Source organism: Zychaea mexicana (assembly GCF_025766255.1).
Source record: "Zychaea mexicana strain RSA 1403 chromosome Unknown BDB00scaffold_77, whole genome shotgun sequence".
Taxonomy (NCBI): domain Eukaryota; kingdom Fungi; phylum Mucoromycota; class Mucoromycetes; order Mucorales; family Lichtheimiaceae; genus Zychaea; species Zychaea mexicana.
Genome location: NW_026516740.1, coordinates 153,793 through 218,268, shown reverse-complemented (window position 1 = coordinate 218,268; position 64,476 = coordinate 153,793). Strand labels below are relative to the sequence as shown.

Genomic DNA, 64,476 nt, shown 5'->3' with positions numbered 1-64,476 from the left:
TCTGGTTGGTCTTCCGTTCGACTGCCTTTGATCGTGGTCCTTTTGTTGTTGTGGACGTCCGTTGTTATGGCTTTGTGGCTGTTGATATTGTCGCTGGTTGTTGTTGTAGTAAGGTCGGCGGTCTTGATATGGGCGTTGTCTTTCATTCCCATTTTGCTGGTCATTGTAGTTTTGTCGTCGACCTGGTTGGTAAGAGTATCGTCTTTCTTGACTTCGAGGTGGATAGCTTGGTCTTCGTACATTGTAGTTGGCATTGTTTTGCTGAACCACGTTGCTTCTTTGTTGTGATCTGAAGGCAATTCGCGCTGCTGTTGCAGGGGAGTATCCTGCCTCAACCAGTTGTTCGATCTTTTCATCCAAGATTTGATCTTCTTCCGTGTCTAGTTGGTTGTGGGGTTCACCCATTACGGCGAGCGTCTGGCCGTCTCTTCGTCTTTGGTTTACTCTGCGAATGCTTCCGTTGTCTCTTTCAGCATTCCAGTATCCTTCAGCGTATTGAAGTACCAATTCGTGCGTCAATGCGCGGCTTCTAATGCAATGTTTTCTGATTTCAGGTAGTAATCCAGCTTTGAATCGAGATTGTACTTGGCTTGCTTCCGTGATGCCTGCTTCATGAGCTGCTTCACGTAGTCTTCCGAGGAAAGATCTGGGGCTTTCATCGATCTTCTGCATTATGGTGTAGAAGTGTTCACGGAATCGTTGGATGTCATATTCAGTTACGTAGTTGTCTTCGAGCAAATCTAATGCTGCTGTAACTGTGACGGGGGAGTTGTTCTCATCTCTTTCTTCCTGTAATTCAGGCAAGACTTGAGTTTGATAATAGGTTAAAGCCGGTCCCTGCAATACTCCTTGCAAAATTTCTAGTCGTCTTGTCTCCGATTGAGCGCCTGTGACGAGTATGTAAGAAGTAAACGCACGACGAAATGTGCGGAAACTCTCATGCTCGAATCCACTGTAAGTCAGCTAATGAGGGGGCATGGAAGAGCGTGTGCTGTCGTCCAACAGAGTAAGTTCGTCTCGCACGTTGTTTGTTTGGAAAGCTCCTGGCATGTATTTTTGCATCTTGACTTGTCTTCTTGTCCTTGATAGATATCCGATCGGGCAGGTAGTTCTTGTCCTTGTGATTGTTTCGCGGGAATGCCTTGAAGTAGGATGTTCTTGAGATCGTTATCCTTGGTAATTGTATTGTTTTGTGCTTGTTATCCCTCTAGTGAGCACCAGATGTGTTACGGTGAATTTGGGGTATTCCAGGTAGTTGCGTAACGGTTTATGTGTATGTTTTGTAGTGAGCACCAGTAATAATATCGTTTATTACAGACGGGTTGTGAAGTGATATGAGTATAAAGTAAGGTAAAAATGTGTATGGGTTATGTTCAAGGTTGTAAATAGTAGTGAGCTGATGTCTTGATTAAGCTCAGTGAGTAGAAATAAGGATCAGGAATGTTACGTCTGTCCTAAATGAATGAGAGATAAGGATCAGGAATGCTACGTCTGTCCAAGTAAGTGAGAAATAAGAGCAGGAATGTTACGTCTGGTCTTAATAGAAGAGTTTATTTAGCTTCAGTTATGAGCAATAAACAATATGTAAGATAAAACAAGCCGTGTTTAGGTCTTGAGTGATTGAAAACAACACTTGAAAAGTTAAGTCAAAAGTGGGAGGTAGAAATTCAATGTCTTTATTTAAATAAAATGAGGGGGTATTTATATCTTTCAAAATAATTCAATACATCTATAATAATTAAACATCAAAGATGATGCTCGAAGGTTGTGGAAAGTACTCGCATCCAATGGTTATGGATGTGGAATCAATTGGAAAGTCTAGGAATAATGCTATTATTAGCTATTGCTTGGCAATTTGGAAGGTGCCAGAAGTTTGTAGAGTTGTTGCTGCGTAGTTATTGGATCGCTGTGTCCTTGGCTTTATGGAAAGTGCCAGAATGCTGTAGTAATTGCGAGGCTGCTGTAGTAGAGCTCTTGTTGTTGTGTGATGTGATGTGCTTGATGTTTGTTATGCAGCTCTTTCTTGTATTCAGATTTTATTGGAGGGATAGTTCTTGGGGTATCACCAGTACTGATAAATATATGGGAGTGAAGAAAGACTACGCAGTAACGCTGTATAAGAAAGCTGCGAAATCTGCTTGGAAGTTTCAACACTGTTACAATGAGCTTCATGAGCAACCAAAGTTCAGTAACAAGTATGTCAATGTGACAAATCAAAGCGCACCTGAGTATGTGAAGCGCCCAATCGGTCGCAAGAAAGCCAAGGAGCAAGAGAAGGAGGATGGAACGCGCAAGCGTAAATTGGACGATGATCGCGCTCGATTGGCGAAGGCTGAAGAGGAGCATGTCCAGAACAGCCGCAGGCGCATCGAGCTCCAGGAGAAAATGAACGACGATGAAGTGATGCGAGAACAGCTCGACAGATACTCAGGAGCTGAACTCGAGTATTGGACGCTGAGAAAAGGCGAGGCTTTGGCCAATGCAAAGGCCAGAATCGCAAAAGCCATTGTCCAGGACGTAGAAGTTCAACAGACTACCGACGACGAAGTTGACGAGTAATAAAAAACAATAAATAAAAATATCTTTTGTGTTTTACTAGATCATATTGCCTTGGTGCTGCCACAAATGCTCAACGAGGTCGTTCTTCAGTTGATCGTGGACCGCAACATCCTTGATCTCATCATAGCGATTCAAGTATTCGCTCATGGTGTTTGGATCCCTGCGAACTGTCAAAATGGGCGCCGATCCAACACTTCGCAATACTTCGGCTTCGTTGTCATCAGCAACATCCTCTCCTGGATTGCAGCGCTGATCTTCAACAATCATGTTATGCAAGATTATACATGCGCGCATAACCATTGACAGATCGTCGGGTTGCCATAGTCTTGCTGGGTGTCGAATCACAGCAAATCTACTTTGCAAGATCCCAAAGGCACGCTCGACATCCTTACAGTACGCTTCTTGCATACAGGCAAACAACTATATAAGTAGTTAGAGTTGCTGCTCTCCATATGCATTGTTAAAATTTACCTTTTTTTTCTTCTCAATCGGATGCGTGATTGAATCCATAAACGTAGCCCACGGCGGGTAAATACCATCAACTAAATAATAGCCTTTGGTGTAGTTGTGGCCATTAACAGAAAAGTTGACGGGTGACGTAACATCAGACGCCAGATCATCGAAGATGGGGGAACGCTGCAAGACATTGATGTCATTTAGCATACCCGGGAGACCGAAGAACGCGTGCCAGATCCATGTTTCGAAGTCTGCTACAGCCTCAAGGATTACTGTAGCTTTCTTCTCTTTGCCTTGATATTGGCCTTTCCATCCGGTAGGACAGTTTTTCCATTCCCAATGCATGCAGTCTAAGGAACCGAGCATGCCAGGGAATCCGCGTTTTTCCGCTATATCAAGAAGCCGCTTAATATCATCCTCGTTTAGTGAGCGCAGGTATTCGTCACCAAAGATGCGGCTGATTGCCAAGCAGAAGCGCTAAGAGCAGTGCTTGCACCTAGGCGAACATATTCGTCGGTCGCATCGGCAGATACGCCATATGCCAGTTGGCGAATTGCTGCCGTCGCTTTCTGCAGCGGTGTCAATCCAGGCGTATGAGCCGCGTCGTACTTCTGCGGAAAGAAGGCATCTTTCTGCTCCAATTCGCTTACGATACGTTCGAAAAGCCGACGACTCATGCGAAAACGAGTACGGAACTTGTATTCTGGGTAAACAGGATTGTCGCCAAAATAGTCATTGTATAAATGCCAATGACCTCCAACGCGATCGCGGTTAATGACGAGATGACCAGGAACAGAGCCTTTTCTGGGTTTTCTCACTTGATCGTCGTCTTGGTCATCAGCTGCAAAGATTCTCTGAAGACGCTCAACTCTGCGCTGACGTTGGCGTTCTTCCTCAATGTCTTCATCAAACATTTGTTTTAGGTTGCGAATATTTTGGCTTGACATTGTGAAATGAGTGGTTGAAGTAGAAAGAGCAGAGCAGTAAATTCAATAGCCAGTTTTAGAATAGCGCGACCGTTGGAAAAACCATGCCAATTCTATGGTCCTGCTAGGATAGTGGCGTTCCATTTTAGAAAAATTTTAGAACGACCGTTGGAGATGCTCTAAGGCATTTGTAGGCAAATGTTTAGAATGATTACCATCGTTCTAGGGTTATGACTACCGTCATAATGACCAGCTAACCACGTCATCAAAAATCAAAGATTTTCTCTGACCACCCCTAATTATATTGATCATTATTTATCATTTAAAAATAAAACTTAACAACTAATTATATAAAATAAATCAAAAATAAAAAAATTAATAAAGTATTAAACAGCCTGCTAGCCTTGATCCTTACCATCCATATGAGTGAACCATAATAGTAGCACTCCATTTCATCACGTTAGGAAACATTAGCAAAGCATGAATAAGTTCGTAGTGTACATACAGCACGGTGAGAGGAATGGTACATTGTAGTTAGTCAGGGTTATGGATAAATGGTATATATAGTTATATTTAAAAAAAAGAGAAACTTACACTCTTCTAGCTAGTATATAGCATTTAGCAGCGACGGCAGTTTCAAAAGGCATAAAGTACGAACTTTGTTGTAGGAAATGGTATAGTGAAGGCGTGTACTAGTATTAGCAATATAGGTCGTAGGAAATGTAAGGAAAGGATAAGAGCCAAGAGGATCACCTTCCAATAGGACCGTAAATAAAAATTGAAGAAGGAGGAGGAAGAGAAAGGTATTTCAGTGAACCAAAGAAAAAAACTTTCAAAAAGTACTCATCACATGCATACTCACAAAATCTAATACAAACATTTGTAACAGATTATGCAAGTAGCACGTTAATTCTACCGACTGATACTTCATCCATCTTTCTGTACACCAACTTTACCTACCACCTTACACCTGAGGTTATGAAGGCATGACGAAGCTGTATCCACTTAGCGTTCCCTTAGTACAGAATATTAAAGCGTTGTAGAAAGTAGTGGCCTGTGCAAAAGCCATGACCATAGTGAAAAGTAACAGGCCATGCAGAAAAAAAGGAAGTATAAGAAATAATGCATGGAAGCAGTCTAAGTATATATGCAGAGAAGAGGATCAACTGAGACCGTTGATTACTCCCTCAACGCATTCTATATTGTGCAACTTTATTACCATACTTTTACTTTTATGAACCTCATCTTGATTGCAATCATCATTTACAACAGTATGAAAAATAAACACATTCAATCAGCATTGTAAAACATGTGCTGCCTTGTAATACGTGATGAGAATGTTTGTATATAAAAAATGCATCATAACATCCTTTTTTAGATCCAATTGGTTTCAGCATGATATCAATTATGTATACAAGAGCAGCATTTTTGGCTACTCTGTATATGTTTGTAAGACAGCACTATAGAAAGTACATAAGATCTTTTGATGCAAGGGTTTGTAGGGGGATTATGAAGATGATGCAGAACAGTGGTAGTGCGAGACCTGTCATTTTTTAGATACATTGAATGGTGCATACTGGTGTATGTGAAAGAAAACTCATAAAAGACTTCTCTTTGTAGCCAAAGCATACACTCGGAGTGCTTCATCTGATGTAGTAGTTGAGTAACTAACCCATCTGGATTCTCCTGTCTCCTCGCCAGTCGCATCTATGCCCAATTTATCAGACCCAAATTGGAATATGGGCTAGCAATCACATCACTTACACAGACACAGCTCAAGCAACTAGACCGCATCCAAAGCACCTGCATCCGAACGATCTACAGCGCACACATACACTCAGAAACAAAAGTCATGCGCCACCTTACAAAACTACCAAGCATGCAGGCATGCATGAGCATTTTACAGACAGAATTCCTACACCGAGCCCAGAATCTACTGGAAGACGCACTACTTACTCAACTACGCCCTACCATCGCCTCCCAGGCAGCCAGCCATTGGTCCAAACTCAGCACCACACCAATATGGTTGAATCTTCCTGCTCCTCACAAAGAAACCACCACCCACATACTCAAAGCCACAATCAGGCAATATCTGGCCGAGGAACTCGCCACCATATGCGCTGCACCAACAGGGGCTTGCAACCTGACCGCCTGCCTCCCAAAGCTTTGTATCGATCCCATCATGTAGCTGCCTATGACCAGAAGGGAACGAAGTTGATGCATTCGCTGGCGCCTAGGCTGGCTCCCGGGCGGCAAGCAGAAACCTTGCCACACCTGCTAAGCCCCAGATTTCAACAAAAACCACGCTATCCGCTGGCTTCGCATGCACCGCTGTTTATATATCACAGAGTCCCAAAGCCCGGACCCACTGTCATTTGTCTTGAATCAGTTACCCCACTCCCCGCCAAAGTCACCACACCGCATTAACCTACTTCGTTCACAATGGCTAGTTGTATGCAAAATCCTAGCCGAACTTGACGCTCACCAACACCCCGACTCCAAGCTACACCAGTACTACGACGAGCAGCCTGGCAGCACACTACTGAAATGGATTGCTCCTCCCTTGCCGCAGGAATCTGGCTAAGTGCCACTAACACCGTTCTCTTTACTTACTCTCCTTCTGCTTATTCTTCCACTCTATCTTCAGCAATCCATAGCATCATCTACTATCCCCACAACCTTTTTCCCTGTTTACGCACACAGGGTTTTTCATCATCCCCTTTCTCCCCTGATCTGACTCGAGCGAAATTGCCACACTAAGTACAGCGTTCAAAGAGTCGTTAAATAAAACAATCAAATTTTAAACGTTGAGTAAATAACATAAAGTTCTGTTCTTGCAGCTTTTGCATATACTGGGTACTTATTGTACCAATATAGTAAATTTACATACACAAACAGAATACTTCATGCATAACTACTGCATCCAATCTCTAAAAACCCCCAACTTCTGTGGAGGACTACCTTGCCTCTTTATATACAAATATCAAGGTCTTTCAAAATCCCTTGATATTGGACTTTTTGCGCGGTGTTGTAATAAGCAAAAAAGTAAAAACCACTGAAAAAAATGATGACTGCTCATATTCTTCTCGGCTAAATATATATCCGAGCTCTTGACTTGAATGTTACGTTTTTTACGTCGGATAAATATTTACCCGTTATTTGTCTGCATAAATTTTTGTAAGTGCCTTAGGCAGGTATAACATGTGGATATTCAGCTTTGAGTGGTTCAACAAGATCATCAAGAACCAGCACACCAACCAAAAAGACTATTTCGAGCTTACATACACGAAGAAGTTCTTGAGTGTCGTGTTCGCTGATGATATGGTCCGGTAAGTCGTGGCCGAGCGGTGCAGCAACAGCACAATCGCCAGATAGATTGCTGAGCTATTGGTGCCACTATCAGAAGCTATGTAAGGGCATTATGATTGTCAGCTGTTCTTGGATCAATCGGATTTTGACTATGCCACGGGAGTAAGCGTAGTTGGTTGGGAGCCGCTGCCACCATCATATCTTCCCCTCAAGATGGGCAAAAAGGTGTACATGATTACGCACCACTACCACTGTCTTGTCGAGTATTACCAATCGATGTTTCCAGATATGAATTTTGTGTCACTCGCCAGCACTAGTGGTAATCAGGTCAGCGATCACCTCTACAAATTTGCAACAGTCGATCTCCTGGGCCAAACATTCATTTCCAAAATGTCTCGCCACATCAACACCAGTACCTATGTCCGAGTTGTTAGCCCAAGTACTCAGTTTCATACTGAAGCGATCGTTCGTCCTGGGTGCATTCTATATTTCTTTGTCTACAACCTCTGCAATCCCACCAATGGTAATTTCTACCAGTTCGTTTTTGCTTTGTTGAGTACCTATGACCAATTACGCAAGTCTTTGAGTTGTTTACAATGCTAGGCATGGACGTCTACTATTTAGAAATCGAACCGTATATGTGGCAGTGTGTTGTTCCTTTAGGGAGGCTCCATTCTGGCGTAGTTGTTACCCCTATTCAAATAGACAATAGCTATGCTCTTACATATTTACCACATAAAATAAAAGTAATCTACTCTTAAAAGCAAAATACCTCAGGTCAGGTCTTTTTCTTTTTTGGCTTCATGCTGTTGTAGTTGTAATAAAGAATAAAATAAAAAACAAGTTTTGAATTATAGAAATCGCTTCAGATTTAAAAAGCATTTTGACTTGTAGATGGTCAAATAAATAAAAATGTTGAAGAATTTGATTTAGTAATTGGTAAAAAAAATAAAATAAAATAAAAAAGGAGAAAAAAGCAAAGTGGTGGAGACAAGCATAGTGGCGGCAAATGTCTCAGAGTAGGAAGAAGCATATTAGTCTAGGTAGTATAAAAAAGGGGTCATCCCAGATAGTTTTGGGGGAGAAGGATTTAAGTAGCAGAGCCAATTTTATCCATTTGCTGCATCATGGCTCTGAAAGCACACTAAAAGCACTCTGAAAGCACTCTGAAAGAACTCTGAAAGCACTTTGAAATCAGGTTTTAACTCCAGTGGCTTGTCGGAATCGCCGGCGGCTTTCACATTTACACACTTCGTGTCAAATTGACACGTGTGGTGTTTGGAAAAGGACAAAAGGTAGTATATTAAAAGGGGAAAAGGTAGAAAGGGTTCAGAAGAATAGGGTTGATATGCAGTAAAATACAAATAGACAGAATTCAGAAAATAAAAAGGAATTAAGGGTATGATGAACGCGAAATACAAATACACAGATACACGATTACAATAACGGCAAGTTCCACTTCCAGTGTCAATTGTCAATCCACGAATATATGTCTGAAAACGCTTAATCTTTATTTTATCATGGGGTTAATCCCCTTTTATACACCTTGTCAACTGGGCGTACTCGGCCGAGAACGATGCCAGGTACAGAGGACAACGATCTCTATCGGGTAGTTTGGACAGAGTAGAAGACAGAAAAATAGGGAAATGGATATAGCAATGTCTATACGACGGCTGGAAACATACGAGAGGGAGTACGACGGAAAATAAGAGGGGCCATGAAATTACAGGGTCATGGTAACAAGGTGAGGGTAACGAGGGAAAAAGACAATGGAGAATAATATAAACTACGCAGGGCAGGTAGCATGAGTACGTGAGAGAGTACAATACAGAAAATAAGGATGGATAGAAATATAAGGGACAGGTCCCATTAAAAGAAGCATAAAGAAGAAATAACATTCGGCGCCTATGGCTGGCACGATTTAGAGTTGAAGGAACGTAAAATGATGCGAGAGGAAATGACAGAATTATTTACAAAAAAAGAGCTAAGGGAAATAAGAAAAATAAAGGGAACTAACAGAAAGGGAAAAAGAAGTATGATAATCCCCAGATGGGGGGTGTGAGAAGAATTGTGGGGAGTTGGGGGGAGCCTGTGGATCGGATGACCATCGCCGGCAGAAAGATCTGCCACCAAAATCGCCCTTGATTGGCCGAAGCCAGAATTCGTTCCACTGGAGTTGGCAAGCGATTTCAGAGTGCTTTCATGATGGCTTTCAGAGTACTTTCAGAGTACACTGAATGACCGTTTTGTTTACGGGTGATACACGTCTCCTGCATGTCATTTGTAGCTTCTTACTGGCTGGGGAGATGTTTAAGCGGCACAGTGACATTGGCGAGCTCGTGGCTTCCTGTGCATTAAGGCTTGCTAATGATTCGTTGGGAGAAACAAACTTCCATTCCCTTTATCCAATTCCATTTGCTCAAATACCACTCATACACGCCTTTTCATTTGCTCAAAATTGCTCACACATGCATATAATATATTGCTCATACGTGTATATAGCCAATGATAGTGCTTTATTAGACGACACGGCACTGACGGTGACGCGTCAGCACAGGTAGTAAAAAGCAGGATGGAATAATAGTATACAAAAAATAGTAGGGGAAAAAAATACAAAAGAAGAGCCATTTAGAAACTATTCTATAAACTACACATGCTGATGGTATTCAAAAAGCAGCAGTACTAAGGGATTCTTGTTACAGCGATGTACATAGAGATTTCCTATATATAAAAAAGAGAAAAAGTATGATCATTTAGAATACGTCCTATACTATATTGCTCTATGCTATTATAGCCCCCATCCTTAAACTTACCTTATAGTACATCATCTTGTCGCGTTTTCATGGACCACTGTAGCCTAAGGAGGGATGAGATAGATGAGGTTATAGCGAGCTGGTTAGTAACATGAAAGAGGTTGAAGGAATAGCTGGTGAAGTGAACTCAATCTCATTGGCAGAAGTGAAAGAAAGTGAAGTTGCTCAAGTGACGGTGCTCAGGCGACGGTGTTAGTATGAAGGACTTCAAGGAAGACACATTCAGCACGAAGATGTGACAATCTGATGAGGCCGTTCAAGTAAAAAAGCTCAAAGTATAAGTTGGAGATGCACAGCAAACGTAAAAAAAAGTGTGTAGAAGAGAAAAAGGTGACGAAATTGAATTGAGCAGAGCGGAATACTAAATAATTAAAAGAGGGGCAAGAAGATACACCCAGAAGAGTCATAAAAAAAAATACACACAGAAGAAGCTTTCGAAGAAATACATCTTTCATATAAAAGAAACTGCTTTATTCAATTCTTATATGTCCAGAGCGCAAGGCCATGACGAACCTTTTCATCTAATGTTCGATCGTTAAGTTCTATTGTAGGTCGTTCACGGGAGGATGTGTGGCCGGGTTCGCGGATTCTGTCTATCTCATGTAGAAAGCGTGTTGCCTATAAAGCTGATGTTAGACTATGCTGCATATATCAAGATGAATAGAGTACAAGTGATCTCATGCTAGTCCTTACATTATCGGATCTCCAAGCTGGACAAGAGATCACTTCACTATCCTCAATATCGGACATGCATGCTGCAACAAAGATGTCTCCGAGATCTTGATACAAGGACAGTGCCGGATGGGTCTTGTTTGCGTTGTACGTTTTCTTACGCTTGTTCGCCAACTGTCAACCAAATATATATTGTATGTTATTGCGAATCCATGCTGTAAAGAGAAGTTGAAAATAAACTTACACTTGCACGCGCAGCTCGTTTCTTGCTTTTTTGTCGGCGAGCTTCTTTTATGTGGTCCGGCTGTGTTTCCCAATTTTTCTTATTGTAAAAAGAAACCCTAAGCGCCCTCTTCATAGCCTGGGTGCTCCAGTTAAAAATCTGGTAATCACGACTCTCCGTCACTGTCCTAAGAACTTGCTTTATGATGGTACAGTTTGGCTCATCATTTATGCGTAGGCTATAATCCCAGGCGAGACCTTGGTGCTTGGATACAGAGGAATAGGCTTCTTGCAGAAGACTCTATATATTATAATTGATGAGATGTTTGTAATAGCCCATGCAAAATAACTGTCGATTTGTAAAGCTTCTACAAATACATACCATCATACTACTACTGCTATTGCTCTTGGTATCACTTCTAGCACTGCTTGTATTGTGGCTCTGAATATATGCCGCAACTCTCTGTTCTAGCTGTCCTACTTGCTGGCGTAATGACTGGATTTCATTGTTATTGACTGGAGAAAAGCTTTGTTGGTGGAATTGACCTGCTGGGAACATGGTAGTAGAGAAAGTAGTGACGATATAGATTGCTATGATGCCTATCAATGCTAGAGAATGGCCCATCTATTTATACTTTAGTTAAAATGGATGATTCAGACACCAAGTTACCGAGCTCTCTACTAGATAAAAGTCTTGGCCAAATAAGTTGAGATGTCCGTTCTCTGAATGAGCTATTCGGTACAGGCCATCCGGAACACTTTTGCATGATATGCCTTGATGTGTAAAATCTGTAAACAAGTCTCAGGAAAAGTAGACATATATCATAGACAGGGATGCACCTAATCGCGCGAGGATGGTATTTGTTGTTTCTCTTTCTTAGCTATATGATGCAGATATAGTTTTGCTTTGAAGTAAGTGAGACAGCATTGTCAGATTTTGGGCATGTCTGTTGTATAACATCCATGAGTGCGTAGTACATGACAGAATACATAGATGCTTGGAGGAAAGAGAGAAAATTATATATACCAAAAAGAGATGCTGCCCGCTGTACGCTATCTATTACTAAAGCCAAAGTCATGCATAAGAAAGATGGGATATGTTAGTGTAGGGACAACGATAAAACAAGCAAAGAAACAATACCAAATCGAGATGCTGTCCGCTGTATATTACCCATCATTTATCATCCGTCGTATCGAAGGCAAAAGTATACATATCTCATTGCGCGGGAGAAAAAAAACATGCATAGACAAAGTTACCAAATCCAGATGCTGCCCGCTGTAATATATATCAACTAGGTCAAAGCCTTGTTCGTGCATGTGCATTTCCTAATCTTTTCGTTCGCTGCTGTAAGCGTCATGCAGCTACCATTACACAATGGGACGTGGAATATGCACATCCTGGTTTTTCTATCGATTCGCGCCATCACATTATGATAAAAAAACACTATCAATCTAGTTGTGAGCAGCTGTTTTTTATTTCATTCTTTCACGAAAAAAATGTTGTTACCCTCTGGTAGCTGTGTAAGATAATTGTACCTGCAAAAAATTCATCTGTAACTTACTGTTCTACATGAAGATGGCCGTGAAAAATTAAACGCACTTCAGGAACAGCGGTGTTTACTCTACCTGCATAGTAGCATTTACCAAAAACGACTACACATCCACACCGGCATTGCTGTGCATTTCCAACAATTAATATAGCATCCTCATCCGTCCAAAGTCCAAAGCAATAATAGCTTCCAAGTACTTTCTGCATAAGTTTTCTGCTTCGACTATATATAAGCTGGATAAAATAAATTCTTGAATCATATAACCATTTTTTTTCAAATACCTTCATTATGTCAACTTCCCCCACGCTTCCATCCCTTACACTGGATCCAAACAGAGCCGTACTGTGTCATTGCAACAGTTGCTTTGTATCAAACGATTCGCACTGTAAGCTTGTGTCAGCACGAACAGAACGTCGCCATCGTCATGAATACGGTATAGCCAAGTGTATGTTGTCGTATATATATTGCTGCATATGTTGTTGTGTACATATTGTTGTATGGTTCCTGATACATAAATGGCCATCCTTCTAGTTTCTGCATGGCGCGAAGGTCGTTCAAGCCTCCAGCTACTCTATTCGGATCAGCCAAGCACCGACGAAAGTTGTAAGTTGTCATTTGTCTTCAGAGTGGGAACGTCTTGAGTTGTTCGGTGCTAGTATCGACGATCAGACCATTAACGTTATTGCCATTTGACCCATTAGCCACACCAATGGAGCTCGATTCAAGCTTGAGTGAGACCAGCGGCCAAGCTACAAGCACGATTGACTTGCTGCAACCGCCACCATCAGTTTCGACATTCGACATTACTGCTGAGGGAGAAGAGGACGAAAACACCGATGGTAAATTTATGTTCTCGTATAAACTAAAGATAGTAGCACGAAATTCAAATTATTAGAGGTGCCATAGGGACCGCTGAAATTTCCCTGGCATCTGCCTCGGGTAAATATAGTGCCGGAGTAAATTCCCTGGCATCCTTCAGGAAAAATGATTACCCGGGGATACCTATACCACCATGCACCTTTTTTCGCGTTTTTTTTAAAAACAGGTATTTTATATAGGTGAGAAAAAGAGATGAATAAAGTTAAGAAAAGTTTGACAAGAAATTGAAAAAAGCAGAATATTCTTTAACAAAAGGTTTAAGAAAGAGATCATGGAAAGTGGGATTGTATACGGAAAAAAAGATGGAAACCATAGTTATGCATGTCGCGTGTTAGCATTTGTTTCGCGGTAAGTGGTGGGCAACGTGCGTCTGCGGCGTAATTGGGCTACATCACTGAGGTATTCGTCGATGTGGCCACCTGATAGTTGCTGATTGAACCGGTTGCGTTGCTGTTCGTTTATGCTAGCTCTGTATAAATCAGCAACTTCATCAAAACGCCTGTCTTCTTCTTCTAGTTGTAACACCAGTCGTCGTCGACGCTCCCGGCTCCGTTGCATCTCTATTTCAAAGTTGCGCGATTCTTGCTCCCTATCTGGAAGAACTGCAGTTTGAAGAGAAAGGAGGTCGCTTTCTGTTGTTGATTCATCATCACTGATAAAGATGATGCTTTGTCGGGAAGGAGGAGGAGTAACAGGAGCAATATTGCGATTAGCAGTAGCAGAGGTGCGGGTCGAGGTCGTGGTGATAGTAGTGATAGTAGCAGCAGCAGGAGTTGTAGTGTGGATGATGCTGGCATTTGTGGTATCGTTGTTGTCGTTGTCGTTAGCGAATCCCAAGTCTCTAAAAACGTTGTTGGTGTACTAAAAGCAGTAAAGAGTTATTTATCCTTCTACATAAAAAAATACAGCACACTACGATTTCTTAATATATATATATATATACCGGTCTAAACGAAATAAACGGAACACTGGTTTGTCGCAAGATGAAATATGTTCTAGCTGCAAGTCGTCGGTAATTAGAACGCTGGACTAGATGCTTGCAGATTAGATACCGGTTTTGTAGGTAAGCTGGGCAGCCACAGGTCCAATTTTCAATAGAAGGTAAGTACAGTCGATCTGCCTGTATGTTCTCTGGTGTACGATACGCCTTATTCCAGTGTTTAACAAAGTTGTACGCCCATTTGGTGGGCTCGTTACCAGCAACCGTCAAGCTATTGAATTTGTCTTTTACTTTTGGAAAGTACTTGTCGCAAATAACGTATACAAGCATATCCAAGCGAGCACGAGGATGTCTGTACAGGTAGTTACATTTAAGAACCTTCCAGTGTGCTTCGATAAAGTTGTTGGCTCTGCCATACGGAATCCGATTTGGAACAACGCTACGCGCCCACAAACGCCATTGGTTGTATGTATACCAATGCTTGTACATATATATCCAAGCGTCAATTAATCGCCTGGCGCGGCAGTATTCGTAAACCTCTCTGGCAGCACTCTGGTGGATTTCATTGGCAGTTTCGTATTGATTACCTACAACAAATGTAGAGCGATAACATTTAAGCAAGAGCGTGAACTTAAGCAGCGACAGGTTTAATCCGCTAGTAATATGTAAGTATAGGATACTACCATTAGGTATCAATGGGTGTCTGTTGTAGTGCTTTCTTACGAGATCGATGATAGCATCTCGATCTTCTTTTCTGCATATGACACCTCTACGACCGCCAATTGATGGGGTGAAGTCGTCACCAATAAAGCCAAACTCGGTTCTTGCTGCTAGGAGATTGTATGTTGGAATACTTGTGGATTTATTCTCGCCTAACTTTTGGCTTATGCTCTTGGCAATATGCCAGATGCAGAGTCGTAAATAACTCTCGCCAAAGACTTGCTGAACGGCATTGATCTGAGATCTGTCTTTGTCGGAAAACACGAAACCAGGATTTAGCCCGAAGTCTTTTAGTCTTCGTAAGAATGCTGCCAATGTGTTGGTTCTTGTGAGTTCTGGTGCTCCTTCGAACGAAGTATAGACCAGATACCCAATGGGATATCCAACGCCATTGGTCATTGCTACGATGCCAAACAACTCGCAGCCCGCACGATTGGTTTTGAACGTCGAATCGATGTAATACTCTTCAACGTATTGGCATGATGCCAACTTTTCAAAAAATGGAGTGATAAATCCAACAGCAACAGCATGATCATCTCGTCTCCAAAACATCTAATATTTATTTAAGTGTATAAGATTCTATATGCTACGTTTGATTCTATCTGTCTCTAGCTTTTAAAGCAAAGAGAAGGTTGATGGTTAGTAATTATCATATCACATACCTCCACAAAACCAATGTTGTTGTATCTTCGAAGAAGCAGGCGAGTTGATATCATTTGGTCGTCATGCAAGCGGTACATTGACTGGAATCCTACCGACCACCAGTAATATACCTGCATGGTCGTGAGGCTCCGCGTCATGTCAGGATACCTTGTTTTTACTGCCTCGTACAAAGTCGACGCATCGATACCCCGTTCTGTTGCTCGCTCGGTTATATATTGTCTTACAACCATAGGTACAGCATTTCGTCTTGTTTCTCGATCTGAATCCACTCGATCGTGAGTAATCGGATGTCGAATGTTAAGTTCGATATAGCCGAGCTCCTTTTTAATAGTGCCTTTTACGCGACCATAGCATTCAAAAGCTGGAAGCCTATGATTCATGCGTACAAGGAGATGTTCGGCTGTCTGTTGTTGTATCTCCTGGGATCTGTAACAATATGCTCCGAAGGAAATGTTTGTCGAGAGCTCTGGATCTCCAATATTTTTAATAAGATATATGTATTGGTCGCATCGGTGCACTTCCTCCAATATCCTTTCAACTAAATCAGCTGGATCCATCGCCTCCATATACGGTTCAATACAGATATAACCATGAAATGCATAAATCTGCAACAATATTGGTTACTTATCTAAAGAATACAATTGGTCTATTACAAAGCTACACATACCTCGCTTCCGTCAGTATCTGCATGAGCAGGGTAAACCTCATGCAACTCATCCAACTACAGCATATCGTCCAAAGCAACGATTTCTAGAGGCGTTCGCTCAAAGCGGCAAGGGGAGCAAGTCCTAAAAGGCTTTGTTGCGCCTCTGAACAGGCGTCCTGGTTTGGCCTGGTAACAATCAGTACACTCGTAAGTGCTTTCCTCGTCAAACGTGCCTTCCGCAATTGAACGAATCTGTGGATGACCAGTGTTGCCGCGATTACGAAGACGAAATGCATCACCGGTAATAGGGTTGATCGGTGCTCCACCAGGAAAAATATCAGTGGTAATGTCACTGTTCATTTCGTGTACGAGAAAGTAGTAATAGGAACAAGGATGAAAATAATTATAACAAACAAAAACAAAGGCAAAAAAAATTGGTGCATGGTGGTATAGGTATCCCCGGGTAATCATTTTTCCCGAAGGATGTCAGGGAATTTACTCCGGCACTATATTTACCCGAGGCAGATGCCAGGGAAATTTCAGCGGTCCCTATGAACCGCAATTATTAGTATCTCATACACTATGTTCTACACAGATATTACACGACCATCCGACTTCATTATCATGTTTTACCTTTTCCTGGCCTTGTTCCAAGATCGCTATTTGAGCAGGGCTGGTGGTGAGCTGCTCCTCCATTTTCTATCTGTCGTTTTTGCGGGTCTCTACATTCCAATCAGTATCCCACGGTCAATGGCTACTGTACGCCGCTTATCCGGTCTTAACGAGCTCTTGGATTGCGGTCAAGCGATCGTTGTATGTCCCAGCTGCCACTGCCTCTATCCCAATGAACATATACCTACCGGCTTGAAATGCTCGTTCCAGAAGTTTCCACACCATCCAATGACAGCACACCGAGCCTCATGCGGCATGAACTTGTTTCATTTGAGAAACAGAAACCTTGTACCTCCCAAAGTGTATGCGTATCATCCTGTGTCAGCAAGCCTTGCAATTATGATGCGTAGACCAGGATTCGGCGAAAAACTCGAGCACTGGAGGAAGCGAACCCCACGACCAAATTCTTTGGATGATGTATACGATGGTCGCAAATGGTGGTCAATAATGGCGCCAGAATCCACGGCAGAAAATCCTGTATCATTCGTTGGACGTGTCGGAAATCAGCACTTACTTATGTTGACGCTCAATGTCGATTGGTTCCAGTCATTCGATAAGCAGACTTCGTATTCTGTCGGTGCACTGTATATGACAATCAATAACCTGCCAAGATCTGAACGATTCAAGTCATCAAATGTCATATTGGTCGGTATAGCACCGGGACCCCATGAAAGTTCTAAAGGTACCAATTTGATTACACTGTTACTTATCTTTTTGCTCGTTGATTCTGGAGTCTCGCATGTGTGGTTCTGATTTCCTTTCTTTTTTTTGTATTGATAGAGCAAATCAATAATTTCTTGCGTCCAATAGTCGACGATCTGTTACAATTATATCACGGCAAAGATATGGTTATTGATGACGGCTCCTTGGTCAAAGTGCGAGCAGCTCTATTGTTCGTAGCATCGGACATACCGGCTTCAAGAAAGGTTTCTGGCTTTACAGGTCCAAACTCATTCTACGGATGTAACCATTGCGACATTTCCTGGCCATCGCAAGCAGAGAATCCAAGGCTGCGCGATTACTCCAACTTTGACTTTCCTTGGAGATTGCGGACAAAGGCAAAGAAGTTGGCAGACGCAAAAGCTTGGAAGGCAGCAAAAACGGCTACCGAAAGGACACAGTTGGAGAAGTCAAATGGAACACGCTGGTCCGAGTTGCATCGTCTTCCATACTTTGATCCTGTTTCGCAGACAATAGTCGACTGTATGCACAACATGTTCTGCGGGACAGCCGAGCGCATGGCCACCATATGGAAAGATGACGGAACCTTGACTAAGGAGCATTTGACCGATATGGAGAGTTGCCTTGAAAAGATGGTGGTGCCCCCATCATACAGCATCGCTCGCGGCTGTATTGCGACTAGATTTGCTGGAATGACGTCGGATGAATGGAGGTCGTGGACTGTTGCACTCTCGCCGTCGTTGTTGAAGGGAAGATTGCTAGGAGAAAAGATGACACACTGGTTGCTCTTTGTCGCGGCAGCACGTCTCCTCTGTAAGCCATCCATCACCATCGCCGAAAACGAGGAAGCCCACCAACTGCTGCTCAAATTTGGCCGCGACTTTTCAAGATTGTACTCTAGAGATCAAGTCACGCCAAATATGCACTTGCATGTTCACCTTCGCGACATGGTACTCAATTTTGGCAGCTGCTATAACATGTGGGTATTCAGCTTTGAGCGGTTCAACAAGATCATCAAGAACCAGCACACCAACTAAAAAGACCGTTTCGAGCTTACGTACATGAAGAAGTTCTTGAGTGTCGTGTTCGCTGATGATATGGTCCGACGAGTCGTGGTCGAGCGGTGCGGCAACAGCACGATTGCCAGACAGATTGCTGAGCTGTTGCTGCCACAATCAGAAGCCATGCAAGAGCATTACAATTGTCAGCCGTTCTTGGATCAATCAGATTTCGACTATGCCGCGGGAGTAAGCGTAGTTGGTTGGGAGCCGCTGCCACCATCATGTCTTCCTCTCAAGACTGGCAAAAAGGTGTACATGGATACGCGCCACTACCACTGTCTTGTCGAGTATTACCAATCGATGTTTCCAGATATGAATTTTGTGTCACTCACCAGCACTAGTAGTAATCAGGTCAGCGATCACCTCTACAAATTTGCAAAAGTCGATCTCCTGGGCCAAACATTCATTTCCGAAATGTCTCGTCACATCAACACCAGCACCTATGTCTGAGTCGTTTGCCCAAGTACTCAGTTTCATACTGAAGCGATCGTTCGTCCTGGGCGCATTTTATATTTCTTTGTCCACAACCTACGCAGTCCCACCGATGGTAATTTCTGCCAGTTCGTTTTTGCTTTTGTTGAGTACCTACAACCAAATACGCAAGCCTTTGAGTCGTTTAGGATGCTAGGCATGGACGTCTACCATTTAGAAATCGAACCGTATACGTGGCAGTGTGTCGTTCCTTTGGGGAGGCTCCATTCCGGCGTTGTTGTTACCCCTATTCAAATAGACAATAGCTGTGCTCTTACATATTTACCACGTAAAATAAAAGTAATCTACTCTTAAAAGCAAAATACCTCAGGTCAGGTCTTTTTCTTTTTTGGCTTCGCGCTGCTATAGTTGTAATGAAGAATAAAATAAAAAACAAGTTTTGAATTATAGAAATCGCTTCAGATTTAAAAAGCATTTTGAAGGAATCTAATGCGATGGCGAATCAAGAAACTTGTAGATGGTCAAATAAATAAAAATGTTGAAGAATTTGATTTAGTAATTGGCAAAAAAAAAAATAAAAAAGGAGAAGCAAAGTGGTGGAGACAAGCATAGTGGCGGTGAAAGTCTCAGAGTAGGAAGAAGCACAGCAGTCCAGGTGGTGTAAAAAAGGGGTCATCCCAGATGGTTTTGGGGGAGAAGGATTTTAGTGGGGGAGCCAATTTTTATCCATTTGCTGCATCACGGCTCTGAAAGCGCACTGAAAGCGCTCTGAAAGAAGATTCTCACTGAAAGCACACTGAAAGCACACTGAAAGAAAAATTTCAGAGTACACTGAAAGCACTCTGAAATCGGGTTTTAACTCCAGTGTTCGTCGAAAATGAATGAGGCCTTGAAGCACCACAGACTTTGAGTCAAAATAAATCGTCTCGGATAGTATAGTGGTCAGTATCCCCGCCTGTCACGCGGGAGACCCGGGTTCAATTCCCGGTCCGAGAGATTAGCTAAGCAGTTATAGCTGTATCCTCTTACTTTATACTATTGTCAAGTTGCTTTTTGGTAGGTGTGGTAGTGTGTCAAGTCCTTTTGGCAGATAAGTACCATAGCCAATAGAAAGCGAGATCACAAAAGAGTAAGAGTAGAATAAAAGATAATGTTTATTGCTTGATGATGAAGACGAATAATCTTTATTAATAATATAATATTTTATATAATAGTAGGCTGTTTAATAGTTTATTAATTTTTTAATTTTTAATTTATTTTATATATTTAGTTTTTAAGTTTTATTTTTAAATAATAAAGAATGATCAATATAATTAGGGGTAGTCAGAGAAAATCTTTGATTTTCGATGACGTGGTTAGCTGGTCATTGAGACGGTAGTCAAAACCCTAGAATAATAGTAGTTATTCTAAACACTTGTCTACAAGTGCCTCATGAACAGTGTTCATATATGATAGTTAAACTATCATCCTATTAAAAATCTGTCAAAACGAAAAATTGAAAATTTTTCTATGGAGATTTCTAACTAGTTACTTTTTCTTTAAAGTGACATCAAAAAGCACGTGCGTAATTTAAAACTATACACTCTGTTCTAATATGAAAATAATTTTTAAATTGTTTTCTATTAGTTTTATTATATAAAACAATTATATATAGGATTTTCATCTCCTAGCAGACGTTTGAACTTTTATTTAGGCAGAAGGGATTTAATTTTAGGCAGAGTGGACATGAATGTTAATCTGAGTAGACATGAATGAAAGCTGATCTGGACATGAATAATAATTGATCTAGACATGAATGAAAATCGAGCTGGACATGAATGAAAATTGAGCTGGACATGAATAAAGATCGATCTGGACATGAATATAAAACGATCTAGACATGAATATAAATCGATCTGGACATGAGTAAAATCAATCTAGACAAAATAAAAATCAATCTGTATATGAATGAAAATCATTCTGAAAAGAATAATAATCAATCTATACATGAATAATAGACAACCTGGACATAATAATAGTCAACCTAGACATAGTTTTAGTCAACTAAGACATAATAAAAGTTGAAGTAGATAATAGATTAAGTGTAGCAGAGTAGAATATTTGAGTACTTAAGATTTTCAATTCAAGTCAAGACATAATAGAAGTTAAGCAGTACAAAGCCAATGTCAAGATGTAGTAGTATGGCTGTTTCACTCATGACAAGAAGCTTGTAGGCTAATGTACAGGAAATGGCAAGGGTGTGTCAGAGACTCACTGTGTGCATAAGCCTATTTTGCTGCTGTGGGAACAGGGCCTGAGCGTTTCCCCTCATTTTATTTTACCCGGGTTGAGTTTGAAACAGATTGGAGGCTGGTGGCTGAGGTAGGTGGAAAGTGTGGGGTTTGTTAGCAGCAGCAGGGATCTTTTTTTTTTCTCATTACCATTCGCCATGGCAAATCAACAGCTGCGACGCATACTTGTAAATGGCTCCTACTCTCTTCACGATGAACAAAAAATAAGGAAAATAAAACGGCGCAATCCACGGATTTATTGAAAAACGAAATGAAGGTAACTGTTTTCTTAAAAAAAGCATGTGCTCAAAATTTATAAAGGAGTAGACCGCCATTACTGCTGCTTAAAAAAACGCTGGATAAGTGAACAAGGGAAGGAAAAGGTTATCGGTTGTGCTTGAGATATAGTTTTAGTGGAGATATGCCTATTCAGAATTACTGCTTCTTTTTCAGTTTCTCTGTATATACTTGATGCACCATCTTACACTAATCCAACGTCAAACTTACGTGCATAGTACATCGTCCTCTACCTGCGTACTCACAACAAGAATGACGCAACAATCTTCTTCTCCATTACTCATACACAGTTATATACAACATGATGCTGATCCGCCATTGACTTGCAAAATATACAGCCTGACGCATTTATTTTTCACTATCATATACGCCCATATTACACGATAACGACTATGACGCCGGTCTTTTTGTTTTAATACTTGTACACTCAAGCACATCATCATCGTAATGACGGTCATCTCTTTCTTTGCTGTATGTATTCACATCAATGCGATGATAATTATATTCCTATGATACATACACACCACTACAACTGTAATCCTCCTCTGCAATTCACTAAACTCGCACACACACGATGGCAATAACGATTACCTTTTCCTTTTTGCATATGCCAACACGAACATTGCCGGTCTTGATGGATAAGGTAGTTATATATACTGATGGGTGGTATGTAGGGTTTTATTATTGTTACTGTAGATGTTATGGTTAGGATGAAAAAAATAAAAGTAAAAGATCATACATTATGTAGTCATTATGTTTCAGTTGTCTGCATAAACGGGTGTGAGATGGGATTGCATGTTATTACTAGGGGTCGCAATTGGATGGGTCGGGTCGGGTCAAGGGTCTGACCCGTTGACCCGTGGGTCAAGAAAACACTGACCCGACCTGACCCGCTCAACCCGACGGGTCAAAACTCGGGTTGACGGGTTGGCAATGATTTCAACGATTTCTAACCAAAAGGAAACAAAATGACGAATTTAAGAAGAAAATATATACTAAAAGTAAAATAAATAAGCTCAATAGTTTTATTTATTGATTGGTTTTTTGATAAATCCTCTGTACTAGCATTGGCGTTAACTGGCCAAAACTCAGAAACTTAATGGGCAGATTGGGATGGAGACGGAGAGAATTTGAAGAATATAAAAAAAAAGGGCAGGCAAAAAAGTCAGCAGCAAAAAAATCAGCACTGTATTGCATAGTCAGCGAGACGGGCTAAATGGTGTGTTTTGCAATAAGTGGGGGATGGGCGATCATATTCCTGTGCATTTATAGCGGATGAAACAAAAGAAAAGTTGTCGTGTGTGAGATTGCGGTATTGACAACAAATGCCATGCTGAATAAAAGTAGTGGTACTGAGCAAGGACGGGGCAGTGACGAAAAAGGACAGGTGTAAAGAAAAGATAAGTGGTGCCGGAGCGGCGACAAAAAAGGACAGGTGTTAAGAAAAGAGAAGTGGTGCTGGAGCAGCGACAAAAAAGGATGCGGTAAAAAAAACAGTGACAAAAAGGCTGCAGATAAGAAAACAGTGGTGCTGTATTTGTACCAGGGATGAAGTATTGAACGCAATGACGAAAAGATTGAGCTATGATAATGATTGCTGCCTAACGGTAGTCAAACGTTGTGTTTAGTCACTGTAGATAAGTTGATTCGGACGATCGTAAAATTAAAGGGAAACGTACCTGTACCGTCCAGGAGTGTGGAGAAAATAACGTATTTGCTCCAAAAACATCTAGTTACACCAGCATTAAAACGTTTTTGGAAAAATTGTAAAAGAAGCTTTATTTATGCTACATAATAGATCAACTAAAGCTTCAAGTATATGCGTCCAAAGCATGGCCAAACTGGGCATGATGTCCGTATACCCAAAAGCAAAAGATGTACCGTTTTCTAAGTAGTAGTTATATGCTCTATTCTATGCAACGTAAACAGCGATAAAAAAAGATATAAATATATACGAGTTTTCCGTTTTCTTGCAAAGTAATCTTTATTTTCTCAGCTATCTTTTTTTAAAACCTAACAGCCTTCGTACCTAGCACTTACACCATCATGGAGTTCACCCGTTCTGACAGCAATTTGACCTCTATGTCCTTGGATCCCACTGAATCTGAAGCCAGCGACTTTCACGAAACAAACACAAGCGAGACAGAACACAGTGCAGCAATGGTTAGCCAAAGCAGTATGGCACGCGGTTCGGACGAGCCATGGATTTACAAATACAAGGTTGCGGATGCTACAAAAGACGAGAGGAATCGCATTATCAAGATTACTTGTTCAAGGTGCCAAAAGTCATATGTTGGTTCATCTACCGGTAACATTATCCGTCACCTGCAAAATAGACACAGCATTACGAAGGAGAAGTGCGAGCAAGGCAGCGTGGCAGTTGTTGGGCCAATGGACAGTTTCGCTCGTGGTGGTATGTCTATCCAAGCAACGACCATTACTCGAGAAGTATGGCGGGAGCAACAAGCACGTTCCATCATCAGCACAAAGTCTGGATACACGATGGTGGAAAATGAAGAATTTCGCAAGTTTATCCAGCTCACTCAGGCAGCACCATCGTTTGATGTTGTCGCGCCGATTACTGCCAATACCATCATGAGCGACATCACCTGGTTATATCGGGTCGAGAAGGCGCGCATCATGTCCTATTTGCAAGCGCAACAATGTCTCTCTTTTTCCGTGGACGCCTGGACCTCAGAGTGGGGGTATGATTTCCTTGGTATTACCGCTCATTTCATTGACGAGTACTGGGTGCAGCGGGAGGTTTTAGTCGGTCTCCAGCATCCAGATGAACGCCATTCCGGAGAAGCTCTTGCTGATCATTTCCTAAGAGTGCTCGACGATTTCGACATTACTCATCTCCTGTTTACCATTACCGCCGACAATGCTTCCAACAACCTGTCCATGGCTAAAGAGCTTGAAAGGCGTGCCGAGACAAGAGGGGAGAGTCGTCGCGCATTCCATTTCCAGGCAGCCAAACACCTTATCCCGTGTATCGGTCACGTCGTCAATTTGGTTGCGCAAGTACTGATCAAAGATGGGTTGCGTTCACAGCCGTTGCTCGACAATGTTGTTGAATCAGATATCGCGGCCGATCAAGATATTAGCAACGTGGTGTCCAAGTTACGAGTAGGAATAAAGAAAATCAGGTAGGGTATAAATCACTAGCATAAATGGTCAAGCCCGCTTACACAAATATTAACTTAAATTTACCATGTTATAAGGATGTCCACTACCAAGTACCGAAAACAATATCGTGAATATTGTTCTATGAAGTATGGCGAGCAGCTCGAGCTACAATTGGATGTGCGCACACGATGGAACTCCACTTATGATATGCTGGTACGGGCGTTGAGGGTGAAGGACGCGTATAATGCAACCTGCGACTTCTTTAGCGAGTTGTCGATATATCGGTTGGATCCCCAAGACGAGCCATACATGAAAAAGGTCATAGCATTGCTGGATAGTCTAAAAATTATGACGGAAGAGCTATCAACATCACAGTAAGTTATTACGGAAAATATAACACGCTGTAATAGCATCACATACAGCAATGTATTAAGCAACATGGTCCATCAATAGTTACCCGTCTATCAACAAAGTAATCTTCGCATACAACGTGCTCATTGACGATCTCGAAGACTTCCAAGACGACACGTCAAATCCGCAAATCCTGCGTGACGCAGCAAGACAGGCCCAAGCAAAGCTTGAAATGTATTATGTAAGAACTGATTCGTCCACCGTATATGCCGTCGCCACAGCAATGGACCCGTGCCTGAAGTATGCTTACTGGGATGAACGGGAATGGGAGCCAGAATTTAAAGAGACAGCTAGAATGAGTGTCGAAGCAGAATGGAGCACGTTCAAGACTGTGAGTTGCACCACTGACCGTGAGGCTGGAGCACTGTCACCTGAGGAGATACGTCGCAATCGCTACCGTCCCAAGAGGCAAAGAATCCAAGATGAGTTGACAGCATATGTAAGCGAGCCACAGACAGCACTTGCCGAAGGTGACGATAATAGACGACCGGTAAGCTACGAATTGGAGTACTGGCAACGCACAAGCACAACGTACGTGCAGTTAGCAAAAATGGCACGCAAGTTTCTCGCCATCCCTATAACATCAACATCTTGCGAGCGCTTGTTTTCGGATGTCAAAGGATTCGTGCCATCTGAATGAAACAGATTATTGCCGGAAGCATTACAAGAAAGCGTTTTGGTAAAGGCTTGGTCAAAAATAACAACCGACTAAAAAAATTTCTACTACCTTTATCCCTTTTTTTTTTCTCACTTTCCAATCTTTGTCGTTCCTATTTGATTTGTCTCTTTTTCACTCCTCTTTCCTTTCGTTCATTTTTTTTGCTCCTATTGCTAAACTGCTCACTTACTTTTTACACTTCTTCCTGTTTCCTTTTTTAACGGCCTTCCCTATTTTGTTCTTCCTTTTACTCTAAAGTCTAAGTTATCTAAGTCTTCAGGTATCCTTATTTATTAAATCCTATATACTTTGCACCGTTAGGCCTTAGCGCTTCCCCTTATCTTCATACTTTGCCCTTCATATAAAGTTATTATAAAATAAACAGTATTCGCATATGTCATCATAATATTCTTTTTTCCCTTTCGTATATCTTGCTATACACTTGAATAAAGAAACCGTTGGATAACTAGTACTGTCCCAAATCTAAACTATATACACTCGGGTCACAACGGGTCAACGGGTCGGGTCAAGGGTTGGACGGGTCGACCCGTGGGTCAGAAAAGCAGCAACCCGACCTATTGACCCGTCCTTGACCCGTGGGTCAGATTGCGACCCCTAGTTATTACAAGCGCTTCTATAAAAACTATAGATATAGCTCTGAGCGGTGATGATAATATGGCAGGGACAAAGAAGAAAAGGCGTTTGTTGTTATGAAGGAGGAAGTTTCTTTGCTAGTACAACAGCAACTTTATTTGTTGTTAATTACAACAACTATGAACAACTGATAAGTTACTACCCTTAACGACTTGCTATGCTCTCTCTCACTCGACTGTACGTGGAGTTCTTGTACTCATTCCTAATAAAATCGTGTGCGTTCCTGCTGCTCGATAGCAGATCTTCAAGGATCGCATCTTGGAATTGTGTGGCTATAAATGGGATCACAAACGCGACACTGTGTATGGCACCAGACGCTCTGCCACGCAGTATCAATAATTACAATAACCATCCTTCACCACGAAACAACATCCTTCGCACCTGTATAGCTCTTGTAGAGCCTTCTTCGTTGTCTTTCTTATATAATGGTCAACATACTTTATTTTCATCCAATCCACAGCAACACAAAAGGAAAGAAACCTGTCAGTTATCCTTCCTGATATCTATAGCTCATTTTCCATAAAGACCGGCGATGTTAACGTTGGTATATGCAAAAGGTAAAAAGTAATCGCGTCAGGCTGTATATTTTGCAAGTCAATGGCGGATCAGTATCATGTTGTATATAACTGTGTATGAGTAATGGAGAAGAAGATTGTTGCGTCATTCTTGTTGTAAGTACGAATGGTTTGTGCAGGTAGAGGACGATGTATTATGCATGTAAGTTTGACGTTGGATTGGTGTAAGATAGTGCATCAAGTATATATAGAAAAAATGAGAAAGAAGCAGTAATTCTGAATAGGCATATCTCCACTAAAGGTATACCTCAAGCACAACCGATAACCTTTTCCTTCCCTTGTTCACTTATCCAGCGTTTTTTTAAGCAGCAGTAATGGCGGTCTACTCCTTTATAAATTTTTTGCACATGCTTTTTTTAAGAAAACAGTTACCTTCATTTCGTTTTTCAATAAATCCGTGGGTTGTGCCGTTTTGTTTTCTTTGTTTTTTATTCATCGTGAAGAGAGTAGGAGCCATTTACAAGTGTGCGTCGAAGCTGTTGATTTACCATGGCAAATGGTAATGAGAAAAAAAAGGGATCTTTAGTTGTTGTTTTTTTCCTCCCTGCTGCTGCTAACAAACCCCACACTTTCCACCTACCTCAGCCACCAGCCTCCAATCTGTTTCAAACTCAACCCGGGTAAAATAAAATGAGGGGAAACGCTCAGGCCCTGTTCCCACAGCAGCAAAATAGGCTTATGCACACAGTGAGTCTCTGACACACCCTTGCCATTTCCTGTACATTTGCCTACAAGCTTCTTGTCACGAGTGAAACAGCCATACTACTATATCTTGATGTTGGCTTTGTACTGCTTAACTTCTATTATGTCTTGACTTGAATTGAAGATCTTTAAGTACTCATATATTCTGCTCTGCTACACTTAATATATTATCTACTTCAACTTTTATTATGTCTTAGTTGACTAAAACTATGTCCAGGTTGACTGTTATTATGTTCAAGTTGTCTATTATTCATGTTTAGATTGATTATTATTCTTGTCAGAATGATTTTTATTTTGTCTAGGTTGATTTTACTCATGTCCAGATCGATTTATATTCATGTCCAGATCGTTTTATATTCATGTCCAGATCGATCTTTATTCATGTCCAGCTCAATTTTCATTCATGTCCAGCTCGATTTTCATTCATGTCCAGATCAATTATTAATCATGTCCAGATTAACTTTCATTCATGTCCAATCTGCCTAAAATTAAATCCCTTCTGCCTAAATAAAAGTTCAAATGTCCGCTAGGAGATGAAAAAAATCCTGTATCTGCTAGTGGATTTTCAATCCACAAAATCATTTTTATTTATTTTTTATATATTAACCATTATAAAAATTTTAAATTTTTCACTTCTAGAAAACATAAAATCTAATTACATTGGTTTGATTAATTTTCGTTATATTTCTAACTTCTAGCAATATAAAAATAAATATTCCACTTTATTTTCCATATTTCATTATCTCTATTCTATATGATATAATAGGATAATTAGTAGCTATAGATTACTCTTCAAAGGAGATATTTATATGTTTTCTATTATTGCTACATATGCTATGATGGCTACATGTTGTGATGAGAGACTAATACATGTTCAAGTAATAGACAACTATGTGTCTTGACAATCATGTGTTAACGAGAAGCGACTACGTGTTCAAATAATGGATAGGTGTCATAAAAGGGAAAAGGAAAGACCAGCCAAATCTGGCTATGACAATATAGCATTTAAGAAGCCAAGGGCTGTCATGGGACTACATGCTTTTGAAAAATTCTGCCTAGGTATTACGAAGAGTTAGACGAAGCATACTGCAGCCAGAGGAGTTATTCCCTGTTGTACAAATTTTTTTTGCCGTATATGGTCCTTTTCAGTGGGCGCGAACTGGACGTGCCCTCTTTGATCAGGAAGCGTAGAAGCTATCAGAGCCATAGAAGTCTCTGATTAAACTGGTATTTCTTTATATTTTCTAATTGGTGTTGATCGTCACAACTTACCCATGTATCATTGTAGCTATGGAATGAACTCGCTAGAAGGCGGCATGCATCAGAATATAATTTGGAAGTTTGGTTCCTTTGGTGCAGGACTACAAATGACAGATTGCATAATGGCTGACTATAGATTGCGACACAACATTGATGTAAGTATGCAACACAGAGTAAAACTGTTTTTCTTCTTAGGTTGTAAGAAACTATATCTAATAACTTTGACATACAAGGTTGGGTCTAAGAACAGACACTGTATTACACATTTTTGGCATTACGATCCATGGTTGACTCAGACGATATGTGACAAGCTGCCATTGCTTAATATGAATGATAATGAGAGTCCTTCCAAGACACTCATTGTTAAAAACTCCTTATATCTTAAGATGACTCACGAATCCTTCAGTATCGTTTCCTTTCCTGCACTTTCAGCTGGTGATATTAATATCCAAAAAATTGATTACGACCTTGAAAGTTCCGCTCTGACCCATTTCTTGTGCAAAAACTAAGCATATATATTTCATTGCTCAAGGACAAATGTACATGTATATTACATTGAAGCTTAGAACGAAATACACTGGTACACTTATCCATATACCTAAGGAGTACATGTTGTTTGCGAGCTTGATATTGAGTAATCTGGGCAAGCAGAGCTCAATCTCCTAGAAACAAATTGCTCGAGAATAGAATGAACAGCATGCGAATGGGGTTGATATCTTCTACAAAACCATCGAGTGTTTAAAAACACATCATAGCACTTAGACAACTAACCAGTTTGCCATATGAATAATCTGAAACAATGACAACGTAACGTTGGTCATACAACTGCAGCTTCAAACACCTGGAAGGGATGACAATAATTTGATGCCACTACTACATGCACCTGCTGAAGCAGAAGTCGTACCTTCTGATGATAATTTGCTTTTATTTCCTGCATTACTACCTGAAAATAACCTGTCTACACACCAAGCAGCAACAGCGCACCCATTTGCAACAACTTTACCAAAAATGAATAACAACAGTATACAGACAAATCGTATCTATTATCAACTGATGCATGGTCCGTTTTATTATGCTCATCCTCCTGCTGCATCCCCATTGCCACATATGCCACACAATAATTGGCCGCATTACTACTCTCTTCTACTGCCACAATAGTACCAAGCAACAGCAGCATATCCACCACTACTACCATCTCTTCTAGACCTGCCTTCCCATTCAAGCTCAAGTTACTAGCAGCTGATACCTAAACCCTCTCAATCATCGACAGTAGTTCCTCAATCCACCTGGAAATGACTGAAGCACCGCACTCGTACTGACAAGCAAAAAAGAAATAATCTGTAGTTTTTATTCCACACATTATGTACCTGTACAAATTCTCCTACATCCTTCACCTGATCGTTTCCATTTGCTGTTTGCTATGCATTAGCTCATCTACCATAATATCAATCTACAAAATACAGAATCTATATATAATTTCATCATTAACTGATTTCTGGAGCTATATGTAGTAAGCATCAATTTGGATAGACACTTGCTAGCATACCCTTCTCTTTTTACTTGTTTTCTGTATACGTAGCATTTTATACATTTATCACTGACAACACTAATTCTTTTGAGCATGGACATGGTACTTGGACTAAAGTTCTAACTTTTTGTATAGAAATTAAAAATTAAGTAAGTATTTTAATTTTATAATGAGCAGATATGTTATATACTAATTATTAATTTATAATAATGATTGTAACTAAGCTCCTTTGTTTAAATTAAGCATCAACATCCATGGATTGGATATTTCCTGGGGGTTCCCCCCACACCCTTTTCTAAACCTGAAACTGCTCGCTTCGCGAGCTTATTTATTGCTATGACTACATATAACCCTAAACATTATCAATCTTGCTATGACACGAAACCCTACTACACATTAGTTTGTCAAATTTGAAAGGGACAACAGAGGAACTTTTGCCTAGTATTTTCACTATTAATGCGAGGAATACTTATTTGCTGCTATCGACAGCTCTTACATATTTTTGATTGTTCATCAATGTATCCGCTTTCATTTAAACATCATGGTAGATTATTGCAGCTTGTCGTAATTAGCTGGAAGGTGACGGCAGCTTCGCGTAGTTCAATATTTTATTGTTTCGCGTCAGATCTACTTACAAAAAATACTGTGAAGAGGTAAGAATATTCTATTATATGTTATATGATAATAAGTTAAAATAAGAGTTTAGAAGCAAAAAGAAAAAGAGCAGAAATGGGCTTAAGGTGATGGAGGTGGAGATGCGGTAATTATTGTTGAGGGAGAGGTTGGTAGTGAATTTTCAGCTTGTTCAGGAGCAGAGGTGGGCGGATGCAAGAGAACTTCTTGGTAGACAATGTTGGTGTTTTGTAGTGGTACAGATCCTGACAGATCGATGGCGACACGAATGTTATTAGGATTTGCTGCTCTTGAAAAATTAACATTAAGCTGGCCATGTGCAAAAACGTCTTCTTGAAGCCAGATGCCAACATGTGAAAGGGTTTGACCTTGAGCCCTATGTATGGTCATCACAGATGCAGGTTGGACAGGAAATTGGCAGCGACATAGGATGAATGGGTAATCACCTGCGGTTGTGCACATATCAATCTGTGGCAAATAATGCTCAGTACCTTCATATCCTTCATCAATTTTCTCAACACCAGTACTCCATTCAAGAAGTCTAGTGACAAACACTTTTGTACCACTGCATAAGCCAGTGTCAGGATCAAGGTTCTGAAGGATAGCTAATGGCATGCCAACTTTGAGCTATAGGAAATGTGCTGGAACACCACTTGCGCTAATGCTGTTCAAGAACTCAACTGGATAGTTGGCAGCAGCAGCTTCCAGGTCATCGTGATCAATGACGCGGTCGTTCGAATTATATATACGTGCTGTGCCAGGGAAAACAGAGAATGCTGTATTGTTGATAATGTCGACGTCGATATTTTTTGCTGCTAATCTAGCTTAGGTACTGAACTCATGTGGTTGAAGATTGGGATTGCAGATAGTAGGGTAGATAGCGTCAATCAATGACATTGGATCGCTTATGTTGATGTGCCATTCTGGTGGTATCTCGACGCTGGTTGTAAATGGTGGACGACCATCACTAATGGCGAGAAGGGTATCGACAAATGCTGCAGCATAAGGACTTGCATTGAGTACTCGCATGTTGACAGTCAAATGCAGTACTTGAACTGCCGACCAAAAAGAAGCAGAGCGAATGCATTCTCTAACAGCTTGGGACCATGTCCCTCTTTTGACAACAGGGAGTAGCTGGCAGAAATCACTACCGAAAACAACGACTTTTCCTTCAAACGAAACACATTCCAAGCAGGGATCTACAGCACCCATAATATTCCTCAAGGATCTGTCGACTGCTTCAAAATTGTGCTTACTACACATAACTGCTTCATCCCAAGTAATAAGCGATGCTCTCTGTATGAGATATGCATGCGTACCACCAAGACGCAAATTACAGCTCGTGCTTTCATCGGTATTTAAGGGAATTTTAAAGCGACTATGCGCAGTTCGCCCATAAGGTAGCAAAACAGCAGCAATACCTGAAGAAGCAATAGGCAAGACAATCTGATCGTGGGAGCGAGTGTGGCTCAAGAGTGCCTTGAAGAGCTGCGACTTGCCTGTACCACTAGAACCATTGACACAGAAAATACGCGAAGTATACTCAGTTGTAGAAGCATTGATGGCATTGGCAATGGTATCGAACGCATGATGTTGGCCTTCATTTAACATAGGAAGCAAAATTTGAATTAGCTAGTGCTGTACTTCTATGAGTATCAATCCATAACAATTAATTTAGCAATAAATTGCTAATTAATTTGTTATTCCTTTCACTGTCAAGCTACCCGTCGTCCAAGTATTCCTCGGGTAGAGGAGGGTATGCTCACTACTGTTCCGCCACTTTTTAAATTAAACATTAAACATTAAAAAATATATCACTTTAAAATATTTAAAGAGGTTTATACAAAACCTAAATATTTTAAAAAATTAAAAAAAAAGTTAAAAAAAAGGTTAAAAGTTTCAAAAATAAAAAAATTATAGTCTAACTTTTTATTTTTTCCTATATATTTTTAAACAATTATTTATATATAATTATTATAACCTTTTTTAATTTATTGTTAATAATTAATACCCTATATTGTACTCGCATCTTTCTACAATTTCCAGAGCTTCTAGTAGTGGCAGACGATCTAATTTGGTAATGAAGTCTTGTGGCATCGAGGGAAATTCGGAAAGATGGTGGCCTGTTGAATTCAATCGCATTTTTGCTCGATTTGATCAGGTTGCAACTCATCCTCATTGGAGAGTGATAGCATTCTACGCATTTCGAAAAAGTAGTCGTCGGCCATTCGATCATGGTGGTTATTCCATAAGGTAAGTGGGTCGGTTGGTGATGAATTGATGAGAATATACACAAAGAGTGCTCGAATTCTAGCTGCGCATGGCGCGGTAATGGATGCCTCAGCCAAACAGTTGTTCCATTCCAGATCTGACTCCAAAAAACCATAGGCGACGGCCGCTTCTTGAAAAGTTGTATATATAACCCCATTTTTTGTCCTCAACGCTTCGAAGCTTGTTGGTCCTCAGACATGCAAAAGAAGGAGATGAAGGGCATATAATGGCATGTTGGAAATTGAAGCAGCATATATACGAGACACTACATTCTGTACTGATGGGTTGGTGCGAGGATTCCATCTATCGTTTCAGTCGTCCCAAGTATAGTGGCAAGGAATTTGCGTATATGTGTACTGGTGTTACGGTGAATTTGGGGTATTCCAGGTAGTTGCGTAACGGTTTATGTGTATGTTTGTAGTGAGCACCAGTAATAATATCGTTTATTACAGACGGGTTGTGAAGTGATATGAGTGTAAAGTAAGGTAAAAATGTATATGGGTTATGTCCAAGGTTGTAAATAGTAGGGAGCTGTTGTCTTGATTAAGCTCAGTGAGTAGAAATGAGGATCAGGGATGTTACGTCTGTCCAAAATGAATGAGGAATAAGGATCAGGAATGTTACGTCTGTCCAAGTAAATGAGAAATAAGAGCAGGAATGTTACGTCTGGTCTTAATAGAAGAGTTTATTTAGCTTCAGTTAAGAGCAATAAACAATATGTAAGTTAAAACAAGCCGTGTTTAGGTCTTGAGTGATTGAAAACAACACTTGAAAAGTTAAGTCAAAAGTGGGAGGTAGAAATTCAATGTCTTTATTTAAATAAAAATGATGGGGTATTTATATCTTTCTGGTTATTTAATAATGTCTAAGATAATTCATGCTGCGGTTGCTGCGGTTGCTGCGGTTGCTGCGCAACGCCAATGCTGCGGTAGTTGTTGTTACTGCGGATGCTGCGGTAATGCTCTTATTCAACAAGCTGTTCATCGAATCTTTACAAGGTAAAGGGTTCGTTCTATTTATAGTTGTTCCTTTTGATAATTTGGGGGTGCAAGAGAGTTGTAGAGTTGCTGCGGTTGCTGCGGTAGTTACGTATTGTATTCTGATTGCCGCTTGGTGTGTGTTTCTTTTGTATGTTTGGTTTATCTGTTATGGGTGGTTCTCAGGGTAACACACCTCCTCGGGCCCGGAAAAAGATGGTCCCACATCGTTTAAATTGTTGTATAATGGATCGTAAAGTCGCTCTGTATGTGCGTCGGCGCTCCATCCGTTCGTATTTTTGTTGTAATTCTTTTGTAATGTTCCTTGGATCGTAAAGTCACGCTGTGTATATGTTGGTGCTCCATCCTTTTACTTGGATTGTCTCTTGGTGTCATTGGAATAGTTGTTGTGTGTTTGTATATGTGTATGACTAGTTTTCCCTTTTAATGCTGTAACCAATTTGAATATTAATTTGTGTATAAGATGTATATGTGTGTATGAGTGTGGTACAGTTGATAGATAGATATGTGATATGTAATAAGAATGTTTTGTGGGAGTTTTTTGTGTTATATGATTATTTTTTTTTTTTTACATTTTTGTTTTTGTTTTTTTTTTTTTTTGGGTTACAGCAAGGTTACTATTCCAGAGTCGTCTATTCAGACCCTTCTTGGCGATTGCCAAACATGAGGTGGCAACAATCTCGGCAGTATGTATTTGTGGGTATCCAAGTGAATGTATTTTGTAGGATAATATTCAGGACGATAGATCTCACTTGATCCTCTGTAAAATATGCCTGAGGCCGGATGCGGCACCTCGCTACAAGCCTATTTGTACGGCCCGCCAGTAGCATTAATCTTTCGTTGACATACTCCCTCATGGTCAAGAGCGTAGTGGCTTCTGCAAAGTAGCTTGTAAGTTCAGTATGTATGTGCGGGCTCTCTTGTACGAGGGTCGATATCCTTTCGAACGCGCTTTCCATTGGTTGTGGTGTTGGTGTTGGTAATGTCGACGCAGTCGATTGCTCGTCAATGTCCATGGGGTCAGTTCCGTGGCTACTTGGGCTCGGGTTTGGGCCCCATCCGCCTTCATTCATGTTTAAAATATGCGTGGGTGATGATCCCCATCCGTCCAGGTTGTGATGTTCTGTTGTGGTTTCATGTGTCCACGGGGCAGCAATGTTGATTCCAGTGTTGTTTTGATTAATGTTGTTGTTGTTGTTGTTCATGTTTGCAATATGATAGTGGTTATTTTCTCTCCTTTTCCTTTTCTTTGTCTTCTCTTTTATATGTTTTTTTTTCTTTTACAGTCTTTTCTCTATTTTATAATATGTTCTTTTTCAAGTGTATAAATTCTTTTTTTATGCATGCACGTTTATATTTCAGAGTTATTGTTCTATGAACGTCCTCTAGTAGGTCGATAGCTACTATCTCTTTTCTTCTTTTTCTTTGTTTTTCTCCGATTTCCTGCAGTTTTAGTCCTTCTCGATTTTCCTTGCTGCGGCATCGTCTGTGTTGTTTCGTCTTGGTCTGATTCTGATACATCTTCTTGTGGTGGTACTGCTTCGATCTCGTCGGTAATGAGGTGCAGCGATGCCTGAGATATTGGGGCTCGGTACTCGGTATCAGGTAAAGTATAAGAGCGCAATCGGTTTCCATGGTAGGGGTTCGGTAAGAATCTTCCTTGCATCGTTTTTAATCGATAGGTACCGCGTTTGTTGACCTTGTGAATCAAGAATGGTCCTTCCCATAGATCTTCTAGGCGTCCTGCCCAATTTCCTTCCAAGTAATTTTGGTATACTTGAACAGTATCTCCAATTTGGAAAGGGCGTTTCAGTTCCTTGCCTTGCTGCAGTAATTTCTTTTCGATTCTCCGTTTCTGTGCCGCTTGTGCACTTTTGATTGTATCAATCGCTTCTTCTCTTATTGTATTGAGTCTTGTGATATGTTCCTCAAATAAGTCGAGTATGATCGTATCTTCGTCGCGCTCATCATCCTCTTCCAGGAGATCTGCAATGTTTGTTTGTGGTTGCACGTGTCGGTCAAAAGGTGTATGTGGTTCTCGTCCGTAGATCAAGTAAAATGGAGATCTCTTCGTCGTTTCTTGTCGAATGCTGCGGTATGCGAATAGTAGTGCAGGTAGGTACATTGGCCAGTTCTTCTTTTCTTCTTTATTGAGTCTTTTCAACATGACTCCGACCGATTGAATCGTTCGACTAGTCCGTTCGCTTGTGGATGATATGGTGATGTGAGTCGATGTTCGATGCCGTATTGCTTGCAGACGGCATTTACAAGGTTGTTTTGGATAGGTAAGCCGTTGTCTGAGCACAAAACACGTGGGCAGCTATGTATAGTAATGACACATTCGTAAACAAACAGAGAAACTTCTGCTGCATTTGCCACTTGTAAGGCACGTGCTTCGACATATTTGCTGAAAGAACAAATAGCTACAATGATATAGCGATGTAGGCTCTGGGCTGTTGGTAGATGTTTGATATCGATATGCACGTTCTCAAACGGAATGTTCGAAACAGGAATCGGGTATAGTTTTTCTTGGTTGATGGGTTTCTTGTGTTGGTGACACCGGTCGCATTGTGCGATGAATTGTTTTACGTCTTGCGCCATTCCTCTCCAGTAGTATTTTGTTTTTAGCTTGAATAGTGTATTTTGGAATGCAAAATGTCCCCCAAAAGGATGTTTGTGTACCATCCAGATTGCATCTTTGATCTCGCTCCTCTGTAGGATCATTTTTGGCGTGGATCCTTTGCGGTAGAGTTTTCCATTTATAACGATATAGTGTTCGTTTTGAGTGCGAATTGTTTTCCGTAGTTCCTTGCTACTAGTTGGTGGGTATTCGAGTGTTTCAAGATAATACTTGAGTCCGTTGTATATGTTGTTATCCATTGTGATTTTGGTTGTGACATAGTAGATGTAATTGTATGTCGTCGAGTAATTTGAGAATGTTTCAAAATAAGCTTTGTGCGGGGTGATGGTGTAATAGTGTTGTGATCGACGTTGGTATGTTGCTATTAGTGTTGTTTCGTGATGTGTTGATAATCAGTTTGTGATCGGCGTCCGGTTGGCTTTGTGGTACGTTGATTGATTGTGTTCAGTGTTTCAAGTGTTATGCAGTTGTTGTAGTCTGGAATCTTTAGATTTGTTCGCGGCGTTTGGAATGTCCTGTGTTGGTGACTTCGGTTATTTTTGGTGTGTTCTCGTCTTGCTGTATTGGTTCGTCAGTCGTCGTCTTTTCTTCTTGTTTTTTCTCCAGTTCAACATCTTCGAAATTTCCGCATTTGAATCGTAGGCAACGGTCGAATTTGCTGTTCGTGGTTTCTCCAAATCCTGGTAGTCTGCTGAGGAAGTCAACGTTTCGGTTTTGGTGGGCGCTCTTGTAATGTACGTCGAATTCGTATTCACTCAGTGTCTCAATCCACCTGGCCATTATGCCTGTTGGTTCTTTCTGGTTTAATATTCCACGTAGTGCGCTGTGGTCACAATACACGTCGAATTTGTTCAACAAGAATGGTTTCAAGAGTCTTGCACTCCAGACAAGACATGCCGTCTCTAATCAGGAACTGCTATAGTTCTTTTCTCCTTTTGTGGTGACGCGTGAGTGGTAAGATATTACTCTCTCTTTTCCTTGGTCGTCCTTTTGCATTAATGCTGCGCCAAATGCTTCCTTTGATGCATCTACTCTCAGTATGAAAGGTCTATGGAAATCTGGTCGTGAGCCTAAAAAGGACTTCAGCTGTGTCACAGTTTTCGGTATAGGTAATTCTCGAATTTTCTTGGTGCGTGCTTCATCTACGCAAATTCCTTCTCCAGTGATGATGTGTCCAAGGAATGAAATATCAGTTTTGAAAAACCAACATTTTTTAACTCCAAGTTTTAGTCAAGCATTTCATAAACATTCAAATACTCGGCGAAGGTGTTCAAGATGGTCCTCAGTTGTTTTTGAATGTACGTTCAAGTCATCCAGGTATCGACAAAGTATGTCTTCTTCTTTTTGGAATGCTAGTCGTACTAGGGTTACGAAGACAGATGGTGCGGCGTGGTATCCTTGTGGTAGTCGGTTGAACTCATATGCTCCAAATTTTGTAGAGAAAGCCGTTAGCGGTTTGCTTTGTTCGGCGAGTTTTACTTGGAAGTATCCATCCTTTAAGTCAAGGCTTGAAAAAATCCGGGATTGTCCTGCAGCTTGTATTTCCTGCCAAAAGTTGTCTACGTATGTCGCCGATCGTATGGATGATTTATTTAACCCTCGCATGTCGGCAATGAATCTGTATGATTTGTTGTCCTTTTTCTTGATGAGCATGACAGGTGCGGCCCAGGGTGAGTTGGATGGTCGTATTATTCCGAGGCGGCAGTATCGATCGAGTTCCTTTTTCAGTGCAGCAGCTTCTACAGGTGCTAGTGTGTAGGGTTTGGAGGCTACTGGTATCGCGTCCTTCTTTAGAGTGATCTTATGTTCCAATAGGTCGGTACATCCAAGATCGTCGTCTGTCCAGGCAAAGCAGTCTTGATATTGTCGTACGAGTTCGAGAAAGGCTTTTCGTAGCTTTCCATCGTGGTCATCAGGGATGTCAGGTATGTTGAGTAACTTTAATTGTTCTTCGGTTAACGGGGTCGGTGTTGGAATATCTTTGTTGGATTCGGTTCGGTTCACCATTGGTGTTTCTATTCCGGGGTCTGCATTGTCTTGTATTTCATGAAAGGTGCCAATAAAGCTCGGTGGTGAAATAAACAATTGTAAATGCAGATTATTTTTGATCGTGATGGTGAAGGTTGTGGCTCCTTATTCTATGTCTGGGCAGAAGTGTTCATGTCTTGTTTCTGCAGGGTGGACTCCTTGTTCTGGTACAAAATATAGTGGTTTCGTTGTGGGTCTGAGAAATCTACCGTGCACTTGAGTGGTACAATCGGCGGGTATAGTAATGTTCTCTCTCGACCAAACTTCTATGGTGTTATTCGGCTCGATGTTCCTGGTCTCCAGTAATGTAGATGATTGTGCACCGTGATCCAAGAAGAATAACTCTTCCTCGTATCGGGCTCCTTGTCGTTGCAGTGTTGGATATGGGTATTGCAGGTTGATATCGTAACCATATATCTCTTCATTGTTCAAGTCTTCAGAGTATACTGTATCGGAGGCATCGTCTCGTATATAATGTTGCTCCATGTAGTCTCCTAGTAAGAATCCACTTGGGATATCTACTTCGCAGAATGAAAAGTTTTCCAGGGTGATCGTGCAGTCTGTGGCTCCGGCTCATATGCTAGGATAATTGGTTGCTTCAATGGGTGCAGTCGCTGATATTTGCGGATAGAAGTTTACATCTGCAGAGATTGTGCGAGGTAATTTCCCATAGACATTTGCTTTTCCCTTTGGTGGTATTGTGAATCCCTCGGCTGTTTCGACTTCAAAACAGGGTGATCCATCGGCAGCTGTCCATTCCTTGACATTCGGTTTGTAACGTTGGCGGTCATCGTTTAGAAAGAATTCTGCATGTCTTGTTTGTTCGATCTCCTCTTCTCCCGAGGATTCTTCATCATCACTTTCTTCTGATGAAATTGATTCATCGCTTTCACTACTAGAGTATGTCGTATTCTAAGCACTGCTATAACGATCCTCTCATATACATTGTTACACCAATTTCATGGATCAAGACTCACACGCATAATATTCTCCATATTGCCCGACATCGTAAAATAACCATTTATTCTCCTTAACAAAGTTAACCCATGGGAAAACGTCTAGTAATCACCATCACGTAATCCTTTCAAACAGTATAAATAGTAGTATCAAAAGTCATTAGTAACATCCCTGAATGGAAAAATTGACCCTGAATAAAGACCCTACCAAGATTCTCAAGTGCTTCTACAGTCTCCTAATATCTCACCTAACACTTTTCATACCACATTTTTTTTTCACTTGAATTATCTACCATGAACAACAGCAACCAACAAACCTCCACCCCCTCTTCTCCCCGTGCCGACGATGAACCCCAAATCAACCAAGAACAAACATCCTCGCCGGCCCAAGCCAACTCGGAAATGGAAGGCGTCGAGTACCAAGAGCTCGATCTTCAAGGTTCGCTGGAGTCCGAGCACGCCGACCCCCAAGTGGTCTTCGAGAAGTCCATCAACTTCTACAAGAAACGCATTGGCGAACTCGGCATCAGCCTCGCACACGCCCTCACCAAGAACGATGCCGATGAAGAGCGCAAGACCCTGACTTCTCGGATCAAAAAAGCTCAAGCAAACCTCCACCGCTTCCAAGACCTCCTGAAGGACCTGACTGCGGATAACCAACCTGGCAAGGAAACAGAACAGGCACCAACGCAGAAGAAACCCGCGTGCCGAATGACATACAAGGACTTACCCGTATTCCAGCTCTCCGGTGCGCATATTTGGCGCCACAACAAGGAAGTATTTAGCTCACCAAGCCATTTCGCTCGTACCTTCGAGCTCGCATTGTCCGCCATGGAAGGTGATCTGGACTGCGACTGGGAAAAGTGGCTCCCCCTCGCCATTCACCAGGACCATGACGCCTGGGTTGAAAGAGAGCTTAAGGGCAAGGGACTGTCATGGAAAAAGGCCAAGAAAACATTCCTTCATCACTTCGAGTCATCTGATCGAATCATTGCCAAGGCCACCGAGGTGTTCACGATGACCATGCGCAGCAACGAAAGTACGCTCGACTATAGTACGAGGTTCCTCGCCGCTGCCCGCGAGGCAGAAATAACGGATAGCCAACAATTAGCCCTGCGCTTCCTGGCCTCGCTACTGCCGCACATTCGCGAAAACACGTTGGTCGCCTGGCACAACCGCAAAGGAAAGAAGTTGCCGAAGTCCGTCTCTGCCGCCCTAGAGATCGCCCAAGCCGTGTCCGTGCACAAGCGCACTCACCAGCAGTCGTACGCTGCAGAGGATTCCTCCTCGCGCGCGCACTCACGTCGCCGCACACACACAAACTCATCAAACACACCCACAGGCTCGCAAAGTCACCGTCCTGTTGGTTGTTCATACCATGGGCCCAGCGCTCATCATTCGTCTGCCGAGTGCAAAAAATTGGGCAAAATGACTGCCACCAACAATTGTAAATGGTGCAAGAAGCCATGGTCAGTTGGACACAAATGCCCAGAATTCTACGAACACAAGGCGAAAGAAAGCAGCAGCAATAACAACAGCAACACCGGCGCCTCCTCAGGTCCAAGAATTCGCGCAGTCATGCGCACAGAACAATCAAACAACGGCGGAAACGCCAGCGATTCCGAGCTTGACGACCTTGTCGAAGACATGGTCGACCTCGAATTCGCAAAAGAAAACGAACACTGTAAGCAAAACACAAACAAAACTATCAGATCCTCCAAACGTGACCCTCCAAACGAGCTACTCACAGACAAACCATATTCTCTATATACACCTATCTTAATAGAAAACAAGAAATTCATGGGCTATATAGATACTGGTTGTGAAGCGTCTGCTATAAGTATCAAACTCATCAGTAAACATTCATGGTCGTATTCGCCTGCAAAGGGCAAACTACACTTAGCTGCAAAAAACATGTATATTGACCGCATCGGAATCACCGAAACCAAACAAATAAAATATAATGGGTTACACACATCACACGCGTTTGAAGTAATGGAACTGGAAGACAATATCGAACTATACATTGGCTCAGACCTTTTGCCTAAACTCGGAATCTTCCTACAGGGCGTTGCCCATAAATGGGATGAAATAGATAATTCCACCGAAAAGAAAATTGACCTGGAGAGCGGTAAAGATGTACCAACACCAAACAACTCTCCATATAGCACACCTGAAGAACGCAACAAACTCCTTCAAGCCATACAGCCCTTTCTCGATGAAAACCAGAACATTTCCAAAACATCAGCCTGTACTGTTCCTGAATCCATCGTATTGTTACCCCGAGAACCACCCATAACAGATAAACCAAACATACAAAAGAAACACACACCAAGCGGCAATCAGAATACAATACGTAACTACCGCAGCAACCGCAGCAACTCTACAACTCTCTTGCACCCCCAAATTATCAAAAGGAACAACTATAAATAGAACGAACCCTTTACCTTGTAAAGATTCGATGAACAGCTTGTTGAATAAGAGCATTACCGCAGCATCCGCAGTAACAACAACTACCGCAGCATCCGCAGTAACAACAACTACCGCAGCATCCGCAGTAACAGCAAGTTACCGCAGCAACCGCAGCAACCGCAGCATGAATTATCTTAGACATTATTAAATAACCAGAAAGATATAAATACCCCATCATTTTTATTTGAATAAAGACATTGAATTTCTACCTCCCACTTTTGACTTAACTTTTCAAGTGTTGTTTTCAATCACTCAAGACCTAAACACGGCTTGTTTTAACTTACATATTGTTTATTGCTCTTAACTGAAGCTAAATAAACTCTTCTATTAAGACCAGACGTAACATTCCTGCTCTTATTTCTCATTTACTTGGACAGACGTAACATTCCTGATCCTTATTCCTCATTAATTTTGGACAGACGTAACATCCCTGATCCTCATTTCTACTCACTGAGCTTAATCAAGACAACAGCTCACTACTATTTACAACCTTGGATACAACCCATACACATTTTTACCTTACTTTACACTCATATCACTTCACAACCCGTCTGTAATAAACGATATTATTACTGGTGCTCACTACAAAACATACACATAAACCGTTACGCAACTACCTGGAATACCCCAAATTCACCGTAACACATCTGGTGCTCACTAGAGGGATAACAAGCACAAAACGAGATAATTACCAAGGATAACGATCTCAAGAACATCCTACTTCAAGGCATTCCCACGAAACAATCACAAGGACAAGAACTACCTGCCCGATCGGATATCTATCAAAGACAAGAAGACAAGTCAAGATGCAAAAATACATGCCAGGAGCTTTCCAAACAAACAACGTGCGAGACGAACTTACTCTGTTGGACGACAGCACACGCTCTTCCATGCCCCCTCATTGGCTGACTTACAGTGGATTCGAGCATGAGAGTTTCCGCACATTTCGTCGTGCGTTTACTTCTTACATACTCGTCACAGGCGCTCAATCGGAGACAAGACGACTAGAAATTTTGCAAGGAGTATTGCAAGGACCGGCTTTAACCTATTATCAAACTCAAGTCTTGCCTGAATTACAGGAAGAAAGAGATGAGAACAACTCCCCCGTCACAGTTACAGCAGCATTAGATTTGCTCGAAGACAACTACGTAACTGAATATGACATCCAACGATTCCGCGAACACTTCTACACCATAATGCAGAAGATCGATGAAAGCCCCAGATCTTTCCTCGGAAGACTACGTGAAGCAGCTCATGAAGCAGGCATCACGGAAGCAAGCCAAGTACAATCTCGATTCAAAGCTGGATTACTACCCGAGATCAGAAAGCATTGCATTAGAAGCTGCGCATTGACGCACGAATTGGTACTTCAATACGCTGAAGGATACTGGAATGCTGAAAGAGACAACGGAAGCATTCGCAGAGTAAACCAAAGACGAAGAGACGGCCAGACGCTCGCCGTAATGGGTGAACCCCACAACCAACTAGACACGGAAGAAGATCAAATCTTAGATGAAAAGATCGAACAACTGGTTGAGGCAGGATACTCCCCTGCAACAGCAGCGCGAATTGCCTTCAGATCACAACAAAGAAGCAACATGGTTCAGCAAAACAATGCCAACTACAATGCACGAAGACCAAGCTATCCACCTCGAAGTCAAGAAAGACGATACCCTTACCAACCAGGTCGACGACAAAACTACAATGACCAGCAAAATGGGAATGAAAGACAACGCCCATATCAAGACCGCCGACCTTACTACAACAACAACCAGCGACAATATCAACAGCCACAAAGCCATAACAACGGACGTCCACAACAACAAAAGGACCACGATCAAAGGCAGTCGAACGGAAGACCCAACCAGAACGAGGAACCTGCCATGAGAACACCAAAAGAAGATCGACCGAACAGTAATAGCCGACCCAATGTGTACAGCAATTTCGCACATTTAGAAGATCGATACCAAGAGGACTACTACGACGATGTTGACGATTATTGGCATTCAGAAGAAGAATACTACGACGACCAGTATTACGAAGAATCTCAAGGATACAACAAGCCAAAAAACTACTAGGGCCAGTTGCTCATGAGAGACGCGGTCAACTGAACGCCCCCACCAACTATAACAAACCCGCAAGGAACCGAAAAACAACCAAAAGCAAAAGCAAATCCGATCTGCAACATCGAGAATATAACAACGCTCAAGACTTATACACTGTACAAAAGCGACCCTTGAGCTTAGAAAACACTGAAAAACGACGAAGTATGAGCCTGAGATCAGGATCAAAAGTCAACAAAATTGTACACGCAGACAAACCCGATCCAGCAAAGAAACGACAACGACGAGTACAATTCCAGGAACAGGAAGTCAACAAACGACCATCATCTTCAAGAACCAATGAGCCGACGAATCAATCACAGGCTATACCAAGAGAGATGGCTACACCAATGGATACTACTAGGAATGACCAAACGATGACGGATCGACCAGTTGAACGACCGATGGAAATAGACAGATCCCCGAACAAAGGAAAGGAACCTATACGGAAGAACAACATCGACGAAGCAAGAAAACCAAAGCCACGACGCGCGCCTAGAACGAAACCAATTATCGACTACGATATTGTAGAAGATGTATCCAACATAACAGCCCAAATAAAAATCGGAGAACTTATCAAGGCTTGTCCTAAATTTAGACGAGACCTACATAGCTTCACTGCTGTACGCAGAAGAAAAGATAAATCTCTAAACATATTGGAACTGAAGCCAAATCTAGACTCAACTGCAGCATACACAAATTTTCATCTGAAAGGACATCCAGTTGAAACACTTATTGATACAGGAGCAGCCAAAACCTGCATATCAAGAATGCTTGCGGACACATTAAGTCTAAAGATTGATGGACCGTCAAACACAGTGTTACTTTGGGCAACGGGAAGTTTCAAGCCTCCCAAGGAGTAATTCGAGACTTCAAAATTCAAGTTGGCAATTTCCTTGAAGTGCCTATTACAGTCGAAGTATTAGGTAATTGCCCAGTATCACTCATTATTGGAACAAACTTCTTGGATCTTGTAAAAGCAAAGATAAATTTTGAGGATGCAACCATCACCGTCAACTATAAGGGACAGCAATCCTGTGCACCACTTACATACGTTCGAGAAATGCCCAGCAAGAAGACACAACGTTACCAAGAACCGCGTATAACATTATACGAAGAATCCGACGAATCCGACATGGAAGAAGAATCTGAAACCGAAAGCGACGACAGCAATTACGAATACTCCAGTAGTGAAACGACGAATCAACCTCATCAGAAGAAAGTGATGATGAAGAATCCTCGGGAGAAGAGGAGATCGAACAAACAAAACATGCAGAATTCTTTCTAAACGATGACCGCCAACGTTACAAACCAAATGTCAAGGAATGGACAGCTGCCGATGGATCACCCTGTTTTGAAGTCGAAACAGCCGAGGGATTCACAATACCACCAAAGGGAAAAGCATATTTCTATGGGAAATTACCTCGCACAATCTTGCAGATGTAAACTTCTATCCGCAAATATCAGCGACTGCACCCATTGAAGCAACCAATTATCCTAGCATACGAGCCGGAACCACAGACTGCACGATCACCCTGGAAAACTTTTCATTCTGCGAAGTAGATATCCCAAGTGGATTCTTACTAGGAGACTACATGGAGCAACATTATATACGAGACGATGACTCCGATAGCGTATACTCTGAAGACTTGAACAATGAAGAGATATATGGTTACGATATCAACCTGCAATATCCGTATCCAACACTACAACGACAAGGAACCCGATACGAGGAAGAGTTATTCTTCTTGGATCACGGTGCACAATCACCTACACTACTGGAGACCAGGAACATCGAGCCGAATAACACCATAGAAGTTTGGTCGAAAGAGAACATTACTATACCCGCCGATTTTACCACTCAAGTGCACGGTAGATTTCTCAGACCCACAACGAAACCACTATATTTTGTACCAGAACAAGGAGTCCACCCTGCAGAAACAAGACATGAATACTTCTGCCCAGACATAGAACAAGGAGCCACAACCTTCACCATCACGATCAAAAATAATCTGCCTTCACAATTGATTATTTCACCACCGAGCTTTATTGGCACCTTTCATGAAATACAAGACAATGCAGACCCCGGAATAGAAACACCAATGGTGAACCGAACCGAATCCAACAAAGATATTCCAACACCGACCCCGTTAACGAAGAACAATTAAAGTTACTCAACATACCTGACATCCCTGATGACCACGATGGCAAGCTACGAAAAGCCTTTCTCGAACTCGTACGACAATATCAAGACTGCTTTGCCTGGACAGACGACGATCTTGGATGTACCGACCTATTGGAACATAAAATCACTCTAAAGAAGGACGCGATACCAGTAGCCTCCAAACCCTACAGATTAGCACCTGTAGAAGCTGCTGCACTGAAAAAGGAACTCGATCGATACTGCCGCCTCGGAATAATACGACCATCCAACTCACCTTGGGCCGCACCAGTCATGCTCATCAAGAAAAAGGACAACAAGTCATACAGATTCATTGCCGACATGCGAGGGTTGAATAAATCATCCATACGACCGGCGACATACGTAGACAACTTTTGGCAGGAAATACAAGCTGTAGGACAATCCCGGATTTTTTCAAGCCTTGACTTAAAGGATGGATACTTCCAAGTAAAACTCGCCGAACAAAGCAAACCGCTAACGGCTTTCTCTACAAAATTTGGAGCATATGAGTTCAACCGACTACCACAAGGATACCACGCCGCACCATCTGTTTTCGTAACCCTAGTACGACTAACATTCCAAAAAGAAGAAGACATACTTTGTCGATACCTGGATGACTTGAACGTGCATTCAAAAACAACTGAGGACCATCTTGAACACCTTCGCCGAGTATTTGAATGTTTACGAAATGCTGGACTAAAACTTGGAGTTAAAAAATGTTGGTTTTTCAAAACTGATATTTCATTCCTTGGACACATCATCACTGGAGAAGGAATTTGCGTAGATGAAGCACGCACCAAGAAAATTCGAGAATTACCAATACCGAAAACTGTGACACAGCTGAAGTCCTTTTTAGGCTGTATGTCATGGTACCGAAACTGGATACCGCGGTTCAGTGCGATAGCACGAGTACTATATAACCAGACCAAGCAAGATGCCAAGCCATGGGGAGAAGAGGAAACCAAAGCTTTTAATAAACTGAAAGAAACTCTTATTTCTCCACCCATCCTAGCACGACCGGATTTCCATAAACCTTTCATACTGAGAGTAGATGCATCAAAAGAAGCATTTGGAGCAGCATTAATGCAAAAGGACGACCAAGGAAAAGAGAGAGTAATATCTTACCACTCACGCGTCACCACAAAAGGAGAAAAGAACTATAGCAGTTCCCGATTAGAGACGGCATGTCTTGTCTGGAGTGCAAGACTCTTAAAACCATTCTTGCTGAACAAATTCGACGTATATTGTGACCACAGCGCACTACGTGGAATATTAAACCAGAAAGAACCAACAGGCATAATGGCCAGGTGGATTGAGACACTGAGTGAATACGAATTCGACGTACATTACAAGAGCGCCCACCAAAACCGAAACGTTGACTTCCTCAGCAGACTACCAGGATTTGGAGAAACCACGAACAGCAAATTCGACCGTTGCCTACGATTCAAATGCGGAAATTTCGAAGACGTTGAACTGGAGAAAAAACAAGAAGAAAAGACGACGACTGACGAACAATACAGCAAGACGAGAATACACCAAAAATAACCGAAGTCACCAACACAGGACATTCCAAACGCCGCGAAAAATCTAAAGATTCCAGACCACAACAACTGCATAACACTTGAAACACTGAACACAATCAATCAACGTACCACAAAGCCAACCGGACGCCGATCACAAACTGATTATCAACACATCACGAAACAACACTGATAGCAACATACCAACGTCGATCACAACACTATTACAACATCACCCCGCACAAAGCTTATTTTGAAACATTCTCAAATTACTCGACGACATACAACTACATCTACTGTGTCACAACCAAAATCACAATGGATAACAACATATACAACGGACTCAAGTATTATCTTGAAACACTCGAATACCCACCAACTAGTAGCAAGGAACTACGGAAAACAATTCGCACTCAAAACGAACACTATATCGTTATAAATGGAAAACTCTACCGCAAAGGATCCACGCCAAAAATGATCCTACAGAGGAGCGAGATCAAAGATGCAATCTGGATGGTACACAAACATCCTCTTGGGGGACATTTTGCATTCCAAAATACACTATTCAAGCTAAAAACAAAATACTACTGGCGAGGAATGGCGCAAGACGTAAAACAATTCATCGCACAATGCGACCGGTGTCACCAACACAAGAAACCCAACAACCAAGAAACACTATACCCGATTCCGGTTTCGAACATTCCGTTTGAGAACGTGCATATCGATATCAAACATCTACCAACAGCCCAGAGCCTACATCGCTATATCATTGTAGCTATTTGTTCTTTCAGCAAATATGTCGAAGCACGTGCCTTACAAGTGGCAAATGCAGCAGAAGTTTCTCAGTTTGTTTACGAATATGTCATTACTATACATGGCTGCCCACGTGTTTTGTGCTCAGACAACGGCTTACCTATCTAAAACAACCTTGTAAATGCCGTCTGCAAGCAATACGGCATCGAACATCGACTCACATCACCATATCATCCACAAGCGAATGGACTAGTCGAACGATTTAATCGAACGGTCGGAGTCATGTTGAAAAGACTCAATAAAGAAGAAAAGAAGAACTGGCCAATGTACCTACCTGCACTACTATTCGCATACCGCAGCATTCGACAAGAAACGACGAAGAGATCTCCATTTTACTTGATCTACGGACGAGAACCACATACACCTTTCGACCGACACGTGCAACCACAAACAAACATTGCAGATCTCCTGGAAGAGGATGATGAGCGCGACGAAGATACGATCATACTCGACTTATTTGAGGAACATATCACAAGACTCAATACAATAAGAGAAGAAGCGATTGATACAATCAAAAGTGCACAAGCGGCACAGAAACGGAGAATCGATAAGAAATTACTACAGTAAGGCAAGGAACTGAAACGCCCTTTCCAAATTGGAGATACTGTTCAAGTATATCAAAATTACTTGGAAGGAAATTGGGCAGGACGCCTAGAAGATCTATGGGAAGGACCATTCTTGATTCACAAGGTCAACAAACGCGGTACCTATCGATTAAAAACGATGCAAGGAAGATTCTTACCGAACCCCTACCATGGAAACCGATTGCGCTCTTATACCTTACCTGATACCGAGTACCGAGCCCCAATATCTCAGGCATCGCTGCACCTCATTACTGACGAGGTCGATGCAGTACCACCACAAGAAGATGTATCAGAATCAGACCAAGACGAAACAACACAGACGATGCCGCAGCAAGGAAAATCGAGAAGGACTAAAAATGCAGGAAATCGGAGAAAAACAAAGAAAAAGAAGAAAAGAGATAGTAGCTATCGACCTACCAGAGGACGTTCATAAACCAATAACTCTGAAATATAAACGTGCAAATGCATAAAAAAAAAAATTATACACTTCGAGAAGAACATATTATAAAATACATAGAGAAAAGACTGTAAAAGAAAAAAAAACATATAAAAGAGAAGACAAAGAAAAGGAAAAGGAGAGAAAATAACTACTACCATATTGCGAATATGAACAACAACAACATTATCCAGAGCAACACGGGAATCAACATTGCTGCCCCATGGGCACACGAAACCACAACGGACCTTCACAACCTGGACGGATGGGGATCACCGCCCACGTATATCCCAAACATAAATGAAGGCGGATGGGGCCCAAACCCGAGCATAAGTAGCCATGGAACTGACCCCATGGACATTGACGAGCGATCGGCTACGTCTACATTACCAACACCAACACCAACACCACAACCAATGGAAAGCGCGTTCGAAAGGATCTCGAACCTTGTACAAGAGAGCTCACACGTTCATACTGAGCTTACAAGCCATCTTGCAGAAGCCAATACGCTCTTGGCTATGAGAGAGTATGTCAACGAAAGATTGATGCTACTGGTGGGTCGTACAAATAGGCTTGTAGCGAGGTGCCGCGTCCGGCCTCAGGCATATTTTACAGAGGATCAAGTGAGATCTATCGTCCTGAATATTATCCTACAAAATACATTCACTTGGATACCCACAAATACATACTGCCGAGATTGTTGCCACCTCATGTTTGGCAATCGCCAAGAAGGGTCTGAATAGACGACTCTGGAATAGTAACCTTGCTGTAACCCAAAAAAAAAAAAAAAACAAAAACAAAAATGTAAAAAAAAAAAAAAATCATATAACACAAAAAACTCCCACAAAACATTCTTATTACATATCACATATCTATCTATCAACTGTACCACACTCATACACACATATACATCTTATACACAAATAAATATTCAAATTGGTTACAGCATTAAAAGGGAAAACTAGTCATACACATATACAAACACACAACAACTATTCCAATGACACCAAGAGACAATTCAAGTAAAAGGATGGAGCACCAACATATACACAGCGTGACTTTACGATCCAAGGAACATTACAAAAGAATTACAACAAAAATACGAACGGATGGAGCGCCGACGCACATACAGAGCGACTTTACGATCCATTATACAACAATTTAAACGATGTGGGACCATCTTTTTCCGGGCCCGAGGAGGTGTGTTACCCTGAGAACCACCCATAACAGATAAACCAAACATACAAAAGAAACACACACCAAGCGGCAATCAGAATACAATACGTAACTACCGCAGCAACCGCAGCAACTCTACAACTCTCTTGCACCCCCAAATTATCAAAAGGAACAACTATAAATAGAACGAACCCTTTACCTTGTAAAGATTCGATGAACAGCTTGTTGAATAAGAGCATTACCGCAGCATCCGCAGTAACAACAACTACCGCAGCATTGGCGTTGCGCAGCAACCGCAGCAACCGCAGCATGAATTATCTTAGACATTATTAAATAACCAGAAAGATATAAATACCCCATCATTTTTATTTGAATAAAGACATTGAATTTCTACCTCCCACTTTTGACTTAACTTTTCAAGTGTTGTTTTCAATCACTCAAGACCTAAACACGGCTTGTTTTAACTTACATATTGTTTATTGCTCTTAACTGAAGCTAAATAAACTCTTCTATTAAGACCAGACGTAACATTCCTGCTCTTATTTCTCATTTACTTGGACAGACGTAACATTCCTGATCCTTATTCCTCATTAATTTTGGACAGACGTAACATCCCTGATCCTCATTTCTACTCACTGAGCTTAATCAAGACAACAGCTCACTACTATTTACAACCTTGGATACAACCCATACACATTTTTACCTTACTTTACACTCATATCACTTCACAACCCGTCTGTAATAAACGATATTATTACTGGTGCTCACTACAAAACATACACATAAACCGTTACGCAACTACCTGGAATACCCCAAATTCACCGTAACACATCTGGTGCTCACTAGAGGGATAACAAGCACAAAACAAGACAATTACCAAGGATAACGATCTCAAGAACATCCTACTTCAAGGCATTCCCACGAAACAATCACAAGGACAAGAACTACCTGCCCGCTCGGATATCTAACAAGGACAAGAAGACAAGTCAAGATGCAAAAATACATGCCAGGAGCTTTCCAAACAAACAACGTGCGAGACGAACTTACTCTGTTGGACGACAGCACACGCACTTCCATGCCCCCTCATTGGCTGACCTACAGTGGATTCGAGCATGAGAGTTTCCGCACATTTCGCCATGCGTTCACTTCTTACATACTCGTCACAGGCGCTCAATCGGAGACAAGACGACTAGAAATTTTACAAGGAGTATTGCAAGGACCGGCTTAAACCTATTACCAAACTCAAGTCTTGCCTGAATTACAGGAAGAAAGAGATGAGAACAACTCCCCCGTCACAGTTACAGCAGCATTAGATTTGCTCGAAGACAACTACGTAGCTGAATATGACATCCAACGATTCCGTGAACACTTCTACACCATAATGCAGAAGATCGATGAAAGCCCCAGATCTTTCCTCGGAAGACTACGTGAAGCAGCTCATGAAGCAGGCATCACGGAAGCAAGCCAAGTACAATCTCGATTCAAAGCTGGATTACTACCCGAAATCAGAAAACATTGCATTAGAAGCCGCGCATTGACGCACGAATTGGTACTTCAATACGCTGAAGGATACTGGAATGCTGAAAGAGACAACGGAAGCATTCGCAGAGTAAACCAAAGACGAAGAGACGGCCAGACGCTCGCCGTAATGGGTGAACCCCACAACCAACTAGACACGGAAGAAGATCAAATCTTGGATGAAAAGATCGAACAACTGGTTGAGGCAGGATACTCCCCTGCAACAGCAGCACGAATTGCTATCAGATCACAACAAAGAAACAACGGGTTTCAGCAAAACAATGCCAACTACGATGGACGACGACCGAGCTATCCACCTCGAAGTCAAGAAAGACGATACCCTTACCAACCAGGTCGACGACAAAACTACAATGACCAACAAAATGGGAATGAAAAACAACGCCCATATCAAGACCGCCGACCTTACTACAACAACAACCAGCGACCATATCAACAGCAGCAAAGCCATAACAACGGACGTCCACAACAACAAAAGAACCACGATCAAAGGCAGTCGAACGGAAGACCCAACCAGAACGAGGAACCTGCCATGAGAACACCAAAAGAAGATCGACCGAACAGTAATAGCAGACCCAATGTGTACAGCAATTTCGCACATTTGGAAGATCGATACCAAGAGGACTACTACGACGATGTTGACGATTATTGGCATTCAGAAGAAGAATACTACGACGACCAGTATTACGAAGAACCTCAAGGATACAACAAGCCAAAAAACTACTAGGGCCAGTTGCTCATGAGAGACGCGGTCAACTGAACGCCCCCACCAACTATAACAAACCCGCAAGGAACAGAAGAACACCCAAAAGCAAAAGCAAATCCGACCTGCAACATCGAGAATATAACAATGCTCAAGACTTATACACTGTACAAAAGCGACCCTTGAGCTTAGAAAACACTGAAAAACGACGAAGTATGAGCCTGAGATCAGGATCAAAAGTCAACAAAATTGTACACGCAGACAAACCCGATCCAGCAAAGAAACGACAACGACGAGTACAATTCCAGGAACAAGAAATCAACAAACGGCCATCATCTTCAAGAACCAATGAGCCGACGAACCAACCACAGGCTATACCAAGAGAGATGGCTACACCAATGGATACTACTAGGAATGACCAAACGATGACGGATCGACCAGTTGAACGATCGATGGAAATAGACAGATCCCCGAACAACGGAAAGGAACCTATACGGAAGAACAACATCGACGAAGCAAGAAAACCAAAGCCACGACGCGCGCATAGAACGAAACCAATTATCAACTACGATATTGTAGAAGATGTATCCAACATAACAGCCCAAATAAAGATCGGAGAACTTATCAAGGCTTGTCCTAAATTTAGACGAGACCTACATAGCTTCACTGCTGTACGCAGAAGAAAAGATAAATCTCTAAACATATTGGAACTGAAGCCAAATCTAGACTCAACTGCAGCATACGCAAATTTTCATCTGAAAGGACATCCAGTTGAAACACTTATTGATACAGGAGCAGCCAAAACCTGCATATCAAGAATGCTTGCGGACACATTAAGTCTAAAGATTGATGGACCATTAAACACAGTGTTTACTTTGGGCAACGGGAAGTTTCAAGCCTCCCAAGGAGTAATTCGAGACTTCAAAATTCAAGTTGGCAATTTCCTTGAAGTGCCTATTACAGTCGAAGTATTAGGTAATTGCCTAGTATCACTCATTATTGGAACAAACTTCTTGGATCTTGTAAAAGCAAAGATAAATTTTGAGGATGCAACCATCACCGTCAACTATAAGGGACAACAATCCTGTGTACCACTTACATACGTTCGAGAAATACCCAACAAGAAGACAGAACGTTACCAAGAACCGCGTATAACATTATACGAAGAATCCGACGAATCCGACATAGAAGAAGAATCTGAAACCGAAAGCGACGACAGCAACTACGAATACTCTGTGGTATGAAAAGTGTTAGGTGAGATATTAGGAGACTGTAGAAGCACTTGAGAATCTTGGTAGGGTCTTTATTCAGGGTCAATTTTTCCATTTAGGGATGTTACTAATGACTTTTGATACCACTATTTATACTGTTTGAAAGGATTACGTGATGGTGATTACTAGACGTTTTCCCATAGGTTAACTTTGTTAAGGAGAATAAATGGTTATTTTACGATGTCGGGCAATATGGAGAATATTATGCGTGTGAGTCTTGATCCATGAAATTGGTGTAACAATGTATATGAGAGGATCGTTATAGCAGTGCTTAGAATACGACATCACCCCCCTCCAGGTAGGAACTACCGGTTGAAGCAGTATTCATTGAGCGCGCTGTTTTTTGCTTCGACGGTGTTGTTCAGGGTTGGTGGTGGGAGTGGATCTTTTCTTACGCTGTCTTAAATAAGCGGAGGTAGTGTCAGGGACTGAACCAGTGGATCTGGTGCGATATGCAGAGTTGGTGTTGCCTGTTCCGTTAGATCGATTTCCTGTTTTTGTATTCTGTGATTTTAACTGGTGATCGTCTTTTTCTTTGGGACCAAGTCTTTTCCAATATGTTTCGATTGGCTTTGGAGTAGTGAATTTATCGGGGGTTAGCCATTCATCATGGGTTTCATCATAGTTTTTCCAGCGAACAAGGTATTCTCTGTTGCCGGGTGTGCCTTTATGTTTGATTACTGCTAGTACTTCTTTTAGTTCATCTTCAGGGATGACTTCGTCTTGTGATATGAGTTTTAGATCGGATGGTGGGTAGTTTCTGTCTTCAAGCGTTCCTGTTTCATCCAAGAGGATGTAGGAGCCACCTTTTGTTTTGCGTACTACAGTGTAAGGGCCACGATATGCAGGCGATAGTTTAGCAGTGCGTGTCGGGATTCGTACCATGACGTGACTACCCTTGGGAAATTCGACTATGCGATGCGTTTTGTCAAAGTTTTCTTTTTGCTTTTCTCCTGCTTCTTTGCTTTTTTCGTTAATGGCTGGGAAAACCACTTCCGTCATATGCTTTATTCTTTTGAGCATGTCTTCTTCTGTCAATGGTTGAGGTGTTTCATTTCGGTAGTCTTTGAATGCGTTCATTTGACGAGCAAACATGAGCGAGAATGGTGTGGAGTTTAACCGTTTTGACACTTTGTTATTTATAGTGAGTTGAGTGCATGGAACATAGTAGTCCCAGTCTTTGCCTGTTCCTTCTACCATTTTGCGTATGTTGTTCATTGCGACTTGTACATAGCGTTCGGCTAAGTCATTACCACGAGGATGATACAGTGTGGTGAGACGATGATCGAAGCCAAGGTTTTTTGCGAGTTCTTCCATCGGAAGGTTTTTGAATTCACCTCCGTTGTCACTGCCTAGTACGCGAGGTACACCGAATACTTTGAAAGTATCGATCAGGGCTTTTACTATGGTGTTTGATTGTTTGTTGGGAAGGCATACCAAGTGGCAGTACCTGGAGCATACATCGACCATTACCAAAAGGTAATTCATTTGGCTGTCAGTAGTGTGCATGGGTTGACCAAGGTCAATGACCCAGTGGTCTCCAGGCAGGTAAGCGTAGAGAGGTCTTAATGGATTGAAGCCTTTTTTTGTGATGTTATGTTTTTGACAAGCGGGACAAGTTTTTACGTATTCTACTGCGTCATGTAGCATGTTTGACCAGAATAGTCCATCACGCTGTATGTTCTTTACCATATTTTCACCACCTAGATGTCCAAATAAATGTGCTTTTTGCAATATTTCTTTACGATCCTGTTCTGGTGGGATGGTCAGTTCATTTGTTTCTATTTGTTCGCGGGATACGCGCATGATGCGTTTTGTTTTCGTTGAGTAGGCAGGATTGTTGAATTTGGGTTTGCTTAGAGTGGTTTTATATTGTTCTGATGGTTTGCGAGCTGACTTTTGGTATACTGATTTACCCCCCTCCAGCTCTTTTGGTTCCTCAAAAAAGCGGCTAAGAAGATCAGCGAGTACGTTGGCTTCGCCAGGCACGTGAACTATGCGCATGTTGTATTCGAGAAGGAAATCGAGCCAGGAGACTAGCATGGGGTTATGATGAATATTCTTCTATGTGTGAATATACGTGAGAGCTTTGTGATCGACGTATAGTGTAAAGGGATTGTGCCATAAGAATTGGGAAAATTTGCGGATGCCATATATACAGCTGAGTAACTCACGACGATTAGTAGAGTATGATCTTTCGGATTTGGTGAGCGAGCGAGCCATGAAGCCAATATAGCGTTTTTTGCCATCGATTTCTTGGAACAATGCCGCTGCAATGCCCGTGCCACTAGCATCGACGATCAAGTTCATTGGTTTATCGAGCTGAGGGTAATGTAAGAGAGCGTTGTGCAGTAAGGCTTTTTTGCATGCATTGAAGTGGCGTGTATGTCGTTCTGTCCAGCGGTCGCCAATGATGCCAACATGGCGTAGTTCATCCAGCGGTGCTAAAAGAGTACCTGCGTGGACGAGATGATCGCGGAAGAAGTTGATGAGGCCACAGAGTTTTTGTACTTCATGACCTGTTTTGGGTATAGGCCAGCTGTTGATGTTTGATAGTTTGCGGGTATCAAGAGATACGCCTTTACTAGAGATGCAGAAACCTAGCAAGTAGACGCTTGTTTGGGCAAATGAACATTTGTGGCTGCTTAGAATTAATTTTGCTTCTGTAAGTTTTTTAATTACGTCGATCACCGTTTGCTGGTGTGTGGCAAGATCAGGTCCATGTATGACGATATCGTCAATAAAAAATTGGACGTGCTTCATATTATATAAGAGTGTGGCAATAGTTTTCTGTGCTACCGCACTAAGATGTTTGACACCGAACGGTGCTTTTTGAAAAGAATATTGCATGCCTTTGTGCGTGAATGTCAGTTTGTGCTGATCGGGTTCATGTACCGGAAAGCGGTGAAACATTTGGCGAATGTCCAATGTGGTAAAGACAACGGAACCAGACAGGGAGTTGAAAATGTCTTCTTTGATTAAAGGAAGAGGAAATTTCTCATCAGGCAGCATATTGTTTAGGTGACGGGGGTCAAGGCAGACGCGTTTGCCTGTTTTATTGCCATGCTCGTCTTTTTTGTCAGCCAGCAATAGAGGGAAATTCCATGCACAATTCGTGGGCGCTCTTTTGATAATTTTTTCATCGAGCCAGCCTTGTATTGTTTCATCGACAATGTGTTGGTCAGCGTAAGGAATGCGGTATTGTCTTTGGTTGACAGCCGCGCCTTCTGGTGTTTTTAAATATACTGTTACGGTGAATTTGGGGTATTCCAGGTAGTTGCGTAACGGTTTATGTGTATGTTTTGTAGTGAGCACCAGTAATAATATCGTTTATTACAGACGGGTTGTGAAGTGATATGAGTGTAAAGTAAGGTAAAAATGTGTATGGGTTGTATCCAAGGTTGTAAATAGTAGTGAGCTGTTGTCTTGATTAAGCTCAGTGAGTAGAAATGAGGATCAGGGATGTTACGTCTGTCCAAAATTAATGAGGAATAAGGATCAGGAATGTTACGTCTGTCCAAGTAAATGAGAAATAAGAGCAGGAATGTTACGTCTGGTCTTAATAGAAGAGTTTATTTAGCTTCAGTTAAGAGCAATAAACAATATGTAAGTTAAAACAAGCCGTGTTTAGGTCTTGAGTGATTGAAAACAACACTTGAAAAGTTAAGTCAAAAGTGGGAGGTAGAAATTCAATGTCTTTATTCAAATAAAAATGATGGGGTATTTATATCTTTCTGGTTATTTAATAATGTCTAAGATAATTCATGCTGCGGTTGCTGCGGTTGCTGCGCAACGCCAATGCTGCGGTAGTTGTTGTTACTGCGGATGCTGCGGTAATGCTCTTATTCAACAAGCTGTTCATCGAATCTTTACAAGGTAAAGGGTTCGTTCTATTTATAGTTGTTCCTTTTGATAATTTGGGGGTGCAAGAGAGTTGTAGAGTTGCTGCGGTTGCTGCGGTAGTTACGTATTGTATTCTGATTGCCGCTTGGTGTGTGTTTCTTTTGTATGTTTGGTTTATCTGTTATGGGTGGTTCTCGGGGTAACACTGGCATGCAGCAGGATCCCGAGCACAAAGAGCAAAGAAACCGAGTAGCCTGGTCCCAGTAGCTGTAGCATTGCGAGCTAACTCAAATTCCTGAGGTGTCATATCGCCCCAAAATACCATCAGCTGTTCGCCAGGCAGATGGATGTCTAAGCGTGCTACGGTTGGATGGTGCATATGCACTCTAAATTCCAACGTTCTCCAAACTGCCTCACATGGTCCTATGTATCGTGCATTCTGATACTCAACTACTTCATCAATGGCATCAGGTTGGGCAGCTGTGTCAGTGGTAGCAGTCCGCGTTCTCGCTTCAAGTTGCGCTCGGTCGGATCCCTTAGTGATGTACTTGCACAAATATTTGATGGCTCGAGCAGAGGTACAGATTTCGACGTTAATATGAGCATCATACTTTTGGCTAAGATACGGGTTGTAGGGAACAACGTGTCGGTTGGTGGCGGTGAATCGGCTTCGTTGGAAAGTATGCTGGCGTTGATTTTGGCGTCGTCGATACATAGGATAACCATCATGATTCACGCGTGTCTCTGGAGAAAATGGCTTGGGATAATGCTGTGAACAACGACTGTTTTCATACAAACAGCATCTGGTGCAACATCTCCGCAAGGGCCATGTATCATGCAGGAAGTGACCGTTGCATACAATTGAGGGTGAGTCAACGGATCGGGGAATTCCGCACACACAAATCTGTTGTAATCAGTTGGCGTGTGGGGTCGGTCTTGCTTGTTTAAAATAAGTAGGATATGCACATACGGCAATCCTCTTTTTTGAAATTCCACAGTTGCCAAATACCCTTCAACCCGACCAAAGCACTTCGAGTCCACAATATGGTGTAGCAATTCGGTGATCTTCATGTTGAAAACTCGAGAACAAATGTCCGGTCGATCAAAAGCCTTTTGCCCAGGGAGCAGCTCAGCAACGATTTCTGGCCACTGCGGATTGCAGGTGAAAGTGATGAAGAGGGTAGGATTTCCACGTTGACGAACAATGGCAAGGCCGTCTTGAAGCATTTGTTTCATATAGCGTGGTCCACCCGTAAATGAAGAAGGAAGAATGATGGAGCGACCAACTTGACGTGGATCCACAGCGTCACCAACACCACTATACAATTCAGCACGAAGATCTTGTTGATGTGTCGAAATGAAAAACAATCAGGCACTCTCAATACGGGCGTAGTTGTCGACGACCAACTGCTGAAACAAACGCCCGAAATGATGATGGAACGTTTGATCATCGCCACGAAACATCAGCATATATGCGCAGAAATCGAGCAAAGTGACAGTAACTGTTTGGTTATCTGCTGATCGACACCTCATTCCGTGATACCATCTATTGTCACCGTAAGAAAACATAAGCACATAATGGAGCGGCATATAGGATGGGTGAAGGGAGCTTATTTGGCGTAGTCCTTCAGTGCGGTCATGGATCACGATATCATGCGGTGTTGCCGAACCATCGACTGAATTTTCAACGACCATTGCTGCTACTTCGGGATAAGCTTGTTGATCGTATCGCCTTCCCAAATCGCTCGCTGTACGAATGACAACACTGATAGATCCCACGGGTTGATGCCATGTGTTTCAGCTGCTGTCATGAGAGTTGATGCAAATGGATTGTGTTCCTGCATCACACGTTGCAAAGTTGCAATCGTGTCCGGATTTAATCCAGAACGCAACGTCGTTCTTCTCGCCAATTGTTCCTGTGTATCTGCAAAGTATATTTGCGCGAATTGAGCCTGTGCGGTTTCAGGTGCACGCAACGAACCAAGACAGTGGTACATAGTGCCATTAATTCGGAAAGTAGAAACTCCATTTCTTCCACTTGCCAGATCACGATCCCAATTGGCACGGATGGAGGCGAAGGCAAACAAATTGTTGTAAGCCCTAATGTTGGTATGGAAATCCACAGCTACTCGGTCCGTTGGATCATGATTGATCAGAAGATCACGAAGTGGTGCAGGAGGAGCGCGAGGAAGAGGGAGACGTATCTTTCCATGAGTACAGCAAATACCAAAGCGTGGTCGCAAGAGAGAGGAGGATTTGATACGCTCATCTATCCACATTTGAGCATGACAAAAAGAGCAGGTGGTGTCCATTCGAGGGAAAATATGACGACGATACGAAGTTCCGGGCGTATAGCAGATGTTTGGACCGAAAATATGTTCAGGTACGAAAGGAATAGTGCAGGCTTTTTGGAATTGAGTGCCATGCTGGGACTCAACATTACCGGGATGGAAAGGACAGCTGCGGTTAGAAGCACGCGAATGATCTGGTGATCCACATCTAGAACAACTGTGTACAGAAGCAGTACTATCATTGCTGGTAGTGTTGTTGGTGCTTATTGTCACATCATCGTTGGTTGCTGAGTCACTAACAGTAGTGTTCTCATCCTCAAAAATAATATCCTCAGTAACTATTCGAAATCTCATTTATAAACTTTCTTTTTCCTAACCGATGACATGGATCACCTATCAAGGAAATATGCACTCTCTATTGCTCTCTCTCTCCCTCTCTCACGCCTTATGTATATAGCAGCTATAATACCTTCAGTGGTGGTACCTTGCTGTTCCACTGGATTCTCAACAATGATATTCATAATGTTTTCCTGCTGTTCCTGCGTTCAAAGGGATTTCATAACGAATAAGAAAAAAAATAGACAATATAAGCTAGTTCAGGTGTATACATTTTTAGAATTAAGTAGTCTGCGCCGAATATTGTGCTCATTCAAGGGACATCTATGGAAAGAAACACATTGGTGAGTAGTCGACCTGCAGCGACAGGTGTGAACTTCCAGTCGTTGCTTTTTGTGAATAAAATTAAAATTAAAAAAATGAGTAAAATGCTAGGATTTTGCAAGTCATTTTTGCGACTGAATTTGGTTCCATTTGAATTTGAATGAAGCTTCCCAGCGACACATTTGGTGTTCATAAGTTATCTGATTCTGGGGCGATACCTCTTGAGAACTCATATTATGCAAAAACAACAGCATGTAGGTGAAACAAATTGCTGCATAACAAAAAAAGTAAGCTAGGCAATAGATACCAATGCCAGCCACAACTATTTCCTTTTTTGTACAATAATGAAAGGGCTAATCGATTTTTAATAGAAGACTAGCGGTCCCTGCCTCGCTTCGCTCGGCTGAATGAGCCCCTCCGCTTCGCTCCGTGCCATTCAACAGGAACGCGTCGCAAGGGGTTCCCCCCTTGACCCCAAACCCCCCTCTCGTTGCTTATTCGTGGCTGAATCAGTGATCTTGAAGTATTCAAGCCTAAACAACTTCGCTTTGCATATTGCTAAACTCTAATTGCTTGTAAGTATAAGTATATAATATATGTTCGGTATGAGTGTAAAAGAAGAGAAATCTAAGTATTGAAATGGGATTAAAAAAATGAAGTAGAGTAGAGTGAAGTCAATGGAAAAATAGAAAAGAGAACTATATGAAGCAACGGAAAGAGGGACAGTATATAAATGGTAATGGAGAGAGAAAAGCATAAATGCTCGTATATGAGTTATAGAAGAACTTCATTATATACGACATTTCTTGTGTTGAGCCCAGGTTGATCAGGTGAAGTAGAGTTTTCTGGATCGACTATAATGTGGATGGCAGATGGTCTACGGACCCGAGACATTGCTACGTATAGGAGGCCATGTGTAAATGGCGGCTCTGGTAGGTAGAGACCAACGCTGTCAAAAGTTTGACCTTGGGCTTTGTTGATTGTCATTGAGAATGCCAATCGAACAGGGAACTGCGTTCTTTTGAATTGTATTGGGCAATGGGCTTGCGGCGGTGTGAGGGTGATGCGTGGAATTAGAACAATTGTGCCAGTTTGTGGTCCAGTGGCAATCTCGGCTTCAAGGACATATCGGCGGACAGAGCGAACAATCAATCGAGTACCATTGCAGAGACCATTTCCAGTATGCAAGTTTCGTAGCAACATCACTGGGCAGCCAACTTTAAGCTTGAGGCAATGTGGTGGAAGGTCGGATGGATCAAAAGAATTAAGGAGTTCAGGAGGGTAAGTGATTTGGTCCTCTGAATTGTCGACCGAGTTAGCACTTTTTAACTCCTCAAGGTATTCGCCTAGAAACTGATCGAGAACCCGCTCGTTTAGAACAGCAACATCCTTGTTTTTAGGTGTCAAAATTGCACGACTGGTTAGAAAATCACGGTCCACATTTGGTGAGTTCAGATCACTGAACACAACGTCAATGAGCTCGTTAGTGTTGTAACGCGGCATCAGCATTTGGCGAGGAATTAAGACTCTATCTTCTGTATTTGGAACTAATGGCTCAGCACCATCACTAATTCGAAGTAGGTATTCGGCAAATTCGCGTAGCTCTGTAGCATCAGCTGTATGAGCAGCTTGCTGAACACACATATTATTGCGTAAGTGGTGGACTGTAACATGGCGCCAAATCGCAGTAGCTCTGTTCAAGCATTGCTCGACAATTTGCGGGCACTCAGCATTCGGAATTACAGGAAGGACCTATTCTGACATAAGACAATATTAAACCGTATGCCGATGTGCTCCCATTGTGAACTCTGACCACCCCAAACCTTAGTGCTAAATTAAGGTCATACCTGACGAAAATCACTGCCAAACACAACAACTTTACCGCCAAAAGGGACATCAGCAAGGGCAGGATCCTCAGTGCGCATGGTATCTTGTATGCTCCGGTTCATAGTTTGGATGAGGTCGCGGCTTATCATGAACGCTTCATCCCAGATAATGATACGCGCCATTTTAATTAATCTTGCTGTGTCAGATCGAGGTGTAAAACTACACATAGACGTTCGATTCACCTCCAATGAAATCTTGAAGGTTGAGTGAGCCGTACGTCCTCCATCCAACAAAAGAGCTGCCGTACCACTTGTGGCCACTGCAAGGGCGATACCATCAGCGCGCCAGATATTTTCAAGTATAGCATTGAAAAGATATGTCTTTCCAGTTTCTCCAGGGCCGTCAACAAAGTGCAGTTTGGGCTCGTTTTGGGGAGCATCGAGAGAGCGAATCACAGCATCAAAACTGTTTGCTGATCCTCATTGAATTGCAGCTGACGCTGAGGCTATATAGCCAGACGTGCTGTCAATCGACGGTGCTCGCGGATGAGCAAAGGCTTTCCAGCACCGACGTCATCATCCTCATCATCAGGCTCTGGAACAACGAATCCATCAAAATCTCGCAGTGATCTCGATAACTGAACCATGACGGATTCGATTTGCAGTAAAGCGCGGTTATATATGACATCTGTGAATTGCAAACTTTGATCGTTCATGTCCTGACGTGCAGTGTGAAGATAGTCTTCCGCCATACTATCACGATGATCTAACCACAAAGCATAAGGATCTTCAGGATGGCAAAACACCAAAAGGATAGCAAAAAGCCATAGTAAAGCATGTGGTTGCTGG

The 64,476-nt window shown here is 41.9% G+C and overlaps 4 protein-coding genes and 1 non-coding gene across 5 annotated transcripts; 4 read left to right on the top strand and 1 right to left on the bottom strand.

Annotated features, from left to right (window-relative positions):
* Positions 1–20,125: 20,125 nt before the first annotated feature.
* BDB00DRAFT_t89 lies at positions 20,126–20,197 on the top strand. The gene has a single exon. It is a non-coding gene; the product is annotated as a tRNA-Asp (tRNA).
* A 14,315-nt stretch (positions 20,198–34,512) lies between these two features.
* On the top strand, positions 34,513–34,841 carry BDB00DRAFT_839956 (uncharacterized protein). Its single transcript, XM_053124739.1, has one exon. It carries the CDS (start codon positions 34,548–34,550, stop codon positions 34,755–34,757), a length of 210 nt encoding a protein of 69 aa, XP_052976311.1. The 5' UTR covers positions 34,513–34,547; the 3' UTR covers positions 34,758–34,841.
* Positions 34,842–35,184: 343 nt separating this feature from the next.
* BDB00DRAFT_839955 (uncharacterized protein) lies at positions 35,185–35,885 on the bottom strand. The gene has a single exon (XM_053124738.1). It carries the CDS (start codon positions 35,790–35,792, stop codon positions 35,220–35,222), a length of 573 nt encoding a protein of 190 aa, XP_052976310.1. The 5' UTR covers positions 35,793–35,885; the 3' UTR covers positions 35,185–35,219.
* Positions 35,886–42,099: 6,214 nt separating this feature from the next.
* On the top strand, positions 42,100–42,501 carry BDB00DRAFT_746257 (uncharacterized protein; the record flags this gene model as incomplete). Its single annotated transcript, XM_053118544.1, has 1 exon — positions 42,100–42,501. A coding segment is annotated over one exon (402 nt), but the record flags the coding sequence as incomplete, so codon positions are not given.
* A 7,839-nt stretch (positions 42,502–50,340) lies between these two features.
* BDB00DRAFT_839917 (uncharacterized protein) lies at positions 50,341–51,099 on the top strand (the record flags this gene model as incomplete). The annotated part of the gene is made up of 1 exon (XM_053124737.1): positions 50,341–51,099. A coding segment is annotated over exon 1 (569 nt), but the record flags the coding sequence as incomplete, so codon positions are not given.
* Positions 51,100–64,476: the final 13,377 nt, after the last annotated feature.

Coding starts and splice junctions, on each gene's coding strand:
- BDB00DRAFT_839956 (XM_053124739.1), top strand. CDS start 34,548: ATGCTCTTATTCAACAAGCTGTTCATCGAATCTTTACAAGGTAAAGGG.
- BDB00DRAFT_839955 (XM_053124738.1), bottom strand. CDS start 35,792: ATGAACAACAACAACAACAACATTAATCAAAACAACACTGGAATCAAC.